A 72,089-nucleotide genomic window follows, 5' to 3' on the forward strand; every position below is an offset into this window, starting at 1 on the left:
TTTGATTAGAAAAAGTGCCACTTATTGCCCTACAGCTAAACTCTTTATTAATTTGTACCATGCAATTTCTAGTTTGAAATTCATAGGCATTTAGAAAATTAATCCTTTACAGAGAGAGGATAATTCAGGTGGTGAACTTAGTAGAAGGAAGGCCTTTTGGGTATTTGCTTTGGACACATTATCCCCAGCAGACCTGAATGAAGAGCTCTCTCCGAACCATTTGCTGCAAAAATCCTTTCGGTAAGGCAAGTTCAGACGTTGGCCCTCATCAGCTTATGGAGGGTGAATACATTTTGCATTTACATAGTGTTTTGCATTTTAGTCTTAAAGTGTGTTACATTGTACACTTGGTTCAAGTGGGCAGAAGTATATAATCTCGGGCGCTGGGGCAAAGCAACCCATGGTACTAAGCACATTACAAACATGCACACATGCAAATAAAAAAGCCCCCATTCTTCCTCAGTGGTAGAAATCAGTGATGACAGGAAAATCTTTCACCAAGAAGCCAACTGTGATATCACAAGCATATGATTAGAGGTAAATTTTCTGCCAGCTAGCTATGTAGAAACTTCAAGCCGAATTACCTTCTTGGTGATTTCCGTCCGATTTTCAGAGGAGTTTCATGGCATAAATATCAAAGTGCATAATTGAGTTGAGAGCATAAGTACGTGCATAAAAACTGGTTTCCATAGAAAAGGGAGTGGGGTGATTAAACTCATATCAAATAACATTATTTGATAGTTCTATTTTTTTGCGCACAACTCAAGAGACCAAAAAAATTTCACAGAAAAAATTATAGAATCAGTGTATATGCAGCTGGAAACATTGTTCAATAGGGTGATTATCTCTAAAATTTTATTTCAGATGATGAACAGGTAACACTTTGGAACTCAATCTTTAGTATAATGTATATACTACATACATTTATGTGTATACCTACACACTAATTTTTCAGAATACACCACAATAACCAAGAGCAATACTCCATACATACCCACGTATAGATGTGTGTATGTGCATATATATGCATACCGGATGGTTATCTGTAAAATAAAAGCATAAATGTTAGTGAAACATTAATTTAACAACAGATATATCTTCAAATTTGCAAGGAATCTATCCTCAGTTGTCTAAAAAAAATGTAAAAACTCTCAGGTACATTTTTAAAATAAAGTTTTGTATTATATTACCATTGTCCATGGTGACAGAAATTCTTAGGAAAATTAATGGATGACACTTTACAATATTGCTTCTCAAGTTTGTAATTTCTCCTTTTCTGTCAATATATTCTAAAACAAATCATGAAGAAGCTGATTTTGTGGCCGATGATCATAGTACTCATGACGCTGTTAGCAATTCAAAACCCTCTCCTGAGCTGAGGAGATTGGCCAAGGATGTCTATTTCCTTTGTGTTGTTGCTGTTTTCAGAAGAAGAATTGTATCTTAAAAATAACAAAAATTAAAAATATAAAAAAATAAAACGACAACAACAATGACAATCCCTAATGGAACGTATACTGTGGAAGTATAAGGTAATAATTTGAACATAGGCAGTTGATTGACATGACTTGGGACATAAAACATTCAAGGTGTGTCTGTGTGTGTTTTGACTATTTACTCATTAATAATAGTTTCTGGCCTGCATATAACTTCCCAGCCTTCAGCTTAGTTTACATCTGTTTTATCTGCGTTTAGGATGGAGGATCCGGATTTCTTCCTGATAATGAGGTAACAGCCAAGTATGACAAAGTCCCTGCCAATCTTCACGTCTAACACTTGGTTTTGTGATACTTTTTAATCTGTGCTTTAAAATCAACTAATATAGTCAACTAATAAGATGGTCTATGATTTTTCTAAATAGGTATCCTGGGGAAAGGGTCCGTTTTAGAAATAGGTAGGTTATAGATGAGGACACGCTTAGGCCTTAGGGCCATAGTACATCTGTGGCCAATTCTGAACAAATTTCTACGGCCTTTCAGCCATAGCCTCTGCACTATGCTGGCAGGTTTGTAAACATCTTTAAACTAACGAAGTGGGTGAGAGGGGTGGGGAACAGTGATATAGTAGCAACCAGATTGACAGGAACACCACATTATTATCTTTTATTCCTGATTTTTTTGTTAAAAATGCACATATTATTAATTTTCATAGCACGTATAGAAGAACAAAAGGAATGATTTAAATGTCTATTACCACCTATTATCTGGGACTACATTAAGGAGGTGCTGGTCAGCTTGGCTTCATTTGTCCTCCAGACGCTACAGAGATGTGAGGCCAGGCCAATTGGGGTTAAAGCAGGCAGGGAACTGGTACAGCTGGGGATCATTAAGAGTGATCAAGGGCCAGCCAGAAGAAAAAGTCAGCTGAAAACAAGGCTGAACGGTCTTCCAGGCAGAGCGGGAGAGTCGTGTGCACTCAGGAAACAGCCTAACCCCATCCAGCGAACTTTGTTGATTTAATTAGATTTTGTTTAAAATTCCAAAGTAGGAGCAGCTTGGTCAGCTTTGATGCAAAAATTGGCAGGGGAAACTATCGTTAATTTTCAAAAGTAATATTATTGGGGCATTTAAGCAATGTTAAAAATCTTTGTCATGGTTAAAAAAAATGCAGTACAGCACACAAGTATCCCCTTGCTGATAAAATATTATCATCTTTCCTTGAGCAATTAATAGATAGATTGTGAATTATATTACACGCCTGTTCATTTATGTGCTTTTAATTTATTGGCTTTCCTCCTGTCTCTGTCTCACATTTCTGTTCCCTCATAGTACTTTCTGGATGGCTTTCCAAATAAATAATTTGCATTCAAATCCTTGTCTTGGAGTCTATTTGGTAAACTAAATCAAGACATAGAAATCCTAGTAAGTACTTATATTTGATCTTTACCTCACAGGGATGTTTTGAGGATCACATCTAGTAATACATGCAAAAAATCATTTTTAAATGTAAAGTGATATAAGTGGAAGTTACTCAAAGACCCCCAAATTTATCTTTGAACCTATTGTAATTTGCAGAATGATCAAAATAGAGAAGGAATTTAATAAACGTCTGTGGGAAAATGATAGAACTATGATACTTACTTGGCCATGTGAAATATTTTTAGAACTAAAAGCTATTTTGCTGTTCTCATGGTCACACACGCATGGGCAATGCTGCCACGGAGTTCTCGCTGCTTGCTTCTGTGCTTCTCTGAGAGAAAGGGTATGACACCAAACTAGGAGAGGGAAGGCAATGGATGGCACAAATAATATTAGCTAAAACTAGATCCTTGCCTATTCAAATCTTTGCCAACAAAAACATAGCTCTGAGGAAGATAAACAAATTCTGAGTCCCTAGAGACCAAGGCTAGGTTAAAACTAAGATGATGAAGGAGAAGGATTCAGTTCACTCCCAGTATTTTCCATTGTCTTTTTTTTATGAGTCCTAGAAATTTCATCCCTTCTAGAATTTTGCCTGTTTAAGCATAGCTGACCACAGTAGTTCACAAAGTGTAGTCCTCAACCACAAGTATTAATATTATTTGAGAGCTGCTAGAAGTGGAAATTCCTTTTTTTAAAAAATTCATTATTTATGTATATTACAAAATGATCCCCACAAGAAGTCCAGTTAACATCCATCACCATACAGAGTTACAAGTTTTTTTCTTATAATGAGAACTTTCAAGATCCACTCTTCTAGCTACGTTCACATATGCAATACAGCACTGTTCACTACAGTCACCATGCTGTGCATTACATCTCCGTGACTTACTCATTTTAGAGCTGGAATTTGTACCTTTGAATCTCCTTCACTCATTCCACGTACCCCCAACTCACTGCCTCACACAGCTACCAAGCTGTTCTCTTATCCATGAGCTTGTTTTGGCTTTAGATTTCACATATACGTGAGATCATATGATATGTTATATTTCATTTAACTTAGCATAATGTCCTCAAGGTCTATCCATGTTGTCATAATAGGCAAGATTTCATTCTTTTTTATGACTGAATAATATTCATATATAAACATATATCTATACATATATAATTCTATTTCTCACATCTTCTTTATCTATTTAGCCATCAGTGGTCATTTAGGTTGCTTCCATGTCTTAGATATTTTAAGTGAATGTGGGGATACATATATCTTTTCAAATTAGTGTTTTCATTTTTTGGGTGAATACACAGAAGTGGAATGCTGGGTCATATAGTAATTCTATTTTCAATTTTTTTCAAGGAACCACCATAGTGTTTTCCACAGTAACCACAGCAATTTACATTCCCACCAACAGTGCACAAGTGTTCCCTTTTCTCCACATCCTTGCTAACGCTTATTCTTGCTTATCTTTTTTGTAAAAACCATTCTAAGATGTGTAAGTTGAGATCTCATTGTATTTTGATTTGCATTTCTCTGATGATTAGTGATGTTGAATATCTTTCATTAATCTGTTGGCTATTCCTCTTCTTTGGAATGATGTCTAGCTAGATCCTCTACCCATTTAAAAAAATCAGATTGTTATATTTTTTGCTACTGAGTTGTAGGAGTTCTTCATACACTTTAAATATTTAACCCCTTATCAGATATATGATTTGAAAATATTTTCTCCCATCCAATATGTTGCCTTTGCGTTTTGTTGATGGCTTCCTGTGCTGTGAAAAAGCAAAATTCTTGAGCCTCTCCATACACCTACTAAATCAGAAGCTCTGGACTCAGGGCTCAGTAATGTGTATTTTAACAAACATTCCAAGTGATTCTGACAGTTAAAGTTTGAACCTATAGTAATCTCTTCGTATCAAGTAAGAATGCCTCTGGTTTAAACTGAAAGTTCTGGAACCGATCTAGCCTTCTAAATTTCTGTTGTACCAAAGCTTGCCTATTTATGGATTTAGAGTATCTAAAATTGAGGATCTGAGTTACATTATCCAAGTGTCTGAGTGCAGAGCAATAAAATGAAGCTCGAAGGATTTCTAGTAATAAGACATTGGGAACCACTGGGTCCTTCATGACCCAGTGAGGGTAAGGGAGAGCAGAGGTCCATGCACATCTCCCAAGGATAGCAAAGCTAAGCTGGTGGTGGGAAAGGATGTGTCTCTCCCAAATTCTCTCCGCAGTGCTGTTTGGATGAGGAAAGAAAGGTCTTGCTTATTTATGCACAGCTTCCTTCCCCAGACCATCTCGATACTTAAGTGTATCATTTCCTTGGGAAAGAACATCACTTATATTATTCTTGATATTGGTTATATCTCCTGGTAAAGGCCCTGACGTGACCTCTGTGAATGGTCACCTCCAACATTCTTAATAAATATTGGCTTTTAGATAAGTAGCAATCTTTATTTTATTTGGAAAGTACATGCAAACTGGGTATAATGGCACTTTATCTGTATTTACAAATATGCTTGTTAGTTTGTTTAAACTCAGCATTTCCATGGAAATTTACAGTTTATGATTTAGGAAGCCTTAGAATCAATGATCTACCATTTAGCCAAATCTTCATTTTTTTTCTAAATTTGACCATTATAATTCCCACTATTTCCAAATATTGATAATTGTATATTCTCCCTTTGAGAATTTTCCATTAAAAAAAAAAAACAAAAAACTAGGGACGCCTGGGTGGCTCAGCGGTTGAGCGTCTGCCGTGGGCTCGGGGTGTGATTCTGGGTCCAAGAGGCCCTCCCCTGCGAGGAGCCTGCTTCTCCCTCTGCCTATGTCTCTGCCTCTCTGTGTCTCTCATGAATAAATAAAGAAAAATCTTTAAAAAAAACTATTGAATTTATAAACTATTGTTGAGATCTAAGGAATTGATTAGGTTCCAATTAGCTCCTTTATCAAAAGGAATGTTATTTTTATGATGGAAAGGTTGAGAATATTTTCATGCCTGAGAGGAGGAGATGCCCACTGGCATTCAAATCCATATAACTTTTAAGCTCAATAGAAAATCTGAAATATTCTGCTTATACATCAACTGTTTTTCACATAATAAAGGAATTGAGGAGTTTAATAAATCGATAATAAATTGGTTTCACTAAGAAAAGTGTTTAGCATTTATTGTGTTTTAAAGTGAAGAAGACATACTTAATGTCTGATTTCTTTAGGAGTTCCAGGGAATTTGAAATATTGTATGTGTGTCTGTTAATGTAGAAGGTGGCTAGGTATGTGCTTATGTATGTGTATATATGAATGCACTCTACATGCCCATATTTCAGATATCTAATAATTATTTAAAAAAGAATCTTGTAAGAAGAGTAATTCCAGGACATGATTGATGTAGATGAAATCTTAAGACTTGATAAATGATGGAACACTGGAGAAATCTTGGTTCAAGGTCATTTTATTAAGTCCTCTTTTTAAGTAGGAAACAGTCTTATGTTATATAACCAATCAGAAACACATAGACTCTAAACTACATTGCCCCACCCTTTAAAATGATTGGATTTCAAACTAATAGGCTCATAAACTTGGATTCTGAAGTTCTAAGAGTTAACACAGAAGTATTGCACGTCAGTTAGAATAGTAATGATTTGAATGTGTTCACAATTATCATTGCTTTATTTTATTAATCTTCGCACATCTGTTAAATAACATTTACAACACAACTATATAAATCCATTAAATAGATAAATGTTTTGATTATCTTTTATTGTTTATTTTTTATCTTCAGGGATTCATTACATTGACTATACCTTTCAAAACATAATCTACAGCTTAATTAAGCCTCGCAGTTATAAATTTTGAGCCAACATATTAAGAGAGAAGTTATTGCTTTTGGGGGTACAATATTACTAATGAATGTTTTGCTCTGTGACACCACTGCTGGTATAAAATTCTAAGTCTATCCAAAAGAAACCGTCCTTGATTTCACTATTCAGAGATCATAAGTCAACTTTTTATGTACTATAAGCTTCTTAGGAACAAAATCCAAACCTATTGATGGCTGAGTAAATTTCACAGCTTGTAGAAAAGACACATATCATTGTAATGTGTGAAATTTTAATCAAAAATGTTATGAAGGAGAAAGGTAAACTGACTGCTATAATTAATGTGTTCTGACACAGAGATTTAGCTGGCACATTTGTGGACCGTGCTGTGCTCTGTTAACTGTTCCGTTGCTTAAGGACTGTCAGAGTTGGAGGAGTTCCTGTGTTATGGTTTCACCACTCGACACATTTTCCTAGAGCCTCTGCTTTGTCATGATTTGAAATTTAACGTCATTTCTCCCTTGGCTTTTCTATTAATATTTAGTTAGGTGTCAGGGGTGTCCGGTGATAGGGAATGGTATCGTCCCCTTAAAAGCAGCTTCATTTCAAATGAAACTACAGAAACATTGCTTTTAAAATGAATCATCTTATGTTTCGTTTCTCTGCCATTTTTTAAAGATTTTACTTATTTATTCATGAGAGACACACACACACACACAGAGGCAGAGACACAGGCAGAGGGAGAAGCAGGCTTCATGCAGGGAGCCTGATGTGGGACTCGATCTCAGGACCCGGGATCATGACCTGAGCTGAAGGCAGATGCTCAACCGCTGAGCCACCCAGGCATCTCCTCTGCAATTTAAATATTATCCAATGTCTTAAAGGTGAGAGCATTGAGCAAAACTAAGTGAGCTAATGAAGAGATTAGGAGCCATACCCTCCTGTCGCACCCCAGAGAAAAGTATTTCCATATTTTTGCCACGTACATTTCACCATTAAATGACACTTAGTCTCACAAAGTAAACAAAATATTTCTCCATACAGGAGATAAGCTCTGATTTTTAAGAGAACATTTGTCATATATTTACAAGGTGGAAGTAGCATCATAATCATGAAGTATTTGTAAAGTGCTGCTAAAATATCCTTTCACGCCAGACACTGGGTAAGAGAGTGAGTTTCATGGCAGATGCTAGGGTTTGATGGTGGCTCTATATTTCAGAGAGATTCTTCTGAAAATTATAGATTGGGTTCTTGGCTCTGCTGTGTCAATCTACTTGCAGAGATCTACTACAAACTCTCTCAGAGCACTGCCAGTGTGGTTGTGCAGTAGACAAAAGACATACCTGAAAGGGGAAGACAGATATGCCACTTAAATTAAATAGGAAATGAATTGGCCAGCAAGCTGGCATGTCTGCTGAGACAAATCATGGACAACATGTCTCTCAACAACAAAACTTATTTGTTTTCTCTTGCCAACAGATTCATCACTGCCCAGGCAAAACAGGCAAAATACATTAGTGTCATGGTAAACTGATAAAGAGAAGTGCCTCAATCTAGCATCCTCAATGGTGAAAGTCTTAGGGCAGTATTGATCTGTGTTATATAAATCTTGTTTTCTGTCTGCAGAAGTGAATCAGGAATGACCCGTAAGGTTAACAAACATTGTAATGTCTTTCAGCTGGGGCAGATGCCTGTGAGTTCCACACATTGTGTTTGGTCAAGTTCCATCTTGTCATTTTACCGCCAAGAAGCTTAACTAATTGCTGGCAATCATAAGAATGTTTGACGGAAGGAGAGAATTCCTACAATTTTTACCCTCTCTCCCATCCCCTCTTTTTTTTCCCCCCCTTAAGTCTTAACAAGCAGTCAAAGCCAAGTAGCGGAAAACAATCAACACTGAATTAGCCAGCAGGAGTCTTCACTTAGTTGAAAGTTTATGTAATTGGCATGTCATGTTCCTACATTGCCAAGAACAGACCTGATTAAGCTGATGCACTTTGTTTCAGGAAAGTTTGACAAAGAAAGCGTCTCCTCCTTTTGAGTTGCATGTCAGGGTATGTACTTCCCATGATTTTCTTCTGTCCGTAAGGAACCCAAGGCTAAATGTGTATTCTGTGAACCAACAAAATAAAAATTGTCACCAAACTAAGGCCAGACACAATAGGTGTTTGGGGGAAAAGGCAGGGCAATATTGGTGGTGAAAGATAATCAATTAATGGAAAGAAGATTTATTAGCAAAAGTGCAATTCCCCACGACGGCCTGCTTTATTTTATTAACAGAGCACTATTAAAGAAATGCAAATTCAGTCTTATTTTGTGACAGGGGTTCACTTGATCATAAATGCTTTCTCCACATGCAGGGTCTTATGCTTTTACTTACAACAAATAGTTGTAGCTTTTCTTTAAATAATTTAGATATTTATTGATTTTCAACAAATAGTTGTAAGTAAAAGCCTAAGAACCTTAAATTTCTTTTACAGTGGAAGCTCTCTTTAGAGACTAATCAGCCATCTGAATGTTGTCTGCTAACTTTTTACAGTGCTTCATTAGGCTGTGTGTGATGGATTTTGCCCTTATTTGGAAAGTCTGCCTTTTTTGATGAAAAAACGAATGCCTGGCATTAGAAGAGACTCTATAAAGCTTATGATATCTTATTTGTATTTGCTCACACTAGCGTCTCCCTGTCATAACCCTGAATCAAATGGTAGATTTGAACTTGGCTTAGATTATTAAAGCTACAAGACAGCAGTTACTGAGGGAGCGGTCCACGCATCTATTACGTCATAGTTGACAGTATAAAGGCAAGATTCAGGGAACTAATGGAGTTTCTTTTTCTTCTCCCCTTCTGTCATAGAAAGGTCAAGCTAGTTTTCAACATTTTTATGTATGTCATTCTCAATATAGCAACAGAATCTCTTATGGAAAACAATGTAAGTAAATGTCTCCGCGATGCTACTAGTCACCTGATCAAAAGCCAATGTTGAAAAACACTTCTAATGACTGTCTCTTATGCATCAGTGCACCTACTAATGAGCTGCCAGAAAAGGCTTTGTAAAGCTTTGCTAAGATAGAGCAGGAATGTGAGAAGCCTGAGATATAACTTCCCTGCTGTGATCCCTGCCTTTCTACTAACAGGGAGCCTAGACTTGGAGCTGCTAATGAGCATGCTGGAGAGAGTGTCCAAACCAATGCAGGCTGGAGACAATTCACCTGTCTGCTTTCAGATCCAGGGTATGATGCATGACAGTAAGACACCCGGTAGTAGCTTTTCTTTAAATAATTTAGATATTTATTGATTTTTCCTCTCTACCCCCCATATTTTTATTTAGTCCCTGCATTTTACTTTCTTCCAGTGATTTCTAGCGCCATCAGAGTAAAAGGAATAAGAATTGAATTGTTCTTTCTATCGCCTTCCTCCCCCACCCACATATATGTAAGAAATTAATGTCATCATGTCATATAATAGCAATATGGAATACCTAATTAGTTTTCCTGTAGGAAAGAGAAATATGTGCTTTCCAGAGGTGATATTTATAAAATGAGGCAGTTGAAATTAATAGCTTTTTAAGAGCCAAAATATGGATTATTTGAATTAAAGGAATTCAAAATGTGGTATGTATTTTGACACTTAAAACAATGCATAAGTTAAAGACTTTTCTCCCTCGAGCAATGCCTGTTCAACATCTTTATCCACAGCAAAACCCAGCAAGATCTTTATAAAGAACGCTTACTTAACTTGGTTTGTAGAAATTCCTGGCCTATAAATGAAATAGTTAACTGCAGGATACCTTTCAAGTTCAATGCTAAGCTGTTCACATTACAGGTTTTGATGCTATGCTTCCTTTGAGTTTTCCTGGAGGCTATTTTACTAGTTAAAATTTTTTTTTTAGTCAAACAAAATTACTGGATGCAAACTGTGTAATTTCACCGATTTGCAATGCCACAGTTATCCCAGAAAGAGAATCAACACCCCTGTCCATTAATTACAATCCTGACTATCTTCGAGCATCCCAGGAGGCCGCCCGCACGGTGCACACGGGCTAGTACAATCTGTCCCTTCCAGTTGCCAATGTTCCTATTTCCCACAGCGCACCCTGGCTTTTTCTCAGGTGATACAACATGCCATGGGACATCGCAGGCTTGGTGCCAGCTGGGGAGATGAGAATGCCATGTGCCTCTGCAGCCCCTTTTATCCCAGGATCTCCAAAGAGCTTTGTAAAAATCCATTTTTAATCCTCTGGATACCCCTGTGAGATAAGTATCAGCCCAACTTCACAACTAGCACAGCTAAAATCGGGGAGCATCCACCACCATCCATCATCAGCCCCTGAACCCTTCTTACTGTTGGATACGGTGCAAGAAGAGAGCTTGAATTCGGAGCCCAATTCGGACAATGTGGGGAGCGAGTTGAGAGTACATGTTTCCTGCCAGGAAATGTATGAGTTCCCAGAGAAAGGGGGTCACACATAAATACTTTCCTTGAAAAAATAAACAAAACCAAAAACGTAAAAATAATATAATAAATATTTGAGGACACAGCTGTATTATAACAGGCCTGATTCCGAGCTAGAAATCCTTACCCTCTTAAACTTGGTACTCCAAAGTACCCTATTTTATTTATTTCCTGTAGCCACAAGAGTAGAAGCAATAGTAGAGGTGAACCAATAAAGGTTTTTGAGTAAATCTCAACTTTCTACCCAAATTGTAGAAATCAACTTCTTGCTCTTGGAAACTTATAAGCTAAGAGGAAAGAGAAAATTATAGTTAAGTTTATCAAAATAAATGACATGCAGGTTATATCATGAATAAAACCTGCTGCTGTTAAAAGTTACCTTTTGAGAATTTCACTATGTGTAGTGATAGAATATTGAGAAAAATGTCTCTTTTTATCATGCTGTTTGCAAAATTCTGTCATTGTATATCCAAACCTAGTAGAAAAATAAGTTCTTAGCTAATATATTATTTTCTTATTAAAGAGTGATCTTGAAGTACAACGGAATGCTCTCTTAGGTTTGCTGAAATACCCAGGAGCATGATAAATATAATATTATCATTGTCCTTTGGAACTCTACATTTCATGGGTTAAATTTTGTTTTAGCATGAAGTTTTATTTTCTATTTTCAGCTATTTGTCAAAATATATACAAATTTTAAACATACAGTTCTCTTTAAATTCTCTCTTCTTTAAGATCAATATGATTTAAAATATTCTTTGCCACTCAGTGGACAAATATTTCACAACCTAAATAAATATCTAATAAATAAATTATTAAACCTGTAAGAAAGCTTCCTTTCTTTTTTATTTTCCTCAGAATCTGAGCTTGTGAAGAAATGCAAGCAAAGCACAATGTTATCTCAGCCTATCAATACATAAGCCATATTCTTCTCTAAGCAAGGGAATTTCTTGGAAAGAGATGTTCACTCTTGAGCCACTAGGGTCCCATTATATATGTATCATATTGACTGGTGCCTTACACTCAGTTTAGATTTTTATATTTCCCACTTATGTCAGTAAAACACTTGAGCAAGCATCCTTAATATATTTGCAGTTATAGATAAATTATATATCTATGATACTATCCTCAAAATATATATTCTAAAATATGCATATAGAAAATATTAAGGATGAGAGAAAATAAACTATATTAATATTTATTTATTAACAGGGAAAAACATATTTTGCTTCTCATAATTGTACTGACTATAATATTTTAGTGAGCTCTACATAACCAGATATGATTCCTTATTTTTGAAAATCTTGGTTAAAGACTTGGTGGTACAGCAGCATCCAAAGACTGACTCTAGCTTTGGATTATTCTGATACTTGGTTTTAATTGTTACCATAGCTGGAAACAATACCTTACAAAGTTATTGTAAAAGAAATCCATTTATGAAATCTTTATAATGATTTTCTAATTCCATCCCAAATATGCAAATATTTACATTTGAATGTTGAACATAAATTTCTATCTGTATGATGACAGTGATTTTTGCATTGAGTTGGTTTGAATAGCATTTTCACATTTTTAATGAATAACTTCAAAATTGCTGAAATTCTAGAGATCACAAAACGAGTTAGGAAATTTCTTGCCAAGATTTTTTTCTTTTTTAATGAAAGAAGATGCATCTTTATAGAAGATACATCACTTTGACCACAAAATCCCAAAATGACAAATCATCTCCAAATAATCTGTTTTCAAAATTTATTTTTATTATATATTTTTTCAAAATGAAGTTTCTTTATTATTCATTGGTATACAAAACATCTTTATCTAAAGAGACATGTGAATGTTTTTGTTCTTTGCAGGGGAGGGAAGCCAGTTAATTATCACACTACTGGAGCCACTTGTCATCAATGAATTTGGAGTACTTATCTCTTTTATAAAATAAAAATAGACATATGTTCTAAGAACTTTCTTGTAAGATAACCAGTAAATATTTTCATGGCATTCTTTATGTCATACAAAATTACTATAAAGATTCTACTATTTTTAAAAGATTATATTTATTTATTTTAGAGAGAGAGAGAGAAAGAGAGTGCACCTGAGCAGGCTGGAGAGGCACTGGTAGGGGGAGAAGCAGACTCCCCTCTGAGCAGGGAGCCCGATGTGGGGCTCCATCCCAGGACCCTGAGATCATGACCTGAGCCGAAGACACACTTAACTGACTGAGTCACTCAGGTACCTCTAAATACTCTACTTTTTAAATGGATTGCTCATAAAAGAATAAACTCTGGACTTGTTTGTTGTTGTTGTTTTAGTTTTATAGTATGCAAACTGTGATTTGTTACAATATGCTGAAGGCAAACAATTGTGTAAGCCATCTCTTTTGACCACATTGTGAACTTCATTCTTTCCTCAGGATGGAATACACAGCAATAAGCTTCTTTTCTTTGGACCAGTGTTGATCTCTAGAAAAGCATAATTTCTTTTTGTTTATTGGATGCAAATACATTTTATTACAAGTTCTGATATTTTTCTGTATCCTAAATGGAATGATGACCTGTCCACTTTGGAGACCATCATTCCACACAGCCAGAGGATGAGGCGAGGATGACTAAGAAGACAGGTATCTGAATAGAATTTTAGTTGAGTTTAAAGTAATAATGTCAAATATAAAAATAATGTTGGATAATTGGGCACAGTCACAAACATTAGGAGAATTCAGTATATTGGCTGGTGATAAAAGCAGTACACAGAAGTCAATAGATTTCTTCCATACTGAAGGCATATTGGACTAGAAAATAATGACTAAGTTGTTATTTTTTAAGATTTATTTATTTATTTAGAAAGAAAGAGAAAGAGAGACAAGGCAAGTTGGGGGAGGATTATAGGGAGAGGGAGAGAGAGAATCTCAAGGCAGACTCCCTACTGAGCACGGGGCAGGCACAGGGCTCGATCTCATGACCCTGAGATCATGACCTGAGCCAAAATCAAGAGTCATGCACTTAACTGACTGAACCACCCAGGTGCCCTTAAGTTGTCATTTTTAATATTAACACAAAGACATGATACCAAGAAGGAAACCTAAAGAGAATTGTTCAAGACCTAGGAGTACATAACTGTAACATGTTCTGCAGGATATAAAAGGAAGACTGGAAAAATGAAGAGAGCTACTTGGTTCTTGCATAGAACTACAGATGCCTGGGGAATAGGGAAACAATGGTTGCCTCCGAGAGAAGGAACTCAGAGGCACCACACTTATTTTTCAATGTATATCTTTCTAATTGTTTAAACATTTTTTATCTATGTGAAAGTATTATTTTTAAATAAATATTAAAATAGCTTATTCTTGTAATACGCTTACACTGCATGGCAGGAAGGGTTATAAGTGCTTTACCTATATTAACTCATTTCAACATTACTACCACCACCTGAGTTGAGTACCATTATTCTTATTTTGTAGATTAGGAAACTGAGGCACAGATAGGTTATTTGCCATAGTCAGTGGCTGGAATTTTTAACCCAAATCTAAGCTTTAAGTATTAGCATATATTTCCTCTCCAGAATAAACATCTAAAAAATTATTTTTCCCCAATTTGAGGTGACTTCAGTAATTCAAAATAAACGAAGAAAATGTATACTGATGAACATACTGTTTAAATGCTCTAAATACTGAAGAGACACTATTCACCTATGCTGCAATACCTCCCACCAAGCACACATCCTTCCACAGACCAATACAGACATAAATCCTAATTATGTCCTGTATTTCATGAGAATACAAAAATCTGATGCAAAATCTGAGGCAGCAGAAAAGGAGTCTTCTACTTAATAAGGAAAAAAAATAGAAAATTCACAAACTTCATCTGAAAAATGACTTCTTATTCTTTCCTGTGAAAGAACCCCCCCCAACCAGTCACATATACTTGTTCTTGCCTCAGGGGATTTTTCTCTGTGCTTTTTCCCCCATTCCCACATCTTCATGGCCAATTCTGCTCACCTGTAACACAAGTTAGTCCTCCCCTTCCACCAAATCTTACCAGAGTAATACATTTTATAATTACTTTTCTCTAATATGAACTTCTTATTATACTCAACTGTAACCTGAGATATACCTGGTCGTTCTTATTCATATTTTTTTTCTTAGAAATATTCTCTAATTTTTAAACATGTAGTATGATTTCTCTTTTTTTCTTATTTTTATGGAACTTGGGAAAATGGCCTCATTTTCTTCTCTATTTGCTATATGATCTAACATAGTGTGGAACTCAATAATTATTTAATAAATATATATATTAACTCTTTTTTGTGTACATGTTTGCTAGATATTGAGGTTCTTAAGAAAACGAATAAGATGTCGCTGCTTGCTGTAGTGGACATATTGAAATTTAAGCATAATAGCAATTACGTGAAATGACCAATTCAATATCTTAGGGTATATAGTTAGTCTAAGTTTTTCTTTACCTTGTTTTCTTGATTCCTGATAATATAATCTATTTGTATACATCACGTATTGTTTAATAAGGTTAAAAGTTGCTCCTTAAAAAGAGTATGACATGTAATGTTAACTCTAAAAATAAGTGAGATTTATATGGTGTGTATTTGGTTTCATAATGTTCATTTTTGACCACACTCTAGAGGTTAAATATTCAACTTACATTTTTCCAACTCCTTTTTGTTATGATCCCAAATACTTATGTTTTGTTCTCTCTTTTCAATCATGTAGCCTAAATGCCAAATGGTTAAATAACGAAGCAGCACATATCAAAATAAAACTCTTTTTTTTCTATTATCTTTTGGGTATAATTCCATGGTACAAATTATGGGTTATTATTTTAAGGAAACGTGTGTGTGTGTGTGTGTGTGTGGTAACATAAAGTAGGAAGCTTGTGTTTTAGAAATATTTTACACAGCAATAAGAAATGGAGAAATCAGTTGTTTGATCTACATTTACTATGTAATTTCTACATGCCATGTGCAAACTATCTCTGAGCAAATGGGACATTTTTGAACATTTGTCAAGCAACATGCTTCAGATAACAAAATGTACATGCTGGGACTGATGAAATTCTGCAAAGGAACAATGCAATGAATGTCAACATAGGATACTACTGGTTCTAATGAGCAGAGAATTCCACAAGACTGGCTGCCATCTTGTCCATGTAGCTTTTTTGGCTTGAAAATGTGTCTCCTATATATGTAACTGCACTTCAAAAAGAAATATTTGAAAGTACAGAAAGACATAAAATTAAAAAGAAATATTTGAAAGTACAGAAAGACATAAAATTAAACATAATGAGTTTTCCTATCAACTCCTCCTGCTGCTTTCTTCCATAAAACTAAATACTAAACTTTCTATTAATCTATCAACAATAAATACTTCTACTGGCTTCCATTAAGAAAGATAAGGAATTCAAGTCACTATATTATTATGTATTATGTATTATGTATATTATTATGTATTATTATGTATGAAATTTAGGTCATTTCATTATGAAATGAAATTTCAGTTTCATTTTCTAGAAATATTTTATTTTCCAAAGTTTGTGAATTATATTTTTATCTTTAGTTAATAGATTACACCTTAAAATCTTAACCTTTTACTTCCTGATCCAAAACTTTTGGATCCGTACTATTTTCCAGAGTGACTGCACCGGTTTGCATTCCTACCACCAGTGTAAGAGGGTTCCTCTGTCTCCCCATCTTCACCAACATCTGTTGTTTCCTGTGCTAATTTTAGCCATTCTGACAGGTGTGAGGTGGTATCTCATTGTGGTTTTGATTTGCGTTTCCCTGATGATAAAGCACTACTAGATAAGACAAATATATTTTAGATCTCATACCTTCCTCTTTCTTAAATTTCATTTTCATTTTTTAGAAATATTTAATTTTATTTTTTTTAAAGAATGGATGAGTAGCAAGTTTCTGAGGCCTTGCATCCCCCCCGCCCCCCCAAAAAAGTGTATTTTATTTCACTGTGCCCCCAGTGGTATGCTGCTGGAATGGACTTGTACCAGCTTACAAATGCTGACTGTTTAGTATTTCTCCACATTTTTCTATTGGTTACTTATATTTCTTCTTTGCTCTATATATTCTTTTCTCCTTTTAGAATGCCTTGAGTTTTATCTACTCCAATAGAATGTAAACTCAATAAAAGCAAAGATTCCTTCTTATTCATTACCATGGCAAATCCATGAGAACAGTATTTAGTACATAGTAAGCACTTGATAAATATTTGACTAATAAATCAAATTCTGTGAGAAAAACATTAGCCCTCTTAGATTTATTTTATGTGACTCTTTACTTTTTTTCAAGTATTCAGTCATTTTTGTTCAAGTGTTCATATTTTGGATGCTTTAACCTATGTTCAGGGAATTTTTCAGTAAATTTAGTAAATTGTTATTATTAATTTTTTATTATTTCAGCAATCAGCTCAATTTCAGGAACTGTTCTCTGTTCCTTTTTCATAGAAGCATGTTATTGTGCCATGATGCAATATCCTTTCAATGCTCTTTGAGCAGGTATCTTTGGGATTCTTTTAACATACCTTTTCTTTCCATTTTCTCTGCTTGTGCTGATCCTAGTTTTCCTGTTTCTTTAGCTCAGTCTTCTTTTAAACTATTGGTATTCCCTAGGTCTTATGATTCTTTAGTGATTATTTTTTATTTATGAGTGAAGAACTAATTTAATGAATATAGGTAGTTTGTGTGGGCTTTGGTTATTACTATTGGCCCTTCACCTGATTTAAGAAGACTGACCACAGAACCTGTGTGAGTGGATACAGTTTAACAACTGGAAGGCTTCACTTCAGTCTAGCAGACAAGAGACTTGCCACACTACACTACATACCACATATCAATACTAAAAGGCTCTACTCTGAAAAGTCAATATTCTGTTTGAGGATGTAGATAGAGAGATGATAGACAGAGATACAGATAAATATATGTATATTTGAATAAGATTTTTAACTTAGCTGGCCCTTCTTTATCCATATGTTTGATTCTATATGACTTTACTTTTAAGAAATTCTATAAAATGATTGGCCCTCTCATATTCTTGTCCTTCTCTTTCCTATAGCTTGTACCTCAGATTTTTGAAGTATTTTTTTCACTTGTATGCTACTTTATATAGTCAATTCAATGAGTCTTACTGAAAGGAGTAGAACCTTTTAGTAGGAGCAGCCTAATATCAAAGTCCATGTGGGAAAATGAAGGAATAGATGTGTTTTGAACATAGTGTGTTAAATTTAACATAGCAAACCAAAGCTATTTCCTTTGGAAATGTTTTCATCTATTATGGATATTTAAGGAACCATAATTGCTCAGTGAGTTCAAACAGGAGAAGACTTAACTAAAACTTCTAAATTATGTTCGATTGCCTGTTGTGACTAGACAGAAAAAGGGGTTATTGGCTGTTAGGAGTCTTTATCGGCCCTGCTTCTCAAGTTCCTGGAACTTTTCCTCTATTAATAAGTATGCTTAGCTTGAACTTAACAATGACAAATGACCATTGGCATATCTGTCTATTTCCAGTAATTGAACAGGCAGTCTATAACTCCATGTACTATAGATTTGTTGTGTTATAACAATCTAATTATATTAATGCCACTTATTTACAATGCTATCTTCTGATTGTGATGTCTCCTTGGCTTCTAGAAAATATGTAAATTGATTATCTAATCCACACAATACATACACAATTTTCATCTGGATTGCTGCCACAATCAACACGTTCAGAAAATAAAAACCTTTAAATATCTAACTCTAAGAGATCTGAATCTCTAAAGTTTTGGTTTGAATGAATGGTTCTGTGGATCAGAGTACTAGACTGATCAACCTGGGCTAGTTACCATTTCTAAGTTCAGTATTTTTTTTTCACCTATAGAACAAGTGAATTGTATTAATTATTATCTTGTATACCTCCTAGCTTTAAAATTCTGTGATTGTAGGAATCAAAGATGGTAACACATATAATAATAATATATATTAACACAAAATGTAAAAATCTAAGAAATATATTTAAATTTGAATGCATTGCCTTATTTAAGTTTAAAATTATAAGAATAATCCTGGGTTAGTGCTCAAGTTTTACACTTGGAAACTCTTGAAATGATATAAATGCAAAGCTTTCCTGAATCACTCTTCTTCAATTTTGCCAAAAAGCTAATCACTTTTCAATGTATTACTATAGAATATATTAAATGACAAAAATGATTAATAAAAGTTGAAATCAGCTAGTAATTTCATTAAGTGAAATGGGAAATCAGTGGCACAAAAGGTGAAAAGTAAATGCCTCTTTCATGTTCTCATTTAAGTCATAAATAATGCAATTAGAGCTTTGTCTTAAATGTTTATTGAGACCACGCTCCCTCATTGAGAACTTTCAGACTTTGCTCTCCCTGTGCTTAAATGTTCAATTTCATTAATATGGTTTTGGCATGAGTAATAAAGTATAAATATTTTACAGAATCAAAGTTCTAAGAAGGGACTATGAAACAGTTGGTGTATTTCTTAAAGTAGTTCCCTCCAAATTAATTTAAATTGGCTCTGGAATGAGCACTGAAAATTTGCTTAAGGACCATAAGAAAAAGGTAATTATGAATGGCAGAGCATCCGACTTAGGGGAGCTGTCTGGTGGGGTTTTTGGTGTTCATCCAAGTTTTCTCTAACAACTTTATTAATTATCTGGAAGAAGAAATAAACAGCATGTTAATTAAATTTGCAGCTGATAATAATTGGGAAATGTTGCCAACTCTAATACAAAAAAGAAAGAAAAAGAAAGAGAGAGAGAAAGAAAAGTAATAAAAGGACAAATAGATTGGGTTGATATCTGTCAAAACTAGAAGAAAACAAGAAAGAAATGACAAATATGATAGAGGAAAATAAAAGTATAGAGCATCCCAATCATAAGTCCATGAAAAGAATACATTAATAAATGATTTTAAATATTTGTAATATAGCTAGTAATATAACTAATAAATATTATAAGCTTAAATATGGTAGACAATCTACCATCTGTAATGCTTTCATACCTTAAATATATGGATAATCAATAATTATACACAAGAAAAAAGAAAAAGCACTAGCACAAAAGATGCATTAAATATTGGTTAGAGATTTGTGGAGATGAATATGATAACTAGGGTAAGAACATTTATCATGCTAAATCATGTTTAGGCTTTCTTTTACCTAATCTCTATTTGAAAACTCTACTACCAGCCTTTACAGTCTTTACCTCCTCTTCAAGGTAACTATTGGGATTTTAAAAATCCTAATATGTTTGCTTTTGAATACAAAATATATTCTGTAGCATTTATCAGGCATACTGCAGGGTTCTTTGCTCACAAAGAGCAGTTTTTATTATATATATTCAAGCCTAAATAGCCATAACATAGAAGGGCGATGAGGAAAAATGGCAGATAAATAAAACCCTTAAGGACAAGTTTAAATAAAGATGCAGTTCTTTCTTTCCTTACTCTCCTTAATCTATTGTTCTCCTAGTCAAGATATCCATATTACAGGAACAGATTAAACTCCCAAAGTCTCTTAAAAATCCTTTACGCTATTTGTCATTACAGTATATATTTATGTCTCTCTTCACTATGTGGTAATCCTTAAAGATAGAAACCATATCTTAAACATCTTTGCAATTTTCAACATCTAGAGCCACATTTAATATCTAATAAATGTTCAGATAAAGTTAACTGACTGAATACATGTTATATGATATTTTGGGAACCTCTTTTGGCTACTTATTAGTTCTGTGATATTGAGCAGAGTTTTAACTTTCTGAGCTTCATTCTTCTTAATCCTAAAAATGGAGAAAAATTTTTTAAATGGAGAAAGTAACTAATATCTTATTTTCCATAGATCTCAATAAATATGGCATATAAAATACAGTGCCTAGCCTGTAAAATTCTAGCTCCCTTTCTTTTTCTTAAAACTTGTAGTTTTCTTTTGAGACTTTATCCAAATTTTATGTTCAACTCTATATGCACTGTTAAGTAGGTGTTAAGTGACTTTCCTTGACTTTTCATAATGATAATATGTAAAAAGATCTTATGATTTATATATTTGGGAATTTTAAGACAATTATTACTTAGAACACTATATGACCACTCCATAAAAATACACATCACCATAAAATAACTGCATATGGAGTATTTAATCCTGAACTTCTAAAGATGAAAAGTGAAAGTAGTTACAATAATCATTATTTTCAATTTTATGTAGTTAAGTGGTTTTACACAAAAAAATTAGCCTTCCAAATGACATAGTTATAATGCGTTAATGGTAGCATAACGTGTTATTACATTATGCAACATAATTTCATGGATATTATGTATGGCATTTTAGAAACTCATGTACTTACAGTTATTAGAAGATACTCAATTTTTTCAGATCATATTCTTCTTAACCCTATTACTTAATGTAATCCTTGAGTGGTTTCTCTGCCTTTTGATGAGGTCTTCGTATGGATTGTATAACTTATTTTCTAACAGTTTAACATACTGGTCCCCAATTTCTTCATTATGGTCTTTTTATCTTATTCTTATTTCCAAGTGAATATTTAGAATACTGTCTTAGAGGGATTCCAAAGTCAAAAAGTAGTCGTGACCCAATGTAGATAGTTTATAAAAACTGCTTTGGTTTTAAAAGTTGACTATTTATGTAACAAATCTTGAAAAATTTAGATGGAATTGAATATTTCTTCTATCCTCATTAGCACCAGAAGTAGTACTTTATTCCTCACAATTCATTCAACTCTTTAATAGCAAATTATCCTTTAGCAAATGGTCAACATTCAAATTCCCCATTGGCTGAGTACCTGATTTTTGGGAGACCAGGCATATGTTTAAAAATACAGACCTTCCCTTCAAACAGAACTGGATTCAAATCCCAAATGTGACAATTCCTATATGAATTTAGGCAAACTAATCCACCCTGGGCTCATTTTGCCTTATATAATAAATTTAGTGATAATTACTCTAAACATTTCTTAAGAATGTATTGAAATAAGATTGCTAAAACATCTGGCACATGGTAATTGTTCCGTACATGATAACAGATATTGTTATTCTAGTTAATAATTTAATGTTTCAGATAGTAGTATTAAAAAGGTATAAAAATGTTCATAGTTTTATGAAGCTAAGAGCTGAAAGATCACATAATCAGGTAAAATTAAAGTCTCTGACCTCAGGAAATGTCAAGTAGTATTTGTTAAATAAGTAAGAAAACTGGGGACAAAGATTTGGTATAGCATTAACTTCAGTGGAAGTCAGTGTGTTAATTACCATAATCAATATATAACCAAAGCAATGTGGATATTCTGGAGAAGGGGACTGAATGATTACAGTTGAAGAGGATAACAAAAGATTTAGAGATTTGAATTTGGAGGATAAGTAGTAATATAAAATATGCAGAATCCTGGAGGGTGTTCAAAGTTAAGAGAAAACTATGGACAAAGTCATGAAAGAATTAAATTGTTGAATGTTTGCAAGGTCAAGATTTCTAGTATTCTATGAATGAGGGGTGTAGGGTTTAGGAAACAGAACAGTGGTGGGAGGTATGCTGGGTAACAATGATGACTGGGAATGTATATGACATTGGTTTTTGTGGAAAAATGATTAAAACCATCCAAATAATTTAGAAATTGTACTTCTGTATTTGCATGTGCATATGTTTTTCTATAGGAATTGCGGTAGAGTTTTGGGTTCTATTCACAATAGCCCAGAGCTTGTTCTCCAGCATCTTACAATCTATTCAGACATTGATTGCAATAGATAAATGAAAGACATATAGAAAGTTGTCTGACACTCACGTTGGGAAGCATAAGTTGGAAAGAAGGCAGTTCTGATGACTATCTGGATGGGGTAAGGCAGTATTTACAGTCTGAGAAGACCCAACTATGATGAGTGGGCAGGTTCCAAGCAAGGATTTTTTCCTCAAAACAAAAGTGATGACTACCTTTTTCCTGACTTGTTTCCTCTATTCGCTATAGTCTTTAGTGTGGGAATGCTGTTCTTACCCTCAAGTTTATTCTTTTCATTCTACTTTTCAGGCCACTCTGAGTTTTGCTTTACTTCTTTCCTCTTCTGTTTTTCTTTGGAAATGGGTAAAAAAATGTTTTGGGAAGAGGCCTGAGATGATGAGAAGTAGAGGCATACCTTGGAGATATTGTGGGTTTGGTTCCAGACTACCACAATAAACATATGGTGCAGCAAAGCAAGTTAAATGATTTTTTAAAATCCCAGTGCATGTAAAATTATGTTTACACTATACTATAGTCTACTAAGTATAATATAGCATTATATCTAAAAAAATGCATACCTAATTTAAAAATACTTTATTGCTAAAAAAAAAAAAAAAAGAATAGTAACTATCTCCTGAGCTTCCAAAGGATCATAATTTTTTGCTGGTGGAGGGTCATGCCTCCATGCTGAGAGCTGCTGACTGATCAGGATGGTAGTTGCTGAGGATTGGAGGGACTGTGACAATTTCCTAAAATAAAATGACAATGACGTTTACTGCATTGATTGATTCCTCCTTTCACAAATAATTTCTCTGTAGCATGTGATGATGTTCGATATCATTTTATCCACTGTAGAACTTCTTTCAAATATCAGCAATAAGGCTGCTTTGCTTTCTTATCATTTGTGTGTTCACTGGTGTGACACTTTTAATTTCCTTCAAGAACTTTTCCTTTGCATTCACAAATTGGCTAACTGGTTGGTATAAGAGGGTCAGCTTTCAGCCTCTTTTGGCTTTCAACATGTCTTCCTCACTAAGCATAATCATTTTTAGCTTTTGATAAGTGAGAGATGTGTTCACAATTCCAGACTTCAAGTTATATCATAAAATTGTAGTAATCAAAAGAGTATGGTACTGGCACAAAAATAGACACATGGATCAGTAAAGCAGAATAGAAATCCCAGAAATAAACTCACAATTATGTGGTCAATTAATTTTTAACAAAGCAGGAAAGAAAATCTAGTGGGAAAAAAGTGGGAAAACTGGACAGCTACATGCAAAAGAATGAAACCACTTTCTTTCACCATACACAAAAATAAATTCAAAATGGATTAATAACCTAAATGTAGGTCTTGAAACTATAAAAATACTAGAGGAGAGCACAAGCAGTAATTTTTCTGACATTGGCCATAGCAATATTTTCCTAGATATGTCTTCTGAGGCAAGGGAACTAAAAGCAAAAAATAAACTACTGGGATTACATAAAAATAAAAAGCTTCTCCACAGCGAAGGAAACTATCAACAAAACTTAAAGGCAGCCTACTGACTGGTAGAAGATATTTGCAAATGGTGTATCTGATAAAGGCTTTGTATCCAAGATATATAAAGAACTTCTACAACTTAAGACCCAAAAACAGATATTCCAATTTAAGAAAATGGACAGAAGACATGAACAGACATTTGTCCAAAGAAGACATCCAGATGGGCAACAAACACATGAAAAGATGTTCAACATCATTCATCATCAGGGAATTGCAAATCAAAACTACAGTGAGATATCACATCACACCTGTCAGGAAGGCTAAAATTAAAAAACACAAGAAACAACAAGGATTGGCATAGATATGGTGAAAAATGAACTCTCTTGCACTGTTGGTGGAAATGCAAACGGTGGAGCCACTGTGGAAAACAGCATGGAGATTCCTCAAAAAACTAAAAATAGAACTACCCTATGATCCACTAATTGTACTATCAGGTATTTACTACCAAAAATGTGAAAACACTAATTCAAAGGGATATATATCCCTCAGTATACAGCAACATTATCTGCAATAGCCAAATATCTACTGACAGATGAATGGATAAAGAAGATATGGTATATAGATGCACAACGGAATACTATTCATCTGTAAAAAAGAATGAAATCTTGCCATTTGCAGAGACATGGATGGAGCTAGAGAGTATAATGCTAGGCAAATAAGTCAGAGAAAGACAATTCCTTATAATTTCACTCATATGTGGCATTTGAGAACAAAACTAATGAGCAAAGGGAAAAGAGAGAGGGAAACACAAATGAAAAAACGACCCTTATCTATAGAGAACAAATTGATGGTTACCAGAGGAAAGGTGGATAGGGGAATGGGTGAAATAGGTGATGAGTATTAAGGAGTGCACTTGTCCCAGTGAGTACTGGGTGATGTATGAAATTGTTAATTCACTATATTGTATGCCTGAAACCAACATAACACTGTATGTTAACTATACTGGAATTTAAAATGAAAACACTCACACAAAATAGATCTGTAACTCTTCATTCACTTAAACACTTAAAGGTTATCTTAAGGTTATTAATTCATCTAATTTCAATATTGATGTGGCTCAGGGAATCAGGAAGCCTGAGGAGATGGAGAGGGATGAGTGAACAGCTGATTGGTGGAATAGTGAGAACATGCACAACATTTACCAATTAAGTTTGCCGTCTCATATGGGCATGGTTTGGGGAGCCCCCAAACAATTACAATGGTGATCTCAAGGATCCTTGATTTACAAATCAGCATGACAAATACAATACCTATGAAAATTTGGAAAATGTGACACAGATGTGACACAGAGATGGGTAGAATTAAATATTGCCACTTGCAACAACATGGATGGAGCTAGAGAGTATTATGCTAAGCAAAGTAAGTCAGTCAGGGAAAGACAAATACCACATGATTTCACTCATATGTGGAATTTAAGACACAACAAATGAACACAGTGGGTAAAAAAGAGAGAAGCAAACCATAAAACAGACTATAGAGAACAAACTGATGGTTTCCAGAGGGAAGGCAGATGGGGGGATGGGTGAAATAGGTGAGAAGGATTAAGCAGTACACTTGAGATGAGCACTGGATGTTGTATGCAAGTGATGAATCACAATATTGTACACCTGAAATTAATATTACACTGTATATTAACTAACTGAAATTTAAATAAAACCTTGGAATGAAACAAAAAACAAAAATAAATTATACAATGTCTGATCTCACATCACAATGGAAAGAACTTAGAAATCAATAACAGAAAGATACATGGAGAATTCAACAATACATATAGATTAAATAGCACACTTTAAATAACACATGGGTTAAGGAAGAAATCTGAAGAGAAATTTTAAAATATTTTAACCAAATGGAAATGAAATACAACTTACCAAAATTTGTGGGATGCAGTGAAAACAGTTCTAAGAGGGAAAATTATAGCATTAAATGTGTATATTAAAGATCAATAATCTGAGTTAACTATTTTGTAAAACTACCATCTAAAACATTTTAAATTGTTTATGTGAAAAATGATACTTTGTTATGATTTGACTGACATACTCACCAACTTTCCTTAGAGCATTTATTTTTTTCTTTATATTCCCTGAAAGATATCAATCATGTATAAAATTATTCTCCTTGGAGTTTCCCTTTATGTAAAAAAAATAAATAAATTATTTGAAACATTTCAGACACTGTATATTTTTGCTCAAAAATATCTAGAGTTAAAATTACCTGAAATAGCAAGCAATTTGTTCTAACCATCTGTTCTATTTATTTCAGCAATTGTGGATCTTTATCCTGCTTTTGATTTCAAATTTTGCTATGTGTGTTGTGAATAAGTAAACTATAGAACAGCTCATGCTTCTGATGTACAACTGTGTCAAATGCATAAACTATAAGGTACACTGATAGGTTAAGGGAGAGGAATAAAGACCTTCAATCGGAGAAGGACAAACATTGTATGGTCTCATTCATTTGGGGAATATAGATAGTAGTGGGGGGAATAGAGGGTAAGGGAGAGGAAATGGGTAGGAAGTATCAGAAAGGGCGACAGAACATGAAGACTCCTAACTCTGGGAAACGAACTAAGGGTGGTGGAAGGGGAAGAGGGCGGGGGGGTGGGGGTGACTGGGTGGCGGGCACTGAGGGGGGCACTTGACGGGATGAGCAAAATAAATTTATTATTAAAAAAAATACCACGGACTCTCTTCAGAGAGCTGGAAAAAAAAAAAAAAAAGAGAGAGAGACATGAATAAGAATGTTTACAGGGCAGCCTGGGTGGCTCAGCAGTTTAGCGCCGCCTTCAACCAGGGCCTGGTCCTGGAGACCCGGGATCGAGTCTCATGTCAGGCTTCCTGCATGGAGCCTGCTTCTCTGTCCTGCCTGTATCTCTGCCTCTTTGCACCCCATCCCCCTCTATCATGAATAAATAAATAAAATCTTAAAAAAAAAAAAAGGAATAAAGACCTATTAGTTAAAAATCACAGAAAATCCAATTTATTTAAAACAAACCTCATTTAAACCTAGACTGTATTAAGCACTGCAATTTATTTTTTATTTTATTTTATTTTTTTAGTTTTTTAAATTTATTTTTTATTGGTGTTCAATTTACCAACATACAGAATAACCCCCAATGCCCGTGGATAAAAATATCCACTCATCTTTCGATGGACACCGAGGCTCCTTCCACAGTTTGGCTATTGTGGCCATTGCTGCTATAAACATCGGGGTGCAGGTGTCCCGGCATTTCATTGCATCTGTATCTTTGGGGTGAATCCCCAACAGTGCAATTGCTGGGTCGTAGGGCAGGTCTATTTTTAACTCTTTGAGGAACCTCCACACAGTTTTCCAGAGTGGCTGCACCAGTTCCCATTCCCACCAACAGTGTAAGAGGGTTCCCTTTTCTCCGCATCCTCTCCAACATTTGTGGTTTCCTGCCTTGTTAATTTTCCCCATTCTCGCTGGTGTGAGGTGGTATCTCATTGTGGTTTTGATTTGTATTTCCCTGATGGCAAGTGATGCGGAGCATTTTCTCATGTGCATGTTGGCCATGTCTATGTCTTCCTCTGTGAGATTTCTCTTCACGTCTTTTGCCCATTTCATGGTTGGATTGTTTATTTCTTTGGTGTTGAGTTTAATAAGTTCTTTATAGATCTTGGATACTAGTCCTTTATCTGATATGTCATTTGCAAATATCTTCTCCCATTCTGTAGGTTGTCTTTGAGTTTTGTTGACTGTATCCTTTGCTGTGCAAAAGCTTCTTATCTTGATGAAGTCCTAATAGTTCATTTTTGCTTTTATTTCTTTTGCGTTCATGGATGTATCTTGCAAGAAGTTACTGTGGCCGAGTTCAAAAAGGGTGTTGCCTGTATTCTTCTCTAGGATTTTGATGGAATCTTGTCTCACATTTAGATCTTTCATCCATTTTGAGTTTATCTTTGTGTATGGTGCAAGAGAGTGGTCTAGTTTCATTCTTCTGCATGTGGATGTCCAATTTTCCCAGCACCATTTATTGAAGAGACTGTCTTTCTTCCAATGGGTAGTTTTTCCTCCTTTATCGAATATTAGTTGACCATAAAGTTCAGGGTCCACTTCTGGATTCTCTATTCTGTTCCACTGATCTATGTGTCTGTTTTTGTGCCAGTACCACACTGTCTCGATGACCACAGCTTTGTAGTACAACCTGAAATCTGGCATTGTGATGCCCCCAGATATGGTTTTCTTTTTTAAAATTCCCCTGGCTATTTGGGGTCTTTTCTGATTCCACACAAATCTTAAAATAATTTGTTTTAACTCTCTGAAGAAAGTCCATGGTATTTTGATAGGGATTGCACTAAACGCATATATAGCCCTGGGTAACATTGACATTTTCACAATATTAATTCTGCCAATCCATGAGCATGGAATATTTTTCCATCTCTTTGAGTCTTCCTCAATTTCTTTCAGAAGTGTTCTGTAGTTTTTAGGGTATAGATCCTTTACCTCTTTGGTTAGGTTTATTCCTAGGTATCTTATGCTTTTGGGTGCAATTGTAAATGGGATTGACTCCTTAATTTCTCTTTCTTCAGTCTCATTGTTAGTGTATAGAAATGCCACTGACTTCTGGGCATTGATTTTGTATCCTGCCACGCTACCGAATTGCTGTATGAGTTCTAGCAATCTTGGGGTGGAGACTTTTGGGTTTTCTATGTAGAGTATCATGTCATCGGCCAAGAGGGAGAGTTTGACTTCTTCTTTGCCAATTTGAATGCCTTTAATGTCTTTTTGTTGTCTGATTGCTGAGGCTAGGACTTCCAGTACTATGTTGAACAGCAGTGGTGAGAGTGGACATCCCTGTCTTGTTCCTGATCTTAGGGGAAAGGCTCCCAGTGCTTCCCCATTGAGAATGATATTTGCTGTGGGCTTTTCGTAGATGGCTTTTAAGATGTTGAGGAATGTTCCCTCTATCCCTACACTCTGAAGAGTTTTGATCAGAAATGGATGCTGTATTTTGTCAAATGCTTTCTCTGCATCTAATGAGAGGATCATATGGTTCTTGGTTTTTCTCTTGCTGACATGATGAATATCATTGATTGTTTTACGAGTGTTGAACCAGCCTTGTGTCCTGGGGATAAATCCTACTTGGTCGTGGTGAATAATTTTCTTAATGTGCTGTTGGATCCTATTGGCTAGTATCTTGTTGAGAATTTTTGCATCCATGTTCATCAGGGATATTGGTCTGTAATTCTCCTTTTTGGTGGGGTCTTTGTCTGGTTTTGGAATTAAGGTGATGCTGGCCTCATAGAACGAATTTGGAAGTACTCCATCTCTTTCTATCTTTCCAAACAGCTTTAGGAGAATAGGTATGGTTTCTTCTTTAAACGTTTGATAGAACTCCCCAGGGAAGCCATCTGGCCCTGGACTCTTGTGTCTTGGGAGGTTTTTGATGACTGCTTCAATTTCCTCCCTGGTTATTGACCTGTTCAGGTTTTCTATTTCTTCCTGTTCCAGTTTTGGTGGTTTGTGGCTTTCCAGGAATGCGTCCATTTCTTCTAGATTGCCTAATTTATTGGCGTATAGCTGTTCATAATATGTTTTTAAAATCGTTTGTATTTCCTTGATGTTGGTAGTGATCTCTCCTTTCTCATTCATGATTTTATTAATTTGAGTCTTCTCTCTCTTCTTTTTAATAAGGCTGGCTAATGGTTTATCTATCTTATTAATTCTTTCAAAGAACCAACTCCTGGTTCTGTTGATCTGTTCCACAGTTCTTCTGGTCTCGATTTCGTTGAGTTCTGCTCGAATCTTTATTAACTCTCGTCTTCTCCTGGGTGTAGGATCTATCTGCTGTTTTTTCTCTAGCTCCTTTATGTGTAAGGTTAGCTTTTGTATTTGAGTTCTTTCCAGTTTTTGAATGGATGCTTGTATTGCGATGTATTTCCCCCTTAGGACTGCTTTTGCTGCATCCCAAAGATTTTGAATGGTTGTATCTTCATTCTCATTAGTTTCCATGAATCTTTTTAATTCTTCCTTAATTTCCTGGTTGACCCTTTCATCTTTTAGCAGGATGGTCCTTAACCTCCACGTATTTGAGGTCCTTCCAAACTTCTTGTTGTGATTTAGTTCTAATTTCAAGGCATTATGGTCTGAGAATATGCAGGGGATGATCCCAATCTTTTGGTATCGGTTCAGACCCGATTTGTGACCCAATATGTGGTCTATTCTGGAGAAAGTTCCATGTGCACTTGAGAAGAATGTGTATTCAGTTGAGTTTGGATGTAAAGTTCTGTAGATATCTGTGAAATCCATCTGGTCCAGTGTATCATTTAAAGCTCTTGTTTCTTTGGAGATGTTGTGCTTAGAAGACCTATCGAGTATAGAAAGAGCTAGATTGAAGTCACCAAGTATAAGTGTATTATTATCTAAGTATTTCTTCACTTTGGTTAATAATTGATTTATATATTTGGCAGCTCCCACATTCGGGGCATATATATTGAGGATTGTTAAGTCCTCTTGTTGGACAGATCCTTTAAGTATGAGATAGTGTCCCTCTTCATCTCTCACTACAGTCTTCAGGGTAAATTTTATTTTATTTTATTATTTTTTTTATTATTTTTTATTTTTTTATTTTTTATTGGTGTTCAATTTACTAACATACAGAATAACCCCCAGTGCCTGTCACCCATTCACTCCCACCCCCTGCCCTCCTCCCCTTCCAACACCCCTAGTTCGTTTCCCAGAGTTAGCAGTCTTTACGTTCTGTCTCCCTTTCTGATATTTCCCACACATTTCTTCCCCCTTCCCTTATATTCCCTTTCACTATTATTTATATTCCCCAAATGAATGAGAACATATAATGTTTGTCCTTCTCCGACTGGCTTACTTCACTCAGCATAATACCCTCCAGTAAATTTTAGTTTATCTGATATAAGGATGGCTACCCCTGCTTTCTTTTGAGGACCATTCGAATGGTAAATGGTTCTCCAACCTTTTATTTTCAGGCTGTAGGTGTCCTTCTGTCTAAAATGAGTCTCTTGTAGACAGCAAATACATGGGTCCTGCTTTTTTATCCAGTCTGAAACCCTGCGCCTTTTGATGGGGTCATTAAGCCCGTTCACATTCAGAGTTACTATTGAGAGATATGAGTTTAGTGTCATCATGATATCTATTCAGTCCTTGTTTTTGTGGATTGTTCCACTGGACTTCTTCTTAAAGGGGAATTTTAAGAGTCCCCCTTAAAATTTCTTGCAGAGCTGGTTTGGAGGTCACATATTCTTTCAGTTGCTGCCTGTCTTGGAAGTTCTTTATCTCTCCTTCCATTTTGAATGAGAGCCTTGCTGGATAAAGTATTCTTGGTTGCATGTTCCTCTCATTTAGGACCCTGAATATATCCTGCCAGCCCTTTCTGGCCTGCCAGGTCTCTGTGGAGAGGTCTGCTGTTACCCTAATACTCCTCCCCATAATAGTCAGGGATTTCTTGTCTCTTGCTGCTTTAAGGATCTCCTCTTTATCTTTGGAATTTGCAAGCTTCACTATTAAATGTCGAGGTGTTGAACGGTTTTTATTGCTTTTAGGGCGGGATCTCTCTATTTCCTGGATCTGAATGCCTGTTTCCCTTCCCAGATTAGGAAAGTTTTCGGCTAGAATTTGTTCAAATACATATTCTGGCCCTCTGTCCCTTTCGGCGCCCTCGGGAACCCCAATTAAACGTAGGTTTTTCTTCCTCAGGCTGTCGTTTATTTCCCTTAATCTATCTTCATGGTCTTTTGTTTGTCTCTTTTTTCCTCAGTTTCCCTCTTTGCCATCATCTTGTCTTCTATGTCACTCACTCGTTCTTCCACCTCGTTAACCCTCGTCGTTAGGACTTCTAGTTTGGATTGCATCTCATTAATTGATTTTTAATTTCTGCCTGATTAGCTCTAAATTCTGCAGTCATGAAGTCTCTTGAGTCCTTTATGCTTTTTTTCTAGAGCCACCAGTAGCTGCATAATAGTGCTTCTGAATTGGCTTTCTGACATTGAATTGTAATCCAGATTTTGTAGCTCTGTGGGAGAGAGGACTGTTTCTGATTCTTTCTTTTGAGGTGAGGTTTTCCTTCTAGTCATTTTGCTCAGTGCAGAGTGGCCAAAAAGCAAGTTGTATTGCGAAAAGGAGAAAAAGAGAGGAGAGAAAGAAGGAAAGAAAAGAGAAAGAGAAAAAAAAAGGAAGAAAAAAGAAAAAAAAAAAACAGAAGAAAAAGAGAAAGAAAAAGAAAGAAAGGGAAAAAAAGGGTGGGGGAAGCAAACAAATCAAAAAGCAAAACAAAACAAAACAAAACAAACAAACAAGAACCACCGGGGAGTATCTTCTGCTTCTGTGTACTTTAAGTCCCTTGACTTCCCCTGGAACTTGTCCGTCAGCTGGTGTTCTGGGGGAGGGGCCTGTTGTGCTGATTTTCAGGTGTGAGCACTTGGGGGAGCTGTTGTGCCCCTGCCTGGTGCAGGGCTCAGGGGGGGCTGTTTACCCCGTGAGGCCCCAGGAGCAACAGCCCCAGTGGCGGGGCAGCTCTGGAAACCTGGATTCAGCTCCGGCAGGAACTCCGTCTGCAGGGCCTGGAGGCTCCGGGGCGGGGCCGCTGATCTGCTCAGCTGGGGCAGGAGCGTCCTCGCTGTCCTGGGCCCTCCCGGCCTCTGCCTGTCCCGGGGGAGGCCGGATCCTGGGCTGTGTCCCGGCGCCCTGTGCTCCGGGGCCTGCGCTGTTGGATTCGCTCCCGCCCCGCAGCCCCCTCCGCGGAGCCGCCCCTGAGCCCCCCGAGCTGCCCCGCCCCGCAGCCCCCTCCGCGGAGCTGCCCCCGAGCCCCCCCCCGAGCTGCTCCAAGTCCCGCCGTGCGCGCTGCAGCCCTTGGGGAGCTCGGCGCACTCTCCCGGGGCGCAGGTGTCTGTTAGCGTCCCCGGGAGCCCGAGGGCATCCCCGCCCTCCTGGGTCCTGCTCCAACTCCCCGCGAGCCCCTTTCCCCCGGGAAGGTCGGTGCAGCTCCTGCTCCTCCGGGACGGGGCTCTCCTGTCCTGGGGACACTCGCCCCGGCCTCAGCCCGGCTCCTCGCAGGGCCCCTCCTCCTTGGAGGCCTTTTGTTTCTTTATTTCTTTTTCCCCGTCTTCCTACCTTGATAGAAGCGCGAACTCTTCTCACTGTAGCGTTCCAGCTGGTCTCTCTTTAATTCTCAGGCCGAATTCATAGATTTTCAGGAAAATTTGAAGGTTTTCTAGGTAATTTGGTGGGGACAGGTGACCTGGGGACCCTGCTCTTCCGCCGTCTTGCCCCTCCTCCAACCACTGCAATTTAAAATAAAAAATTCTAAATAACCTGACGCCTCCTGCCAGAAATATGCTACAGACATCTCTTGAAATATGAAGTATGGACAAAAATGTATTTATAGAATCAGTTAGTTTATGGTCTCCCTTTCCTTCCTCCTCTCCAAGGTTTAGAGAATCTACCCCACCCAACAGGTAACCATAATGATGCCTCTCATACATGACTTGTTTATCGGCTACCTAATAGCCATTCTCAACCCTCGCCTCCCTTCTCCAATCTTTATTACAGAGGCTAAAAAGTTTAACACTTCCTTTCCTAACCTCTATTGTAGATAGAAATGGCCATATGATTTAGTTCTAACCAATAAGCTGTTAGGGGAAATCTGCTCTGAATCTTCTGAAATAAGTTTTCTTACTGGGTAAGAGAATAGAGACTATTGTAGAGTTTTTAAGCTCGCCTCCACCTTTGGATGTAGTTGTGTGAGAATATCATGACTGGAATTGTAGCAGCTATGTGTAATCAAGAAGTAATATGACGTGGTGCTCCTGGCTGGTTTAGTCCCCGGAGTGAAGAGACGGTGACTCTTGACTTCAGGACCATGAATTTGAGCCCCATGTTGGATGTAGAGGTTATTTAAATAAATAAAACTTTTTAAAAAATAATATGACAATTCTGGAAGCTTAAAGCAGAGGGTGAAAATTCTCCAGTTTCTTAATAACATTGAGCTTGTGAGCGAACCACAGGATAGCCTGACTATAGATCTATCTGGTCAACAATAAATGTCAAATACTGGTTAAGGAAAGGAAATACATGAAACCAGGAGAATAATTTGTCATAGTTAAAATTAAAAAAAAATATGTACTCTCAAATCCCTCAAATATATACCATGTAAAATGTACACAGAACACTTTGTTCTGATTTGCTTTTCATTAAACTTGTTGCTTTACTCAATAACCAAAACTAAAAATACATAATTCTAACAACAATATTTATTTTCATTCAATTATATTTTTAAAAGATGATATCTTTAAGAGGGATTTATTCTGTCCCTGAAAGGCTACAGTATTTCAAATTCATAAAACCTGATGATTTTGTGGGCTGGCCTGGAGCCTTTATTACCACCCACAGCATTTTGTGAAATGATCCATTCCAACTGATTTATAAACAAATTTTGGGAATACAATCTATGTCTTTGGTAGCAATACTAACCGTATTTTCTAGAAGTTTGGTACTTGCTAATGTAGTACCACTTTACTAGATTTATGGGAATTAATTCCTTGCTCTTTGGAATTAAAATGAAGCAAACAAAAACTCCTCCCTTATGGAAGTTTTAAGGCCTGAGTCAAGACACTTTCCATGCATTCTCTAACTTAGTCCTCACAATATCACTATGATAGGAATGAACATCAGGGATGAAGATATAGCTATTCCAAGAGATGCTACAAGCCAAGATAGCACATAAATATGTGATAAACGAGATTTGTTAATCTCCACCAAAAGTAGAGGTTGCAAGAAACAAAGATATATGTTTTTAAAGTAAATTGTGTGTTTGTGTGTGTGTGTGTGTGAACAATTTTTTTTCTCTCAGGCTACGTTCATTAATAAGTTTTGTTTGTTTTCTGTTTTCAGGACCTCTACTGGTGTTGAGATAGATGATTCCATGGGATTTCTGGCACAACTTTCTCATTTGTGCTCTGTGGAGTTTTCTGGGGTTCCTTAGCTTGTCCCTTGGGATAGAGCTGGTGAAGTAGGGGCTGCTACTCCTAAAAGCCTGCAGAGTCAGGCCCCCCATTGCTGGTGCCCTTTCTACTGGCTGTCCTGGGCACCAGATGCTTCTCTCTGCTGTTGTGACAGTTGGGAAGGCACTGTGTCTTGATTCTTTTCATCATCCTGCTGGGCCTGTTCCTGAACTTTGACAGTAGCTGCTGCTTAATGACAGCAAGGCTGTTGGTAAAATAGCTGTTGCTTGTGTTAAATGATCTATAAATCTATGATCAAACACTGTGGTCCAGGGAAAGTGGGCCTAGAGTTAAATGTGGCCCAACCATTTAATAAGATGAACTGTGAAAATGTTGCAAGGAAGACCGAGTACAAACAAGGTTTAACACCATGGTCATCAGAATATAAAGACTTCCTTATTACAACATGAGGATGACCTCGCTGAGGTTTTCAAATTCAGCAGTGAGTTGCATTTTTGATTGGGTTTCAGAAGTCAGAGGGACTTCCCAATGAGTCCATTTTCCTAGCAGCTGAATGCTAGTTATCCACCTTTCCTCTGCATGCTATAGGGCTCTATGATCTAAGTTGGGCAAAGCCAAGATTTTCCTCTACTTTATAAAAGTTGGTCATTAAGAAGGTTTTATATTTCACCATTTTTTAAAGATTTCAAAATGTCCATTTCAAAGAGATGTGTGAATATGCAAAAGTTAAAGTTAAAAGGAGAAAATCATCAGTTACTATTAAGGGAGAGGACTTGTACACTGAAAGGACATAAATGAACCTGAAGACATTTTTCCTCTGTTTCAGTCAAGCTGTATTTTTTAAGAGCCAAATAAAGTCTAAAATAAACAGAAACAAATTCATACTTTTTGAAACTCTAATCAGTGCCTTGGCGCCCAACCTAATTTCTGCGGGTGAGGCTCCTGTACCCCCAGCAGACTGAATCCCTAATAGTGAATGTAATAGGGACCTACCTAACTCTAAAAATGATTTTTCTTTTGTGTTGTTTGGATAGAGTACTAGAGGCTAGATTTTAGACAATGTCAAAGAGATATAGGGAAAATGAGGGCCCATAAAATAAGCTCCTCCTCACCTATTCCACAGCCAGTTGCTGGACAGGCAAGACCATTTCCATGAAATTTAAATGAGGCATTTAAATTGGCTTCCTGAATAAATTACTCTACGTGGATATTCTCCTATCTGACATCCTTGCTGATGTTAGATCAGTCTTGCTGTTACATGAAGTGTAGTTTATGTAAAATGGGTCAGGACTGGAAAAAAAAAAATTAGGTTGGCCCAATGAGCAGGTTAAACTAGAATAAGAGAATATTTCTCCTGAAGCTTACATTATTCGTAAAATTAGATGCAAAAAAAATTACATTAATGAAAAATTAAGTTTGAGCTCTTCATTAAGGAGGTATAAGGAATTTACATGTTACAAGTAGAATAATTTCTTTAATAGGAAAAAAACTCTGGGTTCCAAGAGCTTATACTGCTTAATTTGAGGGGAAAAAAAAAAAAAAGTAGACTTGTCAGTACCTAAGAACAAATGGGATCTAAGGAATTGATGATTAAATTTCTGTACTCTCCTGAGTCCCACAGGTTTCCTCTGCTGAGAAGTGGAACATTGTCCACGGTGCAAGATGTGAATAGTGAAAGAAGCAAGCTCACCCAGTGTGGCATATCCCTCCTTTGGCTCCCTGCCTTCCCCAGATACACCGAAGCTGATTTTCTCTTCCTCGTTTGCCTCACCTTTGTCTTACAATCAGTACAATAGCTCTGCACCTGACACTTGAACTTAACTTGAAATGTCTGCCCTGAGGTCAATGTTATAAAAAGTGGCATAAAAAAGATGGCGTGAGTTCTTCAGAATAAACACTTGCTGTCTCAATCATGATTCACCACTAAATGAGATCACAGATTATAGAAGTATTTTTAATTCCTCTCTATACATTGGTTAAAGAGTATGAATTACTTCCTTATTGAAATTCAGAAAGTAAGTCTAATAACTGTATTGACTCTGAAAAATCCCAATTATCCTCATGATATTTATGATTCTTCAAAATATTTGAATATGCATTCCTCACAATATACCTTTTGCATCTCTAGATACTTTATACTCAGAAAAGTATTTAGAAATCCATGTAGTAATCTTAATGAACTATTTTATGTTCTCCAATTGAATGATATACTGATAGGATACCAAGAAACTAGGGCATTTTAGGGATATAAACATTAAAGTGAAACAAGGTTACGTTGTTTGGTAATGTGTGATGGAGTCTGAAGCTCAAGATGTCTTTAAATTGCTGGAGAGGTCATAGAGATTCCAGGAATTCCAAATGGTACCTGTTAGGGCATAAATTGTATCTTCCTCAAATTTTTATATTAAAGTCTTAACTCCCATTATCTCGGAATCTGACTGTATTTGGAGATGGGGTCTCAAAAAGATAAATGAGTCATTAGGATGGGCCTTAATCCAATATGACTGATGTCCTTAAAAACAGAGAATATTTAAACCCAGACACATACAAAGGGAAGATTATGTAAAGACCCAGAGAGGAAACAGCCATCTACAAGCAAAGAGAGGCTTCAGAAGAAAACAACCCTACCAATACCTTAATCTCAGACTTCTAATTTCCCTAATTCTGAGACAATAATTTCTGTTGTTTAAGTCACCTATCCTATAATTTGTTATGCTAGCCTTAGCAAACCAATACAGTACACCAATGGCTGGAAAGAGATAATATCTTCCCTAAATTGTTTTGTCTACTCCTCATACAAAATAGTAAACTCTGAGGCAATCTGGCTGATTAAAACCTTCAGTAATTCACTAGTTAATTCACACTGTCAACACGTAAGCACCAACTGAATTTTTCTATCCACGAAAGTTTGGAGCTATCAGGGTGTCTTCTCTAGAAATTCATGGCTAGTGAGAGATACCAACACAAAGAAATAATCCCAGTCAGTATGCAAGATGTCAAAGTGAGAATATTCATCCCCTTAGGCGTTCATTTATTTTCCCAATCCAATGTAATTTGTTGAGTTCTCATTCTGTGCCAGCACTAAGCTGGAGGGATATTGAACTCTCGTGACAAAATATTTCAATGAAGCACTTCTTATTAATGTATACGTTTTCAAATGAGGAAGAAAGGTTTCACTCAGTGTGTTTTATTGGTGTTCATTTGGATATCCCACTAGTATCTCACAACGGAACCTCCACAATAGTGATGTTCCTTCCTTCCTCTGCTCCTCTTTCTGGTTCTCTCATCTTATTTCATGGCATGACCCTCCATGTAATCACTTAAGTCAAGACCTGAGATTAGCTGTGGTCATCCTTTCACTCCTACTCTATATCTGTTGGGTCAAGTCTAGTGACTCTTCTCAGATATCTCTAAAGGCTCTCTCTCCATACCTTATTCTGTATCTTAGGCCTTCATCATCTCCTGCTTAAATTAGTTTAGTCTATAACCATTATAGTCTACAATTTATGATCTAGGTTATTATATTCTATAGTAGGAGAACTTCTACTCCCTGTTGCCTCTCATTCTACTCAAGAATCATATTTCTAAAGTGAAAACATGAACATGCACCTTTTTGTGCTCTGTATTTCATGATGGTTAATGGGTTATAACATGAACCTCTTAACCCAGAATATTAAGTTCTGCCTGTTACTCCAGCCATACTTCCCACCATTTACCAAAATATATCTAAAGTTCTTATCATAAAAAAAATTCGATTTTGAGATTTTAAATGTAGAATATAAACCTGAAAAAAAAATAGGGGAAAAAAAGGAAAAGTTTTTATCTCTCTCTCTTTCTCTCTCTCTTTTTATTTTATTTTTTTTTTTTGCATTTGTCAAGCTCAGGAGAAGATAGCCATCCTAAATCTTAATATTTGTGCACTCTTTCAATATTTATGATTTGATATTTGTTAAACCAAATGTTCTAGTTTAGGACCTATTTATAATCATCATCATCATCACCACTCTCCCTTTATTATGCATACAAGACTTTACCACATGTAGGGAGGGAAGAGGAAGACTACAATATTCAAAGAAAATGTATGATTACATATAATTAAATAGGAATAATCCCTACCTTCTAGTATCTTGATAATGGAGACTGGAAAATATCACGTGGATATAGGTGAGCAACAAAGTAAATCAATTTAACATCTTTTTCCTCAATTGTATTTTATTTTTTCCTTTTTTTTTTTTAAGATTTTTAATTTATTTATTCATGAGAGGCACACAGAGGCAGAGACACAGGCAGGGAGCCTGATGCTGGACTCTAACCCCAGACCCCAGGATCATGACCTGAGCTGAAGGTAGATGCCCAACCACTGAGCCACCCATATATCCCTGTATTTGGTTTTCTTAAAGAAATCTGACTATATAGAGTCATGAAGTGGGCCCATTAAAAATGTTTAAATAAACAGCAACTCTTCATATACTTTTCTGACAAGAAAAAGAGCTTTTAGTGAAGAATATTTTGAAGGAAAATTAAAACATCCAAACCTTCAACTCATTGAAGGCAATAGGATGACATATAGTATATTTTTCCTGAATAGAATATGTATTCTGTCTTATGACCTCCAAATTGCATATGTCATGCATAGCCCCAGAAGCAGGATCAAGGAGTTATTTAATACAGCTGATAATATAAATAATTGTTTTCCTATTACATTAATGTTTGCTAAAATATGATTTTGTGATCCATTTCTTCAGAATAATAAACATTGAGAAAAAAATGCCCACATGTTGTAAATCAAACAAGGAAAATTCGCTCAGTTTTTGACAGCAAAAACTGACAATCTGGGTCTTTACACGTTGAATTTTTACTTTTTTAAAATCCCTCCAAAAACCAAATTGCTGATACTGCTAGCCTACCTTTTTGGCATATATCACATTGCTAGAAATCAATAAATATTAAGACATTCTTTTCAAAAGACTAACAGTTTCAGGCCATCCAACCATGAATATTGTCTTCAGAAGTTCCAGCCTTCTGGAGCCAGCCATGGAATTCATGAGAGTTCTGGGAGGGAATAGTCCTGCAAGGGTGTCTGAGGACAAAGGCCCTGAATACTATGTTAAGAAGCACTGATCATCAAAGAGAGAAAAAGAACCCAGCTTGATTTTAATGAAATCTGTTTAAAGTGCAGGAAAGGCAAGGAATGTGGAAAACATCAGTGAGTCGGGAAGCAGGTTGGAGGAGGCCCCAGTCTGTTCAGAAGATTACTTGGTACCCGACGATAATTAGATAGTCTCTTGGAAATACGTTAATGGATGACCCTTATTCTGGACAGGTATGTTTCCTTTCCAATCCTCAAATTATTCCCCAAACTGGATCTGTTAAAACCCTCCTGCCTACATCAGTTGGGATTGGAGATTACAGTCTTCATTGTGGTTTCCAGGGCTTCGAGGAAAGCTTCCTGCTCTACAGGTTATGTGGCTAAATGGAAGTTTCCAGCCTTCAGGGCTGCTAATTTAACAGCTTTCGCATTAGAGTTCAAGGAAAATAATCCTTTTTAAAAAGGGTACATTAAGTTATTTCTCACTAAATCATGAGAAAAGCCTTTTCTACCAATTACAAAGTATTAAAAAGTTACCAATTATTAGGAGCTTTACTGACAAGGTCATTTGTAAAAGAATCATTCAATCTAGCCAGAGAAACCCGCTGCTGAGAACACAACTAAAAACAATTCTTCAGCTAAATTCTCAGGAAATTAATGTTTCTGTTATATCTATATTTATATTTAGAGAAGGAGCAGTGAGAATGTTTCATCCTTGAACTGAGAACCTACCTCTGAGCTCTTTGCAGAGAAAAGAAAGTTCGATGGCAGTGGCAGGCTTGAACAGTTTGGACGTGCAGAGTATTGATTTCTCTCCTGTATTTATTCTATCCTTGTGTTAGGAAGCGTTAAGTATCTGGAGAGGGCCGGCCAAGTGGACATTTTTAAAACAGTTTGACATGATTGAAAGTCTTCATATTTGTCAAGGTGCTTATCTGCTATATAGAATTGTTTTTTTGTTTTCGCATTTTTGCTCTCAATAGATGTCATATCCTTGAAATGTGGCAAATCCATGTCTCTGAAATAAGAGTTTTTCAGTGTAACACCAGATGCAGTCAGTTGTGGACCAGGAAGCCACAGTATGTTGATCTACCCATATGTTTTTACTTCCACCCATCCACTTTTTTTTTTTTAATATATATATACTAATAAAGTGGTCGGTAAGTGCAGGAATGGCCTGTATTGTAGTGTCCAGTACATGGATCAAACACTGTTCCTAGTACCATATTCTAACCGGGCATGGCCAGTTTTTAGTCATGCCTCAAAAGGTACCACAGTTCCCAAGTTGGTTTCTCTGGCAACTGTAGAGACAGTTGAATTACAATTCGTAATTGACTAGTCACTAGCCCCGGGGATTGTTCTTCATCCGCCCAGCTTCCATGTGGCCTGTGGAGTGTGGATAGTGGTTGCCCCTCCCAGTTTCCTGGGCCCTTTGAGACAGAACCAGTGAACCACAACCCTCTGTGTTCTGATCACTGGACAGACTTTCTTTCTTTCTTTTTTTTTTTCTTTACAATTCATTCAGAACCGCTTTTACTTTCCTAAAAGACTGTTATTCCAGGGAACAATGCTGCTTGTTTGGGATTGTTTTGTGCTCTTCATACCTGTTGAGCTCAAAGTATGCTAAAGCTGCCAACTCACTTTATAAAGAGTCATCTGGAAAACAATTTGAAAATGTCACCTCTTTTGCTTCCTTTATAAGCTTCACACCAATATGACTCCCCTATGACCAAATATAATGAGAAGAACTTTTGCGAGGCTCCCAACACGTTTCTCAGATCCTCCTCATGTGGAAGCCATTTCAGATGAGTTGTCTGAAGTTAAAGATCTCGTCAAAGACTCTATGTTTTAAATAAATTTGTGGAAAACTCCTTCTCAGCCTTTGAAAGAATATTGTGTATATTTTGCCCCAGGTTGATGTATGTGAGAAGTCTTGGCATCTGAAAACATGCTAGTTAATTTAGGCACTGAAAGTCAGTCGGGTATGTCACAAACATAGAATAATTCCAAATAAGCCTGATATTCAGAAGCATTACATATTTTGGGAAATATCTAAGCACAATCCTCCATCGGTTGAGGTATAAATAAATTACCAAATTTAGATAAGCAAGATAACTGCATTTGGAATTATAATCACTTAGAGTTGCATTCACATTGGTTTTCGTTTTCCACAAACATTGATTTGATCCAAGTAGGTGAAGATGGTAGACTAATGTGAAACTTTACCTTTTTTAAGTCCATGTCAGGGTCTGTACAGTGCACAGGCGTTCGGGACAGAGGCTGTGTGCAATTGTCAGGCTTCTGTAAGCATAAACACCATGGAGACCCCACTACTGCCATTAGAAGGGAAGTGCTCCTTTTGCTTACCATTGTCAGTCACATTATCGATCACCTTGGGAAGAAATGTTACCACCAGTGGTACAAACTGAGCCTGAAAAGTAACTCAATTAACATGGTTCCAATGCCATGGTCACTTTTTCAAGATGTGTTCTTGCTCACTCAGTGACTTTCCTGTTTTCATTGATTCCAGGCACTCGGGTTCTCTGAGAATATATATGACCAAGTGCTCTTTTGCTTTTATGGCTTACCATAGCACAAATTGCTGCAGATGTGAATGTTCTTATTGGCATACATGGAAGAATGACCTTACTTTATAGTGCTATTATAAAAGCACAGTTTAAACCAGCCTTTCAATTTTTGTGTGACAGAAGAAGGGGCTAATCTTATAGGTCTTGACCTCCCTCGAGCATTCAAACTATTGATGACAGAGCACAAGGCTCTTTACATTCCCTGCTTGTCATTTTCTTGGCCTTAGATAGTTTCCAACCCATTTCGGTACATACGCCTTATTGACGTCCTGCGTTGGAAAGTCATGTATCTTCTCAGCCTCAACATCTCTGGTCTACTCTTCTGTAAGGATTGGGGAAAGAAACGATCTTCCTGGGTCCCAGACCTTGCTTTCTACATCTCCAATTCATAGCAGCAAAAATACTACTAGAGGTATGAGACCTCCTGCCTTATTAATAAGAATACCTAATCAATGCATTATTTCAAGCAACTGGTTGATCATCCAATTTCATGGTTCACATTTGTTCACTAAGCTGGATCTTTCTCAGAGACACCTTTAATTTCTTTTACAGAAAGAAAAAAAGGACGTCTCAGATTAGTTTTACATTTTTTACCAAGGTTTCAATGAGCATTCCACCTACTGTGCTTATTCTCCCCTTAGGCATTTATCAGTACTCTACACAAATTTAAGCAGGAACATTTTTTAATTCCACATAAGGATATTTGCATAAAAATATAAAATTTTAAAGGATGTACTGAATAGCATACAAAAGAAGACATAAATAATACTAAAAGGGGGCATCCTAAGCCATCTGTCAGTTTTGTGGTTTCCCCTGGAGATTCCAAGGTGCTTGTTGCTCCAAAACTTCCTCAGAGGGGCTCCTTCTGCAAGGGAGGTCACCACTCTTTCCATATACAATTGGCCCCAGAGTGTGTGCTAGACACAAAGGCACCCACGTGGAGTGTGGCCAGCAGAGTGTACATTTTCCTGGCGAGAGCACTTTCACCAACTGGACTGCCTTAAAATGGATGAGACTGACAGAGCCGATCAGATTTTCATCTCTTTTGTGAAGTTTGAATGGGACGTTCAAAGAAAGGCTGAAGACAATAGTGGGGGGGGGGGGGAAGTTGCTGAGAGATCCACAGAAAGGAAGCAGTAAGCAGAAACTATGGGGATGTAGGACTCAGGGTTAAGAAAACGCCTCCATAGAGAAGAGAAGAATGAGGGCCAGTTGCAAGTGACAGCAGGAGCTGTGGATGCAGACAGAGAGTGACCTAGTTGGTGTCATGTGGAACACTAAGCAGGGGAGAGTGGGTGACTTGTGCTGAGGGGACAACTTGGTTCTCCCGAGCTGTTTTTACCCTGAAAGATGATCCACTTCTTCATGGTGGCTGGCTGTGTGGTTGTGGGCGGATCCTGAAAGCTATTTCCATCTCTATGACTCCAGTTGGGCGGCCACTTTGCTCCTCCGCATTTCCTCATTTATCTTCTCAATAAACAATAGCCAGAGTGTATAGGATTCTCAGGAGACAGAAAACCTCACACCATATTTATTTTTGGTCATTTTTAGTGGGGAGAGTAGATGATCTCTAGCACAGATCACTTGTAAATATATTGTTGAGAAAAGTTACACATTCGGAAAAAAAAAAAAAAAAGTGATTTACATTAACAGCAGTAGTCAAAGAATTGTCAGAATAAGTATTTCCCAGCTGTTTTCTGAGGGACACACATGGAGGCAATTTTTCAAAATGAGAGTTTAGGATGAGGATGATGTGTTAAGTTTGGGAAAGATTTAGGATGTCCATTAAGCTTATTAAAACCTCTGTAAACACTTGCACTTAAGAACAAATACTACTTCTGTTTAACCTAGCAAAAGAAAACACCTTTTCATTACATCAGAGCAACAGATAATATCTCACCAAATTATTTTTTCTATGGTGTACAGTTTCTAAATCTTTGACTTATATATGTAATAACCACATTACATCTTATAAAGGATAGCTGGTCTTGAGATTGTACTTAGCTGTGAATTATTCTAAACTCTGGAATTCTTATTGCAAGATGTTATGCAAGAGTTCTTAGAAATAATACCAAAGGTATGTTGGCTATTAAAAGTTCTGTAAATACCAGTTTGGAAAATTTCTTTCTGTATCTTCTCATCCACCCTCTAGTTGTCTATGGTAGGTTTCCTTTGTGGATTGTCGCTGCAATTTAGAGATGTTACATATAAACTTTCTAACATGAGGAAATTGGAAGAGCAGTGAGTATAAGCTGTAACTACAGTTATCTTAACAGCTTTGGAACAATGTGATAAAGATTGAAGAGACCAACAACAAAAAAAAAAGATTGAAGAGACCAACAGGGATTGGATAAACACACGTTTCATAACTCCTGTATGCTACAACTGGATTTCTGTACCACTTGCTACAGTTTAATAAGACACTGGATATTCTGAGATACATGGTTTGACACACAAAGTAGAATAATCAAATTTTATATTTCAGTAAGATATAAGAGATGGCAATTAACATGATTTTAATAGGAGTTCAACTAGTTTAATGGGAGAAAAAAGAGAGAAAATGATTTTAATTATAAAATCAACTATTGGGTTTAATCTAAAAAAGATTATTTAAGGACATAAAAGTAGGAAATCACTTGTAAATTATGTGATATCTCCTTAATAACTCCAAAAATAGAATGGTCAGTAGAATATAGTTACATGAAATCTTTAGTCGAGTAGCTTTCAGTACTCTGATAGTACTTAGGTGCAGAGTCGTGTGGGGGTCAGCAAGGATATTAGAATTTTCAGATTGTTAAAGTAATAAATGTATCCTTTGAAAATTTGGAGAACCATAGAAAAGAAATTACCACCCACTCATAATTACAGTGTCTAACAATATTGACTCTGTTATATTTGGCAGATATTTTTTCCAGTCCTTTTTATGCATATGTCCTTTAACAGAATTGAGATATTAATACAAGTTTTTCCAGCTTTTACCTGTGTCATTTTATCAATATTTCCATATATTCCATAGTATTCAATCAAATAAAGATTATTAAAAACTTTCTCCAATTTTCACTTTAAGAATTACATAATATTTCATTGAAATTTATTTAACATTTCTCCCACACTGGTTAATTCAGATTGATTTCTAACTGAATCAATTTAAAATATCAGTTTTGATGATAAGATGTGATGTGTGTACATCTTTTTTTTTTCTTTCTTTCTTTCTTTTTGTATATATTCTTTAACAAGTAAACATTCTTTAAATAGTAAATATATTTACTTTAGGATGGATTCCAAAAATAAAATTAATGGGTCAGATGTTTCAAAAACTTGCAATGCATATTTCAAATATTTTGTTATAAATTTTGTAAAAATGTACATTCTCTACTGTAACACATTAGAACCTTTATATTTATTCATTTCTGAATTTCTCATTCACATTCTTTTTACTCACCTATTGCCTATATATTTTTCTTATTTATTTTATATTTATTTATTTATTTATTTATTTATTTATTTATTTATTTATTTTTAAGATTTTATTTTTTTATTCATGAGAGACACACAGAGAGAGGCAGAGACATAGACAGAAGGAGAAGTAGGCTCCCTCTGGGGAGCCTGATGTGGGTCTCGATCCCAGAACCCCGGGATCATGACCCTAGCCAAAGGCAGATGCTCAACCACTGAGCAACCCAAGTGCCCTATCTTATTGATTTTATAGGAAGTTTTTTTTTCATATTAACCCTTTATTTTGCATGTTAAATAAAAATATTGGTAATTTGTTCATATCGTTTGCTCTTTTTGTTATTTTAATAAATAGAAGGTTGATGATCATGTTCTAAAATCTACTGATATTTCTACCATGATTTCTTTATTTCGGTATAAGCTTAGTATATCCATTTGTTTGTCTTAGGTCTTATGCAAATTAGGAATGAATCCTCCCTTTAGGCTATTATTCTTGTGAGAGAGAATTTTCTGAACACCTACTTAGGGACTGGTAAACATTATTGTTCCTTTATTCCTTAACAATGTTTTGAAGAGAGGGAGTATTCTGACCTTATGCGAACCTCTCTCACAGCAGAAATGGGGTCTGTGATAACATTTCATGAAAATTCTCAACTTGTCAGTAGAGTGCAATCAGTTTCCTCTAGCCTCAGATAGAATCAAAGAGTGTAACCTGCACTTCTAAACAAAGAGACGTTGAATGCAAGATTTTGTAGAGGTTTTTTGCTCCACCCCCAATTGAGTATCATCTAGAAAAGGAGCATTGAGGTCTTGGTCAAGCTTGCTTATGAAAAGTGGAAGATAGTCACTGACTGTTTATTTCATCCATTGTGCACTGCCAGTTCTTGTGATATATAAACTTCTTTGTAGAATCTGTGTCTAGACTGTTTTATTCTATCTTGTTGACCTGATGTTTATTCTAATAATAGCATCACATTGTTTTAGTTGTGTAATTTTATAGTTAAGTTTAAAACCTTGCATAGCAGATACTCTATTATTAGTCTTTTTTATCATTTTCTAAATATTAATGTCTATTTGATCTTTCTAATGAAATAGTTTCGATTCTGAAATCATCCCATTGGGATTTTTATTGGATTTTCATTAAACACATGCACTAACTTTAGAAGAAAATTATAATATTATCTTTTAATAGACATCATATCTCACAAAAGCCAAAATATGTTAATTTTTTCTGAAATATAATGTCTAATGGATTGAAGTTTGTTGTAGTGGAAAGAATAGTGGGTTAGGCATTAGGAGATTTGATTCCCAAGTCTGGGTTTCAGTTTTCTACCTTTGCAAATGTGGGGAAATTGATTCACTGCTCTATGGCTCAGTTTCTTTATTTGAATAATAAAGAGGTTATACTAGATGAGACATTAGAATGGTCAATGAGTTCCATCCCAAATTGTGAATGCAATGAACATCTGATGTTATTAAAAATAATTGTTATTTGCTCACTGGCGACTTAGCAATACCATCTTAGTTTAACAACCACTCTTCCTCCAAGTTTAGCACTTCTTTTCTAGTTAAAGATATACTCCACAGAAATGGGTAGGAATTATTAGGCATTAAAAATTTTGTTTGCCTTATAAAGAGATTACCTAATTTCTTGTGGAATGGCACCCTGCACTGTATCTATAAAACTAGAATCCTAGATTTGAGTTGTTTGGTTTTTAGTAACATAACCTCTCTGTTCCTGGGATATCTTTCACAGAACTCCAGTATACAGGAATTAACCTGGTGGGAAAGAAGTCACAAATAAGAAAAAAATGAAATAGTGTCGCAAAATTAACATAGCTAGTAATAGGCTACAAAATGGGTTTACTGCAAAACAACTTGGTTAAAATGAAATCCACCATTTGAAGCACGCTCATGATTTTTAAATATATCAACCTAAAATACAAAAAATAATGCCTTATAAATACAAAAGTGATATGCAAGCAGCTATAAAACAAGAAACCAGACTCTCTTGTGTCTTAATACAATTAAAATGTATGTTCTCTGTGTCATTATTCAATCTGGATTTGTTCCATAGTGTCACTGAGAAAATCAGGGTCTTTACCTACTGTAATCCAACAGCTCTGAGAGCCTCATTTTTCTCTTCATTTAATGGTATAGATGAGCAAAGAGATAAGGGATTCACTCTTAACCACCTAAATCTGGGGATGACATGTCACTTCTCTCTACTTTCTTTGACATCAGTTGTGTGGTTCTATGTGACTGCAAGGGAATCTGGTAACATTCAATCTCTTTTGTTTGCCATGACCCCTACTGCATACTCAAAGTGGATTGTTGGCAGAGGGAGGTCATATTATTACTCAGAACATCTATATATCTAGTCACAGGAAGAGGTAGTTGTACATTGCCATAGACACCGCATGGCAATTACTGTTTATCTTATGGTGCCATACAATGCATGAATTCTTATGTATAGATACTGAGTTATTGTAATTTACTTTTAAAATTTTTAAAAAAATTTTAGAAGAGTGAATTTATGTATGTATGTATGTATGTATTTATTTATTTATTTATTTATTTTTACAACACTAAACCTGAAAATTGGATAGTCAATCTGTGGGAAATTGAGGCGAAAATTGAGATGAACATGTATATTCTCTGGATTATGGCTGTATAGGTATCTAGTAATTCTGCCTACAGAGGAGGCTTGTTAAAAAAAAAAAAAAAACAACTCTAGAAATACCTAGACATAATTAGAAAATCACTAATGGGGGCCTTATGGTAGAGAGTTATTGGTTCTAACTGGTTTACAAATTGGTTCACAAACCCCTGAATTCATATTCTTTTCCATGTAAATTTGTAGTTCCACTGGCTAGGGACAATGTATATTTCTTTACCCCTTAACTTTGGGCTCAGCTGCATGACTTATATTGGCTAGTGGATTTTAGTAGACATGGAGAAAGAAAAGGTTTGAAATGTACTTGCTTGGTTGGGCTTGGCATTGCCCTTCTTGCCTTTCCTGCCTTTCCCATGAGAAAAACATGCCCCAAGAAACGCATCCTCCAAGGAGGATGAAAGACATTTCAAGAACTGGAGTCAAGGCTGTCGAAGCCCAGTTGAACCTAGTCAGGATCATCTAACCCCAGTGAAATGGCAGATGCATGTATAAGAACAAATGACGGCTGTTTTAGGTTGCTGGGTTTGGAGACGTTTTCTTAGGCAGAAACAATTGATTGATAGACTCCTCAACAGCTAACAAAATGAACTATGATGAAAGTTACTTGCCAAAGGCAAGAGTCAGGATATATAATCAGACGATTTTATTTCTAGATGGGTGACCTTTATAACACCACTTTTAGTTCAAACTTAGTTTCTATAGATATCTAATTTACGTCATGGCTTAAGTTCAAAATAACAAAGCTTATATATTCTCAATATAAGCAGAATTAAGACACTATTAGAGAACTAAGCTTTGTTTATGCTTTTTGTTATAGTTTTCTAGAGTGTGTTTTAAGCATTGGCCACAAGCCACATTGGGACATTAAGTAATCACAATACTAACACATTTCAATATTCAGCTGGCAACAAGGCCTACAATTACACTTAAGCTTTTATTCTCTGTGTCTGCAATTACCTAACCAGTGAAAGGAGATTTTCATGATTGCCATTAAGGGTTTAATTATGACCGAGTTAGATACAAGAACACTTGTTAGCTGGATATCTATGCATCCCTGTGGTTATATTTGCCCATCTGAGGACAGGGCCCCGAAAGATAGGTTGAAGTAGTAAAGGCAGCAATCAATTGCATTATTGCGGACTCAGGACCCCAGAGCTGCCATGCTAGTTTCCTTTCAGCAGCTTCATAAGGCATGGGCCACTCGAATGGCCTCGGTGGCTTAGGACGGCTGATTGACTTCAAGTGCAGGAAGGACATGCCTGGTGTAGTCCTCCTGCTGTATGAGTCTGGATACTTACTCTGCTACAAAGGGTGGAATAAAGGAAAGTTCTTAGCACCTAAGTAATAAAAGACAAAGCAAACACTTTGGGCTTCTTGAAAAATAATTGAAAGATTGGATATTACTAATTCATTGGTTTTATTTATTGAATGTTCCTGTCACTCTAATAGGCCATTTACAAATGTAATCCAACATTGAATATTTAGTGGCTTTGTTATAAACCATATCAAACAATTTGAATCTAAGCATGTCAGAAGAGAATGTCACTGGTTTGCCTAGTTTTTGACAGGCATGTTTGTTGGCAGATAATAAGCCAAAAATGCCATTGTTGTTGTTGTTTTTTTTTAATCTGTGGAATCCCAATAATACCACGAACAAAGGCTCCACTAGGAAATAGCAGAAATAGATAGATATTATGTAGTACTTTGGAGAAGCTAGTTAAAAAGTATATTAGTTCATAATGGAACTAAGCAAAGGTGATCTTATTTATCTGAGTGTCTGAAGCACATATTGTCCTGATTAGTTGTTTGCTTAAAGACGATAGCAGTGATTATAATACAGATATTTTAAAAACCTCATGTTTTTGTTACATCAAAAGAAGAAACGTTATTCATTGTCCATATGCTAAATTTATTTTAACAAGAATGTGTCAAACTACTTTTATAGCTCTAAAATAGTATTTTTCTCTTCAGCTCAAACCTGTTCTATCATTTTAACTATTTGGAAAATAAATTTGATGACTTTTAGAATGTACCAGAGCATAGAGGATTCTCAGTAGAAATTTCACATGCCACAATAAATTATATTTTTAGAAAATGTTTGCAATTTAGCTTGAGCCTGAAAAAGATGAAATTACTTTCTCTCATACATAAAAATTCCCTTAAAATGAATTTATGTTGAAGCAGAATTTAAAAATATGCCATCAGTGATTATTTAAGTTGAAGAGAATCAGAATTATGCTTTAATTCAATTTTATTCATTCATTAAATTACAAAACATGGTCACACGATCCACTCTTTCAATAAAATTCCATGTTAGAATTTAAAGTGAGAAACTTGCAACTTAGAATTAAATGTAGCACCAGGAAGACATAAAATATCCCAAAGAACAAAGTCAACATAAAGCCATATTATAAAAATGGCCCTGTGATGGAAACCAGTGAACGTGTTAGGAGGGAAGACATGAAAAGAAGGAAAGAACTAAAATACTCAAAGTGATTAGATACGTGTATGTGAGAGCAAAGAGGTGCACTAAGTCTTCAAACATAGACATCTTTTCTACCACCTGGAATTTAAAAAGAAAGAAGAAAAAATCACATGCACACAGATCACATTGCCTGTTTACTAGTTTTTTGTTTTTATTTATTTTAGAAAGAGTGCATGCGCACACACACGTGTGTGAGGGTGGCGGGAGAAGGAGCGGGAGAGAGAATCTCAAACAGACTCCCCATGGAGCTCTGAGCCTGAAGCCAGGCTCAATCTCAGGACCATGAGATCATGGCCTGGCCAAAATCAAGAGTCAGATGCCCAACCTACTAAGACACCCAGGCACCCCACTTTTTATCTTTAACACATTTTTTTGTAGCACTCATTATAACCGGATACAAGCAACTAGCTAAGTACTTTGTCAACTTGTACCATTTCCAAGCAATTCCACCAGGTAAGCATTGATATGACTACTGATGTACAGAGCAGGTAATAACTTACCCGAGATCACACAGTAGCAAATGGTGGAGGTGATATTCAAACACAGCAGACTGATTCCAGTAAGTACACAGAACCACTATACTTCATTATTTCTGTAGTAAGTCAACAAGTAGCCACTTCTTTGTCTACATTTATTGCCCCATCTATCTTTATGTTTTCAGATTATTGCAAGTGGTGTACATATATTAAACTAAACTTGAATTTTATCCAACATAATTTTCATGCTATTATTTTTTCTTTTCTTTTTTTTGTGTGGAATATATTCGCTGAACACAATTAAGAAATCTGTGGAGTAAAATCTTATGTGTTCAAATACAAAGAATTTTCCCCCAAAATTTTCTCTTAGAATATACCTTATATTTGAATTCTTCCCAGGTTTGTTTTTTTTTTTTTTTTCTGTAGAAGGCAAATTGGAAATAACCATCAACAATGTTAGTTTTGAAGATGCCTAGGTGGCTCAGTGTTTGAGCATCTGGCTTTGGCTCAGGGCATGATCCTGGGGTCTGGGATTGAGCCCCACATCGGGCTCCTTGCAGGGAGTCTGCTTCTCCCTCTGCCTGTGTCTCTGCCTCTCTCTCTCTCTCTGTGTTTCTCTCATGAATAAATAAATAAAATCTTTAAAAAAAAAAAAAACAATGTTAGTTTTGGATGATCATAGAGGTTACCTATAATCTCTATACGTTTTTAAGGGGTCAAATACAGATTTACTTATTATCTCTGGGACTAAAACCTTCCAATTGTGTTAGATGCCATTTTACATAAACCTTGTGTAGATCATTTTAAAAAGGAAGAAAGCGGACGATTACATTACAGAGATCACATACTATAAAAATTCTCATAACTAAAACAGACAAAATAACAAGAGCCACAACAAAAATCTGAAACTTCCCTAATGATCAAATAGGAACTTATAACTTGGGATAAAACTTTCATAATGGCATCATATATAGATTCAAAAACTTTCTGTTTCAGGACACTTGGGTGGCTCAATGGTTGACTGTCTGCCTTGGGCTCAGAGCATGATCCCAGGGTCCTGGTGATCCCGAGTTCCCCAGGGAGCCTGCTTCTCCTACTGCCTATGTCTCTGCCTTTCTCTCTGTGTCTCTCATGAGTAAATAAATAAAATATTTTTTTAAAAACCCATGTTTCTGTATCATATAAACTATGTAAACTAAAGATAAACGTTTCTAGGAAATCTTTCTAAATGACAAAGATATGTCTTAATTGATAACAAATTGATGTGGAAGATGTATAAGTAGCATTTAAATAAAATTGTCTCATAGAATGTGAGTGGAAAAATGTTGCTAAACTGAAATATTTTAGCATGTGACATTAACTCAAATCTATAACTAAATTTTTAAAAGAAGTACTGAGGGCAGCCCAGGTGGCTCAGCAGTTTAGCCCCGCCTTCAGCCCAGGGTGTGATTCTGGAGACTAGGGATCGAGTCCCACGTCGGGCTCCCTGCATGGAGCCTGCTTCTCCCTCTGCCTGTGTCTCTGCCTCTCTCTCTCTCTCTCTCTCTCTCTCTGTGTGTCTCTCATGAATAAATACAAATAAAATCTTAAAAAAAAAAAGAAGTTTTGAAAAGGGACATTTGACCTTTTCCTTCGTCTTATTAAGAGTTTATACCCCAAATTTTTGTGATTATATGTGCTAATTAAGTGGTTTATGATATAAAAACTTTCAATGTGTATGATTTTAAATATTTCGTACTCAGAGATTGAGTTATTTTCTTTAGCTGCTGTCTTCATTGTTTGAACAGCAGAAATGAAATCAAGAGGCTTGCTTCTCTAGCTTTTTGTCTAATTCTGTATTCTGTTGAGTACTGCTCATGATTAAGAACCTCAATAAATGTTAAATGACAATATTGACTCTTGTACTCTCCTTTTAAGTATGCTTACCCTTGAAGCTTGCATTGAATATGTGTACTTTTATTTTTATTAGTATATATATATATATATTTCACAATTTAAAAATGTTGTTACCCATCGATATGTTTGCCTTTGGTTTGTTATGTGTGTGTTATCTGTCAGTATTAACAAATTTAAGTTATTAGAAACATTGGGCTTACATATTTATTCTCTGAACTTGTGTCAAGTACTAACTAGCTATAGTATACCTTATGCTCAAAATGATTAGGAAGTACAAAATAATAAAGCTATAATATCCTTAAGAAAAGAAAAGCAAGCCCCAGCAACTGTAGATCATCCTTTGTAAATAATAGTCTATCATTAAATATTTTTTTGAGTATTTCACATAAGAATAGTGCTTAAGAATATGCTGCAAAATATAGGATTATGTGTTGGAAGAATGTGGGTTTAGACTTATTCGAGAAGATGAGCCTTATGATGGAATTTAAATAAACTGACTTGCTCCAATCAACAATGGTCTTAGGGGGACACATATCACAAGTGTTAGGAAAAAACCCTTACAGATGACTGGAATTCTCACAATAGTTTTAAGGGATACAAAATAGGACTTGTCTGGGTGGAGAGATGAGAATGTGTGTGTGAGCATGTGTGTGTGTGTGTATACACCAGTGTCTTGGAATTAAAATGAGATGGAGTTGAATACCAAATTAAGAATTTATATTTAAACTAATACATAACAGAATGTCCACTGGAGATGCTTGGTTGAAAGAAAATATTTTACTGAAATAGTGGTGACATGAAAATGGCCTTGAAGTAAAATAGTCTTTGTAACTGTGTATGTGATGAACTAAAGTAGTGACAAATCATATTCTGGCCAGCCAAATCAGAATAGAAAGATGACTATGTCATTATAGAGAAGGAGTCCATTCATAAGATGATAATAAGAATACAATCATGGTGTCTTTCTTGGAGAAAAGTGACTATAAATATCCACTAGTGAGCTTCAAATTTGCATTTTTCTTTGAATTAAGAAAACTACATTCCCCATTTCATTACCAGATTTGTATGAAAAAATAGGTACAAAGTTAGGGGTAAGGGTGGAATTATATAAATTGGTCTCAGAGGTAAGGGAGAAATGGTTAAAATGCTCCCAGTCCTAAGTGGCTGGTCCATAGTGCCACCTTGCGTTGATGATCCAGTTTGGTTTGGTTTGGTTTGGTTTGGTTTGGTTTGGTTTCCAAAGACTAATTTCTTTGTGCTAAACAAAATACAGAAGCAAATATGGGTGGATTTTGCCCTAATTTCAAATTAGTGAAGTCATAAAATAAGTGGCAAATAAATATTTTTGAATAATTTTTATTCACGATTCTACTCACTCTGTTGCAAATTACTGCTTAAAAAAAAAAAAAAACACTAAAATGTGGTCCATCTACTGGGACCATGGAAAGGAGTATTGGGACAGGTGGATTCTGTGCTGAATCTAAGGGTAAAACTTAACAAAGCATGTTGTTTTAGAGTCTCTATAATCAAGGAAGGTACATGACCAGAGTATGCACAGCCTGATATAACACTACAATTAATTTACATTAGGTCATCTGTTTTTTCCAGTATTTTTAAATGGGTACCAAATTATTGATATTATAATGGAAATTTTTTTGTTAATTCACTGTTTTGGGGATGATTGAAATAGGAACTGATCAAATCTATCTTTATGAAGTCTTTTTATTATATCTAATCCTTCACTATTTGAAGTAACAGTTGAGGGGATCCCTGGGTGGCACAGCGGTTTGGCGCCTGCCTTTGGCCCAGGGCGCGATCCTGGAGACCCGGGATCGAATCCCACGTCGGGCTCCCGGTGCATGGAACCTGCTTCTCCCTCTGCCTGTGTCTCTGCCTCTCTCTCTCTCTACATCTCTATGAATAAATAAATAAATAAAATCTTAAAAAAAAAAATGAAGTAACAGTTGATTACTACTTCTAATCATCAGCCACATTGGATCTCCCTCCATTAATCCGTGGAGAGCTCTAGAAAAAGTGCTTGGGAAAGATAATTTAGGCAATAAACCACAAGCCCTATTTCGAAAACTACTATCCAAAATTGTCTCATGGCCTACAAGTCTTTGGATTGCATACTTTTTCTTCCTGGAAAATCATAGTAGCTGTTTCTTTCCTATCTTCCCTTGTCTCAATGACTGATTCATTTAGGGGAAAATAAGCTTGAATTGGCTTTTTCAGTACTTTCCTTTTCCTACTGTCAAATAACCTCTCTGTCCTTAAATATAGTCTGAGATTAAATGAGAAAATAAAGATAGCATATGAAATTTATTTAGAGTATAGTCTACCAAGATACTAGGCTTGTCCCTGAAGAGTCCTCAGTTTCTTATTCAAGTCAGTAGAACTTCTTAATGAAAAACTTAGACATACCAACACACCTCTAGAGTCTTTATTTATTATGAAACAAGAGGCTTAATGTGTTTTATATATAAATATCCATAATTATATATATAAATTTTAATATATAAGTTTTGAACGTATAATTTATATATGTACAATTCTACTGAAAACTGTATTTCCTAAGTTTGCATGATGTGCTATTAATGGATAATGAGATTCTTTAGGTGTCAATAGTTAATAACTAAAGCAATTTACCTATTAAGGATAATTTTAGATTCTATGTAAATTTTACTATAGGCAAAATTCTTCCCATCTAGCACATAAGTCAATAAAATTTTCATCTTTAGAGTTTGAGTATGCTAATTAAAATTTCATACTCTTAAGACCAATTTAACAATATGCTTAATTATTGTCAAAGAATCTCAGCTCTTCATAAAAACACATTTCTTAAATGATAAACAAGGAATTTGTCACTAACAATTATTCTGGATGTCATGTCTTTCCTTTTCATCATAAAAATTCTGTCATTCCTTTGCAGAATGCATATTTTTGTCTATCTGAAGTGCATTATTTTTAGGGGAAAGCTGCTCAACAGATTAGGGAATTTGAGCCAGCCAGTGGAGAATCTAACTACATAAGCCCACTACACCTAATTATAAAAGATGAAGGCTTTAAAATTTGCATAATTGCAACTATTGGTAGGGGTCGGTAACATATTTGCATTATCTACTTATGTTCCATACCAACATTTTTAAGCACCACTTAAAAAAAAAAGTCTGCTAAGTCAGATGCTTGTAGGTGTCAGAACATTGTAACCTAAAATGCAGGCAATGCCTTTTCCTACCCACATGCCTGAGTCCTGACAGCTTTCTAAAATCAATTTCTAGGTTTTGGTACTATTTTATCTCCTGAATTTTGAAATAAACAGTCTTCCTATCCACAGTTGCATGTGGCAAGAAAAATGCCTGGTGCTTCTAAACCAAGTCCTAAGTACTCCTGTACCCCTTTGTGCAAATAGTCATTCCATTTGCCATCATTCATAATAATTAATATTTACCAAGTGGCATTCTCAAAATCAAAAAGTAGAGATAGTCAAGAATAGTGGTTGGTTATAAAAATTTCCCGTCTACCCCCTAATACAAGAATATTTAGTCCTTGTTAGAAAATGTTTAATACCTCTTGACTACAATATTTAAATTTGATGTTTGTGTCTGATGGAAAGGAATTAGAAAGTTTTCTACACGGTAGGATATTCCAAAGAAAGATAGGGGGTTGTATTTCAATGGACGCAAATATAACAATGCTAGAAAAAACACGATACTCAGTTTTTCTATTTCTCTTCCATCAGCTTTCATGGGAAATAATTAGCAACGAGTATAAAATTATTTTTGATGCAAAAGGGTTGCTAACATTACATCGAGGAAAAATAGTTATTATTCCCGTCGTGGTTTTAATTTTTCTACTCTGTTTTTGGAGGCATCTGTATCTCTCAGCACTTCCTTCTCGACGTGGTCTTTTCTTGTCTCACAGTATAGTTTTTAATATTTAATATTTAATTGAAAGTGAGTATTTTGGTGTATTTCAGTAAAGCCATTTCAGTAATTCACCTGTCCTCTGTACCCTGGCTTTCACTTCTGTACTGTCTCTGTACTGAAGTCTTTTTCCCCTGAATTCCTGTTTTGATTTTTTGTTTGCTTATTTTTATGAAGTTCCATGTAGCTACCTATTCTTTACAGCTAATGTAATAATGTTTAGTTTTTATTACAATTCTCTAGACTCCGCTCACTTTCTATCTGATATTCCCACTATGGCTGTAGTAGCATGTGGCAAGAGTAGGTAGTCAGGATTAGGGGAGTAAGGAAAGAAATAAATGGAAAGCACTTGATATTATTTTGAGGACAACAAATCTTTACTAGTAAAAGAAGCAGGGCCCATCATATTAACTAGATTATTAAGGTTTTGCCACAAAGGTATTATTCGTAAAATATAGCTGTAATTTTGTGGCAAGAAGTCAATGTGGAATAGTCGAAAAACCATGAACTTTAGAGTCTCAAAAAGCAGGTTTAATCCAGGTTTAATTTCTATGAGCTCCATAAACTTGGGCAGATGATTACACTTCTCTGAGCTTCAGGTTTGTCTTCTCTAAAATAGGGGTAAAATATCTGTCTTATTGTATTTTAATGATAATTAGAAGTAATATGTGCCAGGTATCTGGACCTTGCACAGAGAAGCTATCAAATCAAACTATCATCATAGTTTTTATCAGCAAAATCTCAAAATTGATTTATCAATCCCTCTTTCTTCCTATGTTCTAATTCAATTGTTTCAGATGTTGTTTTGATATTTGAACAACAGCAGCTACAAAAAGATCACTTCCCTGAGAGACTGGGATCCTTTCAGCCCACAAAGTGTAAAGGCCCTTGTGATAGAGGCAGCGGCTTCCTGGGACACCACCAGAGCTCTGGGCCTCTATACACTTAAGTATTGTCATGTAGACTGAAGAGCACTCACTGAAGACTCAACCAGCCATTTTCCTGAGTGTCTCTGCCTGTAATGGGAAATTTCTCCCTCTCCTCTGTTTTATATCCCCTTGAAGTCTGGCCTAGGCGCCTCTTGTATCAGGAAAATGTTGTCCTGGGGTAAGGAGGGGTGAGGGAAGGAAATGGAGCACAGCGTAAAGGTGATTTTTTCTAAGTAGCAATCTACAAATATTTAATTCAAAATGTACAATGTCCAGGGCACTAATGCACTCACAAACTTCCATTCTCGAATACACAGAGTCACAGGGGATGTGTGATTATTTTTAACGTGCTTTTTTTTAATTTTTTTAATTTTTTTAATTTTTTTTGTCTTTTAATTTTTTTAAAGATTTTATTTATTTATTCATGAGAGACACAGAGAGAGAGAGAGAGAGAGGCAGAGACATAGGCAGAGAGAGAAGCAGGCTTCATGCAGGGAGCCCGACGTGGGACTCGATCCTGGGTCTCCAGGATCACAACCCTGGGCTGAAGGCAGAGCTAAACCGCTGAGCCATCTGGGCTGCCCATGTTTTTTTGTTTTTTTTTTTTTTTAATGTTTTGATAAAAGTTTAATGTAAACTTACATAATTATCATGGTCATGCAAAGAGACGGAATAGAGGACTAAAAAAAAATCACAGAATATTAAATCTAAAAAATGACCATTATTAGAAATCATTTTAGAGATGAGAAAACAATTCTCAAGGGATTGGATGATTTCCTTCAGCAGATTTGCTAAATGAGAATGGTGACAGCACGATCAGAATTAGGTTCTATGTCCTGTGCTATGTGTCTTCTACTCTACTGTATACTTAACCATGTACCTGTGAAGCAAGTAAGGCCAATCCCCCTCTGGGAATATGGCCACATGAGACAACAGCTAGTATGTCTCTCTCTCTCTTTTAAGATTTTATTTATTAATTCATGAGAGACACACACAGAGAGGCAGAGACACAGGCAGAGGGAGAAGCAGGCTGCCTGATGGGAGTCGCATTCGGGACTCGATCCCAGGACCCCAGGCATGACCTGAGGCAAAGGCAGATGCTCAACTGCTGAGCCACCCGGGTGGCTCGTAAGTCTCTTGCAAGTCTAGCTCAGATCTGGCCATCTGTGAAGTCTCTTTTATAGAAGCTAAAAGACTTCTATGTTTTTTGGGGTGTGGCGGGTGTGCATTAAGTTATTTATTTTAATTCTGGTGTAGTTAACATACAGAATTCTATTAGTTTCAGGCATAAAATATAGTTATTCAACACTTCCTTATATTACTCAGTGCTTTTTTAGCCTCTACTTTTCTCTGGTCTCCCAGTAGATTCACACGTGGCATTCATGATGCAACAGTGTGTGTATCTGGAGTGTGCTTCTTTGATATTAAGAAGTTTCTAAGAGGGAACAATTTTCAATCTAGTTCATACAAGAAAATGTGTCATTCTTGGCCTGCTCAGTGTTTAGTCAGATAGAAAGACTCAGAGAAATGAGTTAGGAAAGGGAAAACATTAAAAAAGAAAAGCATTTTAATTCCACAATGAGTCATGCGTTGTCGAGTAAGAGTCTGGAGAGTCAAATGTCAATTTTTTTATTGTTTTCATACCATACAAATGTAACTGGGAGATAATGTATTCATTATAATGCTATATTCATTAAAAAAAAAAAACCAAAACAACGTTTGCTTACAAATCAAATATGACAAGAGGGTACGTTTCCTCTAATTAAAATTGCTTGTGATATCCTGGCAATTCCCAATGATCAAAATAGCCCAGGAAGTGAGGCTGTTTTTGCTGGCTCCGGGTGAATATATCCATTTACTTCACACTTCCAGCAAATCCTGAGATTTTTCACTTTCATTGCCCACGTTCCCTTCAGCTTCTGCTCTCCTGAGGTAACGTTCAAGCCCGGCATTTTCTGTAACTTGATTCCTCAGCACTTTCGAGGACGGAGGGGTATCAATGAGCCTCTAGTTTTATTGTTAACTCCTTCATAGTAGAATAAAGCCTTTTTATCATTTTCACTCATAGAAATAAAGAGCAAACAGCCGCATTTTCTTTCACATAAAGTCCAAACATCACCACAAAGTATAGTAAAATCTATGGTCACATTTCCCTGAGCTTCCAAAGTAAGCACATGTGCGTGTGCGTGCCCGTGTGTTAGTGTAGGCCTGCAGGCCCATGTGTGCTTGTGTGTGCGCGTGTGTTGTGTATTTCCTGTCACATCCTCACCTTGATAATAACAATAGTGGATGGCTCTGCACGAGTGTTTTTCTCACTGCAGATTTTGATTTGCTGGTTTTTGAACTGTTGACAAATTTGGTGACACTGTGGCTGATCCACTTTATCCCTGCTTTGTTTGGACATGGTCTTGCTCTCTGAGGGTCCACTTCCCGGTTCTCATTGACTTCAGGAAAAGGTTCATTAGGCCTGATCTCCCTTAGTCTTTTTTCTTCCTCCCCTTTCTTCTCTCTTCTCCACGCTGGACTCTGGGGCTCTTTATTCCTCAGGTCCCCTGTAGGTTAAGCCTAAGCTCTTATCCTCTCTTCTCTTTAACTCACAGTCAGCGCTGGCATCTGTATTCCGTAACCCTCCATATAAATAAATAAAAGCAGGTACCAGCCTCCCAAATCTCCAGGTCTAGCCAGACAAACAGCTTGAGACGCGGCTCCTGTCACAATTTCATATCACCTTGGAGCAAATACTCCCTGGTGCCATCGAGATGCATCTGACTGTAACTTAAATTCCCTGGTGTTTAAGTTTGCCAGACTCCTACAGCGCTCCATCACCTACAAATAATTAACATCTAAAGGAAGACAAACTGTGGGCACACATGATGCACTAAGGCAGAAGGAATGGACGTATCTATGCATGGGATAATTAAGAGTTTCTGTGGAGATTTTCATGCTTTTTGGAGCGTCCGATCTGTCAGTCGACAACTAGGGTCTGAGCCAGTTTGAGTAGTTGGATCGGTAATTTGCATTTGACACGATTGTTCACTCCTCATTCTGGGTTTCCATGATGCTTGCTCTTTAGAAAAATTCTGCATTTTTCAAATAGTGTGTTGAAATTATTCCAAAATGATGATGGTTTGAAAATGAAACTCATGGGGGGGGGGGGAAGGGCTAGTACTGCAGCTCTTGTGAAGTTTTATTTTTGCCTCTGTTTTTACACTTGAGCTATTTATATTACCAGTTCATAAAACATTATCATCCCGGGTGTATATAAGTCCTGTATGTTGGTGATTTGGTTGGTTGCTCATCTGATTTTTTTTTTCAAATTCCTTTGCACCCCTGGTTGTTCCTTAACCACACTTACCACTCTCTGAATGGGCAACCATTTGAATGTCTAATAGCTTTCTCTTAGACTGTGTTCTTGCAAACCGTGCCTTGTTTGCATATATGCATATATGTTAACACGAATGACTTTGTTATCTAACTCTATTTCCCACTTTTACCTTCTGTTTTTAGTAGCCATCCCTGTTTTTAGGTCTATTGTTAGTTCATGTTAATGGCTTCCAGTGCTCATGCTATGCACCTACCACATTTTGCCTATTCATTAGAAGTCTGAATTTTACTTCAGAGTAAAGAAAAACACACAAATACCCCAAGGTTGGGCACCTGGGTGACTCAGTGGTTGAGCATCTGCCTTTGACTCAGATCGTGATCCTGAGGTCCTGGGATCGAGTCCCACATCAGAGTCCTCTCAGGGAGCCTACTTCTCCCTCTGCTTATGTCTCTGCCTCTCTCTCTGTGTCTCTCATGAAGAAATAAACACAATCTTTAAAAACAAAACAAAACAAATATCCTAAAGTTTTGTGTGTGTGTGTGTGTGTGTGTGTGTGTGCTGGGTGAAGGAGCTATCAAGACCTAATTGAAGGATGGAAATAAAAGGAGAAAGGATGTGAATCAGAATTCTGAATAGTTTAGAATAAATAGGATTAAGACTTAAATGTCTTAGATTCAATATTGTACAGCAACAGGGTAAACTTATATCTGTGCAGACTTGCTGGATGCCAACCATGGCGCATCAACTCACCAACTTTGTAAACTTAGGTAAATTACTTAAACCTTTAAGTATCAATTTCTTCATCTGTTATGAATATATAGATAATATATTTCTTGTATCACTCCAGATAGACTGTATTATGCTGCTCTAACAAGCCATCCCCAAATCTCAAGGGATTAAAGGAGCAGAAACTATTTCTTGCTCATGTTACGTGTCCACGTTCATGCCTCAGGTGAGCAGTGTCTTTCAGTATCCTTTTAAAAAATATTTTATGTATTTATTCATGAGAGAGACACGGAGAGAGGCAGAGACATAGGCAGAGGGAGAAGCAGACTCCATTCAGGAAGCCTGATGTGGAACTCGATCCCAGGACCCCGGGATCATGACCTGAGCCAAAGGCAGATGCTCAACCACTAAGCCACCCAGGTGACCCATCTTTCAGTATCTTGACCCACACTCCAATTCTCTTGGTTTTCCCAGTCACTGATTCCTTGCCAACTCAACCATCATAACCATGTCTTGCCCCTTGGATCTACTTGTGCTACTGGTCTTGGTGACAGTTGGCTCACAGCTGTATTTATTATAGCTTTACTTATACGTTTTGTCATATAAATAAGCTCATTGTCTCAACTAGCACTTTTTAAGAGTAAGAGTGGGACAGTAAGTCAAAACTGGGACTGTTTCAGGGAAAATGGGATGGGTAGTCACTCTACTTTGTTGACTTTAGCAATGAATCAATGGGCTGTTTTAACAACTTGCTGTGGTTCTTTTATTCTATATGGTGTCCGCTCACTAAGCTTGTTCTAACCTTGAGGATTTTTGCATTTTTCAAGATAACCTCCAACATCACTTTTCCTGGACATCCTTTTCCAATTCCCTCTTTCCTCCAGTTAGTGCATTCTTTCCCATAGAAAGAGGAGTATACTTCACATTGTATGAAAATTATTTACGTGCTTATCTCCTAAAGCTATGAAGTCCTTGAACACAGGGATCTCATTTCATTAGTCTTTGTATCCCCGGGAACCTACAAAGTCCTGACACATGGTAGGCAATCAATGTTTGTTGCACGGATGAATGCAGTCCTAGAAATGTAATACCTTAATTAAGGAGACCAAATCTTTAATGGGTTGGGAAGTGGGTATTTTAGCCATTGTGGGAGAACAGCTGGAGATAGATTTTGAGGAAGAAGGTATTTCACTATTGTCTTAAGACTCCTTGTCGATCAACGTTTTTGTTTACATTCAAATACTTATTCTAATTGATTTGTAGCATTTGAAGTCATTAGTGTATAAGAATTACAGTGTTCTAATACCATATAGGATAGTTTTAGATATTCTAAAACAGAAGATACTTTATTAATAATAATAGTAGTAGTAATAATAACCACATGAATCTTTAGAGAATTAGGTCCTTTAAATACCTGGCGCATTTTTTTAATTAAAAAAAAAAAGCCCACAACCCCATCACTGACAGAATTTATCAGACTTCCTAAAAAGGTCTTCCCTAAAAGGCTGATGGTAAAACTTTTTAAAAGACCAAAATTTGCACAATAGTTCCATAGCCTCGGTAACTTACATTAGGATCCATTTTCTTTATATTATACCTTCTTTATCTTCCCACCCAAGGCATTTCATTAGTGCAGGAGTCCCTCTGCCCCAAACACTAGCCTCTTGCACCTCAAATCCATGCATCTACATCATGGGCCAGTGACTGCAAACCAGTAATTAGATCGCATTGCTTCCTTTACGAAAAAATTACATAGGTGGATATTTATAATTTGAAAATTAAAGGACAGCCTGCCATTCGAAATCCCTTGACAGTTAGACCTAACTTACTTTTCCAGATTAAAGACCTACTAGTGTTCCCCAGAATTCCTACTCTTTAGTAATGCAATTGCCTGCCTGAATGTACTAGGTACTTGTGCAACTATGTCTTTTTTTTACATCCTTTCTTCCTTCAGCCTTCTAAAAAAAACTCTGCTTTTTTACCTTAAATAACACACTCTCGTTCCATTTCATTTCTATGAATTTACAAATTTACCTTTACCTTTTATATTTCAAATGGTTTTTAAGTTCCCAGACACGAATTTTCATTTCTTATTCATATTTATTCCTTTTGGCACCTACTTAAAGCTTCTGCAAATTATAGTTACTGGAGTTTTGTTTGTTTTTTAAAGACTTTTATTTATTTATTCATGAGAGACACAGAGAGAGGCAGAGATATGGGCAGAGGGAGAGGCAGGCTCCTGCTAGGGAGCCCGATGCAGGGTTCTATTCCAGGACCCTGGAATCACCACCCAAGCCAAAGGCAGATGCTCAACCACTGAGACACCCAGGCATCCCTAGTTAGTGGCTTTTAAATGGAATTGAATTAATTGTTGTAAAATAACTTACTGCATTAGAGTCCAGTTGAAGAAAGACAACATTTGAAACAGTCATACTTGGGGGATGGACTGGACTTTCATGAGCATTTCATCTTTCTCAAACGATTTTACCAAGGTACATATTTCTAGGCTAAGATCAATCTTTCTTATTTCTCAATTTCACTTTTTTCTTCACATCAAGATTTATTAAAAAGTAGAATATGCTTTATAAAAATATATAAATGTTTTGCACAGTATACACAATGATCATGAACTTGAAACTTAAAATTGACAGTAAAACCTCTAATACTCTTAATATAGGGTGATGCAAAATGCCTATAATAGTGACATCTGGTGGCCCCTGGGAAATGTTACATCAATCTTCCAATTTTAATTTCTATATGTATTTCTATTTTAGTAAGACAATTGCCTTTGTCCTTGTAAATTAGTCTTAGTTTTTCAAAATATTTACTGAGAAAATTAATATTATGCTATCTTTTCATTCTCTAATATGTACAAATCTTAAATATACATGGTTAGTTAGTAAAAGTAGGCTAAATTGTAGACCTGAGTTCTTTTTATGACTATAAGGGGCAGAGGGTAAAAGAATGAATTAATAGCATCTGTAATCCATACCACTGTAACTCTAAATGCAATACTCCCTAAACAATTCTGATCTCCTAGAACATTTATGTTAAAATTCATCCTTTGTACCTATTGATGGAACAAAGATTTTTTAAAAAAATAGAAGACTGGAGTTCCACATCAACTCTACCACTCCTGAATTTTGTGACCTTGAATCAGTCCTTTAATTCCTTGGGCCTTGATTTTTTCGTTGGAGAGATTTAGACTAGATATCCTCCATCTTGAAAATTCTTAATGACAGGGACTTAATAGACAGTGATGGTTAATTACAATGACATAGCTCTCCTCTGATATTTGGCTTTTGGTGCATAGAGGATAGGTATTTTTAAAAATGATAATAAGGCTTCTTCAAATTTATATTCAGTATTCATGTAACATCCATTATCAGAGTACCCAATGGGATAACTCAAGATTCCCAGGACCACTGGCAAGGAGCCAAAGCTATTACAGTCACATTTGTGAATAAATTAGAAACAGCTTAGGCTCAGTTTCTCACACTAAAGAATCGACTAAATGTACCTGCTGCTCTATCCCCATTCAGTAATTTCCAATGTCTGTTAGAGAATAGATTCATTAGAATCATTTGGACACTTGTTCAATGTACGTATCTCATGCACCCCACTAAACCTACCAAAGAGAGAGGACTGGCAGCCATATTTTTAACAAGCTCTCCGGATAATAACAGTGGCTATCCTGGTTTGGATACTACTTACTAACACAACCCAGAAACCACACAGATTCAGACAGAAAGAAAAACTGGTACCATCTAATTGATAAAAGATAAACTCCTTTAAATCAAGACTTGTAAACTGAAGTGTCTACAGGGCTCCATAAGTAATTTAAATGGGAAAAAATGGCCAAGTAGCAATTAAGGAGAACTCGAGATAACATGCTCCATGTAAAGTAGATAGCCTTTCATTAGCTCTAGTGGTTGCCAGGAGGCAAGCTTCCCAGGGTTGCCCTGTGCTTTGTAAAAAGAAGATGAAAATAGGATTCTTATGTGAAATCTCCAATATGTAGGAGTTGGAACTAATTCAATGTGAGCCAAATGAAACACATTTGTGGCTTCAAGTTTATATTCTCTATTTGAGATCCAATTCTCATTGTGCCCTCTGCATCACACTTCTCTCTTTTTCAGCTCCACTGCTTTTTTCAGTCTAATGTGTTTAACCAGCCAGATGAACCTACAGAAAACCCCAAATAGAATGGCTATTCCATCTTTTCTGTTGTCATATCCTTTCAAATTCTTATGAAATTTGTTGAAACCTTGTCTCTTCCATAAAGCATTTTGGAACAGCACTCTCTAAACAATTCATTGCCAGAGCACTCTTTTCAAGTATAATGCCCAAATATCTTTTCCAAGTCTGTTATTTAACAAATATTATTATAGGTGTTATTCATCTTCACATACTACTCTTACAGACTTTAGTGTAAATAAGTGGAGATAATATTTCCAATAATAACTTTTCATTAGTGACTAAGTATTTACAGACAATTAGCCTTCACATATAAATTTCAATTTTGAAACCTTATTATTTATTCCTTGAGTGTCTATTACTTGCTTAACATTACCTTGATTCAAAGCAAATACTGTGAACAGCTGTCTTCATTCTAAAGCAAGAGTCACAATTTTGAAAATAAATAAACAGAAAGGACTTCCCCAATAAGAAAATTGAAAATAAGCTTTACAATGAAATGTTCTCATAGTCTGGATCCAAAGACAGTATGAAAGGAAGCCTCTGGGGAGAATGGCAAAGCAAAATACTTTAAATAGAGACCCAGAAACTTTTCATAAAACAAACACTACAACTTATGCTCGAAAAAAGTTCTAATAATTAACCAAAGGTAGTCAGTCCACTTTTTTGTTTTTCACTTGATTGTTTTTGGTCACGATGAGTGATTGGGTAAGGTTTGCAGTGACAGGAAACTTCAAATTCCCTGAAGGGAAAGGAAGGAAAATAAAAGCGTATTATTCCGAGACAAGATTCCCTAATAACAGTATGAGGACTGAGGCACACCAAAGCACTATCAATTATCACCACATATTCGAATTGGTCATCCAAAGGAACTTCGGGATTTATTGTAACCTGGAACGCATCCAAAGCCACTATTTCTGAATATATGACATATCACTAGGACTCATATCATTGTAAAATGATATGACTCGATTAATTTGAATGAAGATAAAAGATATCTAAATTTTATGTCCTATAATAAGCATCACTTATATGACACATTAATAGAATTTATAGAGGTTGATGATTTATTGAATATTAGCTATGATTATGGCCTGGTATGAAACTATGGAGAAAGAAAAAAAATAAACACAAAGATCATTTCCATGCTAGAGTAGCTTAAACTTTATTTTAAAAATATAAATAAACTATAGGCGTAAAGATGCCTCAGAACAAAGTAGGATTCCAAATTAATTGTGTATTTTGATGAGAATTTGGTCCACCGAGTTTTAGGGAATTATAGATTCAGAATACAGCAGCAATTACTAGGGAAATTAACTAAGCTCTTTTTAAATTGTCAACATAGCTAAGTTTAAGTCTTCTAATTCATTCAATCATTTATTCATTCAACAAACATTTGTTAAGTGCTTTTCTGCATTTTTATTAAGCGGTAATGCACTCATATGGCTCAAAAATTTTAAAAAACATTAAGAAGTCTCACTACTGCTTCATCCTCATATACTCCCATAAGCGATCATTTTTATTAATTTATTTCTTATCCTTATAGTTTATTTATGCAAATGCAAGAAAATATTAATATGCTTTAGTAGTGTAAACCCCTAATACACAAAAGATAGTATATTGTGAACATTGGCCTTTATCTTACTTTCAGTTTTATAGAAGTCTCCTATAAAACTGAAAAATATTCCACCATGTGATTATACTGTTGTTTAACCCATCCCTTCTAGATGGATACAGGTTATACCCAGTTTCTTGCTAATTTGCTCCAATAATAATCTTAGAGTAGTGTTCATATTCCTTTCCTTTTCTTGCCAAACTCCCTCAATAGATTCTAACACTCTAATAATGCATACATTACCATTGGTTCAAGAGAAGAGAGTTAGGAAAGGCCATGGAGCAAAACAGTAAGAGAGAAGAGGAGAGGTGACAAATTTCCCTTCCCACAGAATCAGTAGTTCTGAAACCAAAATATTACTTAATTGTGGAAACTAAAAATACTGCCATGGTTGACTATAAAATATAAAGGAAAATAATTTTAAAAAGAATGGACAACATAAATTCAGGAGAGGTACTAGTTGTTCAAGAAATCCTAAACAGGGACATCTGGGTGGCTCAGCTGTTGAGTGTCTGCCTTCAGCTCAGGGTGTGATCCCGGGGTCCTGGCATCAAGTCCCACAACGGGCTCCTTGCATGGAGCCTGCTTCTCCCTCTGCCTGTGTCTCTGCCTCTCTCCCTCTGTGTCTCTCATGAATAAATAAATAAAATCTTTAAAAAAAAAGAAATCCTAAACACTCTTTTATGATATATGTATACACATGTGCAATTTTATGTACATATTTATATGTGCAATTATATAAAAGTCTGTTATGTGTAAAACATAATGAAGAATTTTAAACTTGCATTTGATTGCTGTTGGTAACACCCTTTAATATATAAGCCACAGCAAGAATTTTCCTCCATGTCCTTTGAAGCAATTTTAAGAAACCCTAACACAGCTTAAGGGAGAGATGACATTTTTGGCAATCCACACCTCACATGATAATTTTTTTTCCTAGCAATAACCATCTTTTCTGTCTTAATCTTTTATCGATATTAAGTTGTGGATCATTACACAGTCAAAATGTTAACTGAATCATGTCATGTCCCATGGAGTTTTATCATGTTTAAATTTTCAAAACTTGACTACATGTAGGAAAATGAAAGGTATTAAAAAAAAAAAAAAAAAAAAAAAAAAAACCAAAGCCCAGGTTCTTCCCAAGCTCTGACAGCTTGAAAGGAACTCCAACAGAGAAACAGAAGTAAAATGAAAACTCCTGGAGCCTTAGCCCACCCATACAAGGCTCTAATTGGCAGCCTTCATAGGGAATTTGTCAGTCATTTGAGTTCCATATACTATATTTCCTGATTAACTTTGAAAACACAGACATCATCTGATACTGTAATTTGTCTCGAAATTAAATAACAGTTAAATATTTTACAAGAGCCTGCATGCATTCAGGATCTACATTTATTTTAAAACCTCCTTGTTACATATTTCTTTATCTCCTTTTGTTAGAACTGTTGCTTACATATCTACTTCAGATCCTAGTCCTTTTGCAAATGAGATCATGTTCATGGCTCATTTAGTAAATTTATCTTTTAAAAATGCTTCTATGTAAATGTAAAATATTTCAAAGCCCTTCTCTGCAATGTGAGTGTATAACAGCACACACCTGACATCCACTTTTGAAAACTTGTAAGATCCTTTGCTAATTGAAAAAAAAATGCAGCTGCTTTAGAAGATTTCAAAGAATTTCAAAATTATCTGGCTTTAAAATCCTGTACACTTGTGAGGGATCAATATTATTTTGAAGAATATGTGACTTCTGAAAGCTCAGAGTCAGTGGTGGAGCTCAAAATAGAACCAATGAATCTTGACTCTCAATTTGTGTCTCTAGCTAACCACATTAACTGGACAATTTTCTTTCATCTGTGTATTATTAATAACATAATATCCTGTGACACAACAGACTAATAGCCTCTTTGGAGAATTACCTTAGAGTTATGTGGTACACGTTTTTAAAGAACATGTTATGTGCAGATACATATAACATATGACTGTCACGTAATTAAATAATTGCCACCTATTTAGATGAAGGTTTTCACTTTCAATAGTCTTAGTCTTATAAGTAGGTATAAGCCACTTGGAAAATGAGACATCTACATTTACAGAGTAGCTTTTCTTAGAAAACTCCAGTTTTCTCATTCCCAGATACCTTATGAAAAAAGAGGTAGTTAGGACTTTCACATCCTAACTTTAAATTTGGGTTCAGTGAGGTCTGGGCTGAATAGATTACTGCCTCTGGAACCAAAGGAAATTAGTATTAGACAAGACTTTAAACCCAAGCTATTCAACTTGGATTCAAGATCAGTGGGTTTTCCAACTTGTGTGGTCTCTGCTTAATGTTAGTACCGTTAGCTATTCAAGTATCATGATACCTGCACTATATTTCATACGTTCAAACTCTTCCCTTTCTTAGTGGTTATAACGATGTGCTGTTAGAGTTTTCATTTTATTTCTCTATTTCTAATTTCTTCTATACCTTAAATGAAAGTTTTCCTTAATAGTCTCTCCTTGAACTTCTTCCTTTCTTTGTGATAAAAACTTCCATGGCTCAATTACTACTTATACGAAGCTCTTTCCAACATGTATAACACCAGCTTAACCTTACTCCTGAGATTTATTTGCCTTCTAGCCATTTCCTTCTGGGTTTTCATTAGCTGCTCAAATTCAACATGTCCTAAGCTTTCGTTAGCTTTTTACTCTTAAAGCTATCAGCCACATATACTCTGTGACTCCATATGCAAAAAAATAAAAAATAAAAAGCCTAGTTTCTTTATCAGATTGTTTCATAATTTATCTTAATAGGTCTTTTATCCCAACTAAGCTACAAGTCCCTCATGAACATACTTTTATTCATCTTTGTTGTCCTGGTAGACAGGACCGTAGAGCAGTTGGCAGATGTTCAATAAATTTTTGGTGACTGAATGACTGAATGAATGATCATTGGGTAAAGGTCTGGTAAACTTTCAGGTTACATGAGATGGAGGGAGATCAATTTCATACCAGAAAAATAATGTAACCTTTGCCTTTTAAAAAGTTGCCAGAGAATAAATTATTAAAATCCACTCTATTAACATACTAGAACACCATTGCAATGTGTATCATTATTATGTAGTTTGGGGATACAATTTTAATAAAATGATAGTCTCTTGATGGAACAGCTTCAATAGGTGTTATTCTCTTAAAGTCAGTCCTAAGGAGTATCATTATATTAAAGTTTATGTTAGTAAAGTGGTAGGTATTTATAATTACGAAAGAAGCACAATTAAGACAAAAGCATTTCCAATCAAATAGGATTTGATTATCCATTAATGCTAAATGGGGGGTTCATGACCTGAGCCTAATGGGCCCTTTACAAGTT

This window comes from Canis aureus, chromosome 34 (assembly GCF_053574225.1).
Source record: "Canis aureus isolate CA01 chromosome 34, VMU_Caureus_v.1.0, whole genome shotgun sequence".
Classification (NCBI taxonomy): Eukaryota; Metazoa; Chordata; class Mammalia; order Carnivora; family Canidae; genus Canis; species Canis aureus.